The sequence below is a fragment of the Hordeum vulgare genome, chromosome 4H, assembly GCF_904849725.1.
Source record: "Hordeum vulgare subsp. vulgare chromosome 4H, MorexV3_pseudomolecules_assembly, whole genome shotgun sequence".
Lineage (NCBI taxonomy): Eukaryota > Viridiplantae > Streptophyta > Magnoliopsida > Poales > Poaceae > Hordeum > Hordeum vulgare.
This window is the reverse complement of record NC_058521.1, coordinates 18,864,472-18,935,173: the sequence shown is the minus strand read 5'-3', so window position 1 is coordinate 18,935,173 and position 70,702 is coordinate 18,864,472. Positions and strand designations below refer to the sequence as shown.

The following is a 70,702-nucleotide window of genomic DNA, read 5'->3' as shown; positions in this document are numbered from 1 at the left end:
TGGCCAGGTTAGGCCAAAACTGTGAGTTTTGACGAGGTCCCCGTAACCGGTTCGTTGATTTCCCCGGACGATTGGATCGCAACGGGACCAAAAATCAATGAGTAAGAGTATAGAAAACTTGCGAGAACAGGCCAAATCTACGAGTTTTGACAAGTTCCCCGTAACCAGACATCGGGGTTCCACGAACGTCCGGATCGCCCCGGGACCCAATAGAAGTGATTAATAGCATAAAAAACTGATGAGAATAGGCCAAATCTATGAATTCTGGCGAGGTCCACGTAAGCGGACCCCGGAGTTTCCCGGATGTTCGGATCGCCCGAGGACCAAAAATCAGTAAGTAATAGTATATAAAACTGGTTACAATAGGCCAAAATTGTGAGTTCTGACGAGCTCCCCATAATCATACCTTGAGATTCCTCGTATGTCCGGATCGCCCGAGGACCTAAAATCAATGAGTAGTAGCATAGAAAACTGGCGAGAATAGGCCAAATATGTGAGTTTTGACGAGGACTCATAACCAGATCGTGGTGTCCCCCGGACGTCCTTATAGCCCGAGGATCCAAAATCAGCGAGTAGTATAGAAAACTAGCAAGAATAGGCCAAATCTATGAGTTTTGTCGAGGTCCCCGTATGCGGAACTAAAAGTACCCCGGAAGTTCGTACCGTAGTGGACCCAAAATCAGTGAGTAATAGTATAGAAAACTAGCCAGAATAGGCCAAATCTATGAGTTTTGTCGAGGTCCCCGTATGCGGAACCAAAAGTTCCCCGGAAGTTCGTATTGTACTGGACCCAAAATCAGTGAGTAATAGTATATAAAACTAGCCATAATAGGGCCAAACTGTGAGTTTTGACGAGTTCCTCGAAACTGGAGACTGGGGTAAGTTCCCCATAACCGGACCCCAACATTCCCCAAAAGTTCGGATCGCCGCGGGACACAAAGTCAATGATTAATAGCATAGAAAACTATGAGAATAGGCCAAATTTGCGAGTTCTAACGAGTTCCTCATAACCGGACCACGGGGTTCCCCAGACCTCGTGACCTCCCGGGATTCCAAAATCAGTGAGTAATAGTGTAGAAAATTGGCGAGAACACGCCAAATCTATGAGTTTCTGCGAGGTCCCCGTAAGCGGACCAAGGAATTCCCTGGATGTTCGTATCGCGCCAAGACCCAAAATCAGTAGGTAATAGTATTGAAAACTAACGATTATAGGCCAAATCGGCATGTTTTGACGAGTTCCCCATAACCATACCCCGGGGTTCCGTGAATGTTCGAATCGCAGCGGCGAGCGGGGACAAAAATTAGTGAGTAGTAATCTAGAAAACTTACCAGAATAGACCAAAGTTGTGAGTTTTGACAAGGTCCTCGTAACCGGATCCCGGTGTTTCTCAGACGTTTGGATCGCAGCGGGACCCAAAACTAGTAAGTAATAGTATAGACAACTGGCAAGAATAGGCCAAATCGACGAGTTTTACGAGTTCCTCGAAATCGGACCCCGGGGTTCCACGGACGTCCGGATCTCCCCGGGGCCAAAATCAATGAGTAATAGCATAGAAAACTCGCGAGAATAGGCCAAATATGCGAGTTTTGATGACTTCCCCGTAACCGGACCCCGGGGTTCCTTGGGCGTCCTTATCACCCTGGGATCCAACATCAACGAGTAATAGTATAGAAAACTTGCCAGAACATGCCAACTCTATGAGTTTTGTCGATGTCCCCGTATGCGGAACCCAGAGTTCCCCGGACGTTCGGATCATAGTGGGATCGAAAATCAGTTAGTAAAAGTATAGTACATAGGGCAAAATAGTGAGTTATGACGAAGTCTCCATAACCGGACAACGGGGTTCCCCCAACGTTCGGATCGCCCCGGACCCCAAATCAATGAGTAATAGTATATACGAATCGCCACAATAGGTCAAATCTAGGAGTTTTTGCGTTGTACCCGTAAATGGACCCCGGAGTTCGCCGGACGTTCGAATTGCAGCAAGACATAAAATGAGTGAGTAATAATATAGAAAACTGGTCAGAGTAGGCCAAATCTATGAGTTTTCAAGAGTTCCCCGTAAGCAGTCCCCGGAGTTCCCCGGATGTTCAGATCGCAACGGGACCCAAAATCAGTGAGTAATAGTATAGAAAACTGGTCAGAATAGGGCAAATCTGTGAGTTTTCATGAGTTCCTCGTAACCATACCCAGGGGTTCCGTGGACGTTAGAATCGCAGTGGGACCAAAAATCAGTGAGTAATAGTATAGAAAACTGGCCAGGTTAGGCCAAAACTGTGAGTTTTGACGAGGTCCCCGTAACCGGATCACAGTTTTCCTCGGACGACTGGATCGCAGCGGGACCAAAAATCAATGAGTAGTAGTATAGAAAACTTGTGAGAATAGGCCAAATCTACGAGTTTTGATGAGTTCCCCGTAACCAGACACCGGGATTCCACGAACGCCCGGATCGCCCTGGCACCCACTAGAAGTGAGTAATAACATAAAAACTTATGAGAATAGGCCAAATCTATGAATTTTGGCGAGGTCCACGTAAGCGGACCTCGGAGTTTCCTGGATGTTCGGATCGCCCCGAGACCCAAGATCAGTAAGTAATAGTATATAAAACTCGTTACAATTGGCCAAAACTATGAGTTTTGACGAGCTCCCCATAATCAAACCTTTAGATTCCTCGAATGTTCGGATCACCCTAGGACCTAAAATCAATGAGTAATAGCATAGAAAACTAGCGAGAATAGGCCAAATAGGGGAGTTTTGACGAGGACCACGTAACCGGATCGTGGTGTCCCCCGGACGTCCTCATAGCCCGGGGATCCAAAATCAGCGAGTAGTATACAAAACACGCCAGAATAGGCCAAATCTATGAGTTTTGTCGAGGTCCCCGTATGCGGAACCAAATTTCCCCGGACGTTCGTATCGTAGTGGACCCAAAATCAGTGAGTAATTGTATAGAAAACTAGCCATAATAGGTCCAAACTGTGAGTTTTGACGAGTTACCCGTAACCGGAGACTGGGGTTCCCCGAATGTTCGGATCGCCCCCGGACTCAAAATCAGTAAGTAATAGTATATAAGACTCGCCACAATAGGCCAAATCTATGAGTTTTTTTCCGATGAATCCAGAAGCAGACCGCGCACTTCCCGGGACGTTCGGATCACACCGAGACCCAAAATCATTGAGTCATAGTATAGAAAACTGGCTAGAATAGGCCAAATCTATGTGTTTTCGCAAGGTCCCGTAAGCATTCCTCGTAGTTCCAAGGACATTCGGATCGTAGCGGGACCCAAACTAGTGAGTAGTATAGAAAGCTGGTCAGAATAGGCCAAATCTGCGAGTTTCGACAAGTTCTCCGTAATCGTACCCCGAGGTTCCGTGAATGTTAGAATCGCAGCGGGAGCAAAAATCACGGAGTAATAGTATAGAAAACTGGCCATAATAGGCCAAAGCTATGAGTTTTGTCGTTTGGATCGCTATGGAACAAAAAAAACAATGAGTAATAGTATAGAAAAAGGTCAGAATAGGCAAAATCAGCGAGGTTAGACGAGTTCCCCGTAACCGGACCCATGGGTTCCTCGAACATCCTCATTGCCCCGGGATCCAAAATCAGCGAGAATAGTATAGAAAACTGGCCAGAATGAGCCAAATCTATGAGCTTTCTCGAGGTCCCCGTATGTGGACCCAAGAGTTCCCCGGATGTTCGGTTCACACTGACATCCAAAATCAGTGAGTAATAGTATAGAAGACTAGCTAGAATAGGGCCAAAATGTGAGGTTTGACGAGTTCCCCGTAACCAGACCCCGTGTTCCCCGAATGTTCGGATGGCCCCACACAAAAAATCAGTGAGTAATAGTATATAAAACTCGTCACAATAGGCCAAACTATGAGTTTTTGCGATGTACCCGTAAGGGGACCCCGGAGTTCCCTAGACATTTGCATCACAACGAGACCCAAAATTAGTGCGTAATAGTATAGAAAACTGGCGAGAATAGGCCAAATCGATGAGTTTTTGTGAGGTTCTCGTAAGCGGTCCTTAGAGTTCCACGGACATTCAGATCGCACCGGGACCCAAATTCAGTGAGTAATAGCATAGAAAATTGGCTAGACTAGGCCAAATCTATGAGTTTTCGCGAGGTCCCCTTAAGCGGACCCTAGAGTTTTGTGGACGTTCGAATCGCAACGGAACTAAAAATCAATTAAAACTGGCCACATTAGGCCAAAGCTGTGAGTTTTGCCGAGTTCCCTGTAACCAGACCCCAAGGTTCCCCGAATCTTTGGATCACATCAGGACCCAAAATAAGTGACTAATAGTGTAGAAAACTCGCCAGAATAGGCCAAGGCCGTGAGTTTTGACGAGGTCCACGTAACCGGATCGCGGTGTTCCCCGGACATTAGGATTGCAGCAAGGCCAAAAATTGGTGAGTAATAATATAGAAAACTAGCGAGAATAGGCCAAATCTGCGAGTTTTGACGAGTCCCCCTTAACCAGACACCGGGGTTCCACGAACGACCGGATCGCCCCGGGACCCAATATCAGTGAGTAATAGGATAGAAAACACGCAAGAATAGGCCAAATCTATGAGTTTTGGCGAGGTCCCCGTAAGAGGACCCCGAAGTTTCCCGGAAGTTCGGATTGCCCCGGGACCCAAAATCAGTGACTAATAGTACATAAAACTGGCCAGAAGAGGGCAAAACTGTGAGTTTTGGCGTGTTCCCCATAACCGGACCCCAAGGTTTCCCGAACGTTCAGATCGCCACGGAACCCAAAATCAATGAGTAATGGCATTAAAAACTGGCGAGAATAGGCCAAATGTGCGAGTTTTGACAAGTTCCTCGTAACTGGACCCGGGGGTCCCAGACGTCCTGATCGCCCTGAGATCCAAAATGAGTGAGTAATAGTATACTACCTAGAATAGGCCAAAGCTCTGAGTTTTTGTGAGGACCGCGTAAGCGAACCCGGGAATTCCCCAGATGTTCGTATCGCAGCGGGACCCAAAATCAGTAGGTAATAGTATAGAAAACTAACGAGAATAGCCCAAATCTGTGAGTTTTGACGAGATCCCCGTAACCGTACCCTGGGGTTCCTTGAACGTTAGAATCGTAGCGGCTAGCGGGACCCAAAATTAGTGGGTAATAGTATAGAAAACTAACCACTATAGAACAGATCTATGAGTTTTGTCGAGGTCCCTGTATGCGGACTCAAAGTTTCGCGGATGTTCAGATCGTAGTGGAACCCAAAATCACTGATTAATAGTATAGAAAACTAGCAAGAATAGGCCAAACTGTGAGTTTTGACGAGTTCCGTGTAACCGGACACCGGGGTTCCCCAAACGTTTGAATCGCCCCCGGACCCAAAATCATTGAGTTTTTGTGATGTACCCATAAGCGGACCCCGGAGTTCCCCGGACGTTTGGATCTCAGCGATACCCAAAATCACTGAGTAATAGTATAGAAAATTGGCCAGAATCGGCCAAATGTGTAAGTTTTCGTGAGGTCCTCATAAGCTGTCCTCGGAGTTCCCCGAACGTTCGGATCGCAGAGGGGCCCAACATCAGTGAGTAATAGTATAGAAAACTGGTTAGAATAGGCAAAATCTGTGAGTTTTGATGAGTTACCCGTAACCACACCGCGGGGTACCCTCAACGTTAGAATCAAAGTGGGACAAAAATCATTGAATAATAATATAGAAAACTGGGCAGCATGGGCCAAAGCTGTGAGTTTTGAAAAGGTGCCCGTAACCGGATCATGGTGTTCCCCGGACGTTCAGATGCAACGGGACCAAAATTCAGTGAGTAATATTATAGAAAACTAGCCACACTAGGCCAAATCTGCGAGGTTTAACGAGTTCCCCGTAACCGGACCCCCTGGTTCCCCGGACATCCGGATCGCCCCGGGATCCAAAATTAGCGAGTAATAGTATAGAAAACTGGCCATAATAGGCAAAATATATGAGTTTTGTCGAGGTCCCCATATGCGCACCCAAAGTACCCCAGACGTTCGGATCGCAATGGGACCCAAAATCAGTGAGTAATAGCATAGAAAATTGGCGAGAATAGGCCAAAACTGTGAGTTTTGACGAGTTCCCCGATGTTCCGATCGCCCCAGGACCCAAAATCAGTTAGTAGTAGTATATAAAACTCACCTCAATAGGGAAATCTATGAGTTTGGCGATGTACTCATAAACGGACCTTGGACTTCCCCGGACGTTTGGATCGTAGCAAGACCCATAATGAGTGAGTAATAGTATAGAAAACTGGCCAGTATAGGCTAAATAGATAAGTTTTTGTGAGGTCCCCGTAATCGGTCCATGGAGTTCCCCGGACGTTTGGATCACAGTGCAACCCAAAATCAGTGAGTATCTGTATGGAAAATTGGCTAGAATATGCCAAATCTATGAGTTTTAGTTAGGTCCCCATAAGGGAACCCAGAGTTACATGGACGTTCGGATCGTAGCGGGACCAAAAATCATTGGAAACTGGCCAGAATAGGCCAAAGCTGTGAGTTTTCACGAGTTCCCTGTAACCAGACCCCGCAGTTCCCCGAACGTTCGGTTCAGAGCGTGACCCAAAATCAGTGAGTAATAGTGTAGAAAAATCGCCAGAATTGGCCAAAGCTGTTAGTTTTGACGAGGTCCACCTAACTGGATTGTGGTGTTCCCCGGACGTTAGGATTGCAACAGGACCAAAGATCAGTGAGTAATAGTATAGAAAACTGGTGAGAATAGGCCAAATTCCACATAACCGGACATCGGAATTCCCTAAATGTTAGAATCGTCGCGGGACCAAAAATCAGCGAGTAACAGTATTGAAAACTTGCTAGAATAGGCCAAATCTACGAGTTTTGACGAGTTCCCCACAATCGTACATCGGGGTTCCACGAACGTCTATATGGCCCGTGACCCAATATCAGTGAGTAATAGGATAGAAAACTCGCGAGAACAAGCCAAATCTATGAATTTTGGCGAGGTTCCCGTAAGCGGATCCCAGAGTTTCCCAAACGTTCGGATCGTCCCGGGACCCAAAATCAATAAGTAATAGTATACAAAATTGGCGAGAATAGGCCAAAACTGTGAGTTTTCGCGTCTCCCCATAACTGGACCCCGAGGTTCCCCGAACATTCGGATCGCCACGGGACCCAAAATCAATGAGTAAGAGCATAGAAAATTGGCCGAAATAGGCCAAATCTATGAGTGATCATGAGGTTCCCGTAAGCGGACCCCGGAGTTCCGTGGATGTTCAAATCGGAGCGGGACCTAAAATCAGTGAAAACTTGACAAAATAGGCCAAAGCTGTGAGTTTTGACGAGCTCCCTGTAACCGGACATCGGGTTTCCCCGAATGTTCGGATTGCACCGGGACCCAAAATCATTGAGTAATAGTATAGAAAACTAGTCAGAATAGCCAGATCTGCGAGTTTTGATGAGTTCCCCATAACCGTACCCCGGGGTTCCCTAAACGTTAGAATCGCAGTGGGACCAAAATTCACTTAGTAGTAGTATAGAAAACTGGCCAGAATAGGCCAAATCTGTGAGTTTCGACGAATTCCCCATAACCGGACACCGGGGTTCCACGAACGTCCGGATTGCCCCGGTACCCAATATCAGTGAGTAATAGGACAGAAAACTGGTTTGATTAGGCCAAATCTATGAATTTTGGCGAGGACACCCTAAGCGGGACCCGGAGTTTCCCGGACGTTCGTATCACCCCCGGGACCCAAAATTAGTGAGTAATAGTATATAAAACTAGCCAGAATAGGCAAAAATTGTGAGTTTTAGAGACGTCACCGTAAGCGGACCCAGAGTTTCCCGAACGTTCCGATCGCCACGGGACCCAAAATCAATGATTAATAGCATAGAAAACTTGCGAGAATAGGCCAAATCTGTGAGTTTTGAAAAGTTCCTCGTAACCCGACCCTGGGGTTCCCCAAACGTCCTGATCGCCCGAGGAACCAAAATAAGTGAGTAAGAGTATAGAAAACTAGCTAGAATAGGGCAAATGTGTGAGTTTTTGCGAGGTCCCCGTAAGGGGGCCCGGGAGTTCTCCGGACGTTCGTATCACACACAGACCCAAAATTAGTAGGTAATAGTATAGAATACTGACGAGAATAGGCCAAATCTGCGAGTTTTGATGAGTTCCCCATAACCATACCCCAAGGTTCCGTGAATGTTAGAATTGCACCGGCCACCGGGACCCAGAATTAGTGGGTAGTAGTATAGAAAACTAACCCAAATAGGCCAAAGTTGTGGGTTTGCCGTGAGGTCCCCGTAACCAGATCACGGTGCTTACGGGACGCCCGGTTTGCCCGTGGACCCAATATGAGTGAGTAATAGTATAGAAAACTCGTCAGAATAGACCAAATCTATGAGTTTTGGAGAGGTTCCCTGAAGCGGACCCTCGAGTTCCCCGGACGTTCTGATCAGAGTGGGACCCAAAATCATTGAGTAGTAGTATAGAAAACTGGCGAGAACAGGCCAAAACTGTGAGTATCATCGAGCTCCCCATAATAGAACCCCAGAGTTACCCGAATATTCCGATCGCCCAGGCACCCATCATCAATGAGTAATAGCATAGAAAACAAGCGGGAATAGGCCAAATATGCGAGTTTTGACGAGTTCCCCGTCGTGATCGCCCTCGATCCAAATCAACATGTAATAGTATAGAAAAGTAGCCAGAATAGGCCAAATCTATGAGTTTTGTCGAGGTCCCTGTATGCGGACCTAAGAGTTCCAAGGACGTTTGGATTGTAGTGGGACACAAAATGATTAAGTAATAGTATATAAACTAGCAAGAATAGGGCCAAACTGTGAATTTTGACGAGTTCCACGTAACCGGACACCGGGGTTCCCCGAACGTTCAGATCGCACCCGGACTCAAAATCAGTGAGTAATAGTATATAAGACTCGCCAAAATAGGCCAAATATATGAGTAATAGTATATAAGACTTCCCCGGACGTTTGGATCGCAGCGAGAACCAAAATCAGTGAGTAATAATATAGAAAATTGGCCAGAATAGGCCAAATCTATGGGTTTTCGTGAGGTCTTGTCAGCGGTCCCCAGAGTTCCCCGGACGTTCAGATCATAGCGGGACCCAAAGTCAGTGAGTAATAGTATAGTTAGCTGGACAGAATAGGCCAAATCTGCTAGTTTTGACGAGTTACTCGTAACTGTACCCCAGGGTTCCCTAAACGTTAAGTCGCAGCCGGACCAATAATTAGTGAGTAATAGTATAGAAATCTGACCAAAACAGGCCAATCTATGAGTTTTGGCAATGTACCCATAAGCGGACCCCGGGGTTCCCTGGACGTTTGCATCATAGCGAGACCCAAAATCAGTAAGTAATTGTATAGAAAACTAACGAGAATAGACCAAATCTATGAGTTTTTGCGAGGTCCCCGTAAGTGGTCTTCGGAGTTCAGCGGACGTTCGGATCGCAGCAGGACCCAAAATCAGTGAGTAATAGCATAGAAAATTGGACATAATAGGACAAATCTATTAATTTTCATGAGGTCCACGTAATTGAACCCAGAGTTCCGTGGACGTTCGGATTGCAGCGGGACCAAAAATCAGCGAAAACTGGCCAGAATAGGCCAAAGTTGTGAGTTTTGACTAGTTTCCCGTAACCGTACCACGAAGTTCCCTAAAGTTAGAATCGCAACGGGACCGTAAAACGGTGAGTAATAGTATAGAAACTGGCGAGAATATGCCAAATTTGTGAGTTTTGATGAGGTCCCCGTAACCGGATCGCGGTGTTCCCCAGACGTTCGGATCGCAGCGGGACCAAAAATCAGTGAGTAATAGTATAGAAAAGAGGCCAGAATAGGCCAAATCTGCGAGTTTTGACGAGTTCCCCATAACCGGACAACGGGGTTCCACCAACATTCGGTTCGCCCTGGATCCAATATCAGTGAGTAATAGCACAGAAAACTGGCGAGAATTAATAGGCCAAATCTATGAGTTTTGGCGATGTCCCCGTAAGAGGACCCCGGAGTTCCCCAGACGTTCAGATCACTCTAGGACCCAAATCAGTAAGTAATGTTATATAAAACTGGCCCGAATAGGCCAAAACTATGAGTTTTGAAGAGTTCCCCATAACCGGACACCGAGATTTCCCGGACATGCGGATCACCGCGGGACCCAAATTCAATGAGTAATAGCATAGAAAATTGGCGAGAATAGCCCAAATCGGTGAGTTTTGACGAGTTCCCCATAACCAGACCCCGGGGTTCCCCGAACGTCTTGATCGCCCCGGTGTCCAAACTATGTGAGTAATAGTATATAAAACTGGCGAGAACAGGCCAAAACTATGAGATTTTGCGAGGTCCCCATAAGCGGACCCGGGGGTTCCGTGAACATTAGAATCGCAGCATGACCAAATATCAGTGAGTAATAGTATAGAAAACTGGCCAGAATAGGCCAAAGTTGTGAGTTTTGACGAGTTCCATGTAACCGAATCCCGGTGTTTACTAGACGTTCGGATCGCACTCGGACCCAAAACTAGTGAGTAGTAGTATAGAAAACTAGATAGAATAGGCAAAATTTGGGAGTTTTGACAAGTTCCTCGAAAGACGTCCGGATCACCCCGGGACCCAATATGAGTGAGTAATAGTATAGAAAAGTGGCCAGAATAGGCCAAATCTATGAATAGGTCAGAATTGGCGAGGTCCTCGTAAGCAGATTCCAGAGTTCCCTGGACGTTCAGATCGCAGTGGGACCCAAAATCGGTGAGTAATAGTATATAAAACTGGCAAGAATATGCCAAAACTGTGAGTTTTGATGAGTTCCCCATAACCGAACCTCAGGGTTCCCCGAACGTTCCGATCGCCCCAGGACCCAAAATCAATGAGTTATAGCATAGAAAACTAGCAAGAATAGGCGAAATATGCGAGTTTTGACGAGTTCCCTGTAACCGGACCTCGGGGTTCCCCGGACGTCGTGATCGCCCCGGGATTCAACATCAGCGAGTAATAGTATAGAAATTTGGCCAGAATAGGCCAAATATATGAGTTTTGTTGAGGTACCTCTATGCAGACCCCGGAGTTCCCCGAACGTTCGGATCGTAGTGGGACCCAAAATCAGTGAGTAATAGTATAGAAAACTAGCCAGAATAGGGCCAAACTATGAGTTTTGTTGACTTCCTCGTATCCAAACACTGGGGTTCTCCGAACGTTCGGATCGCCCCCGGACTCAAAATCAGAGAGTAATAGTATATAAGACTCACCACAATAGACCTGATACGTCTACGGCGTATCTATAATGTTTGAATGTTTCATGCCAATATTCTACAACTTTCATATACCTTTGGCAACTTTTCATACTATTTTTGGGACTAACATATTGATCCAGTGCCCAGTGCCAGTTCGTGTTTGTTGCATGTTTTTTGTTTCACAGAAAATCCATATCAACCCAAGTCCAAACGGGATAAAAACTTATAGAGATTTTTTTGGAATATATGTGAATTTTGGGAAGTGGAATCAACAGAAGGTGGTGCCTGAGGGGCCACAAGCCATAGGGGCGCGCCCTGCGGGGTAGGGAGCGCCAGGGTGGCTTTTTGTACCCCGTAAGGCGGTTGATGCTCTTCTTTCGCCCGAGGAAATCTAATATCCGGATAAAAATTGTGTTAAAATTTCAGCCCAATCGGAGTTACGGATCTCCGGGAATATAAGAAATGGTCAAAAGCCAAAATCTAAAACGCAGAAACAGAAGGAAACATTGAGAGAGATCCAATCTCAGAGGGGCTCTTTATAACGACTAAGATGCGGTCCTTTCCTATTTAGGGGGCGATGCCCCAAAATGGAAAGAAGCGCATCTATGCGTTTCGCAAGCAAGATAAACATAGCACATACATAATATTAGAATGACAAATAGGGAATCGTTTGCCATCTCACATGGATAATATCAGAGTTTACATCCACACATTTATTCGGACAAGGTAGTTCCTCTACGGACTACATAACACAAGAAAAAGGCTATGCTATCCCGCATGCTTGCCCATGATCACGACCACTGCCTCAGTCTTCTCGATAGTTCACGTACAGGCGGTCGTTCTCCTCATCGTACTGCCACGCCAGTTGCGTGCCCTGTGGATCACCTGCGTCGGGCGTACCTGTACCTGTTAGGCGGTTGAAGTAATCTGTGAGCCACGGGGACTCGGCAATCTATGACCTTGGTATCGAAACTAGTCAAGTCATTAGGTGAGGTAGGTTCAGTGTTTAGGTTGCAGCATACTAAGCATTTATGGTGGCTAACTTACGTAGATCAAAGTTATAGATGTGGTGGTCTACGCGAGCGGTCGAAGACTACGTGATCACTAAGTGATCCTGAACACCTACTTACGTGAAACATAACCCCACCGTGTTCCCGATCGAAGAGAGGTGTTCGAAGGGGACAGTGACGGTTACGCACACGGTTGACAGTTTTATTATAGTTAGTTCAAGTTATCTTTAACTGGATGTTAACAAATAATCCATGTTGCCACAAAACCGTGGGCATGGCTTTCCGGAAGATTAAACCCTGCAGGGGTGCTCCAACTAGTCCATCACAAACGGTCACTGGCCGTAAAGTAATCCTCTATCATGAATCTCGTGATCTCGTCGGATTCCTTAGAGGAAAACCTCAACTCTGGGAGAACCAAAGCTTCACCAAGATTCCTATACGCAAGATATATCGGTAAGGTAAGACAAGACTAGCAGGACCTCCCGTCGTGTCGATGACCCCGATAAGAGCCGCGTATCTCAGTCTCAGGACACGACAGATGAACGACGCGTAGAGTGGCCTGATAGAAATCTCTCAAGTTGCCCTGAGTTGGCCCCGCACAGTGCTTTAGTTTGGACCAATACTCGTGAGGAGCACTGGCCCGGGTTGTTGATTAATTTCTCAGGGTAGCTATTCCCTATGCAAATTATTATTAGGTGAAAGCAAATTAAAAACAATGTTGGGTCCTGCCGGACAAGTCTTAACACTACACGATTTATCAAGGGGGTCCCCATAACAACCCCGAACGTGTTAGGAGCGATCAATTATGGAATCAAACACCGGTAGCCGGAAACTAAGGCGGCAATAACGGAACAAATCACCCGGCAAAAGGCTATCCTCACGGTGTCCTCGTTGCACGCAGAGCGAAATCGACCCACGCAACAACAAAAAATGCAGGTACCGATGATTATCAAACGTGGAGTCATAATGATGTGTGCTCAATGTCTTAACGCTAGACATGTTGCTTCACGACAACCAAGTCACAAACATGCAACTAGTCTTGTTGGTTCGAAGGGAACAAAAAAAGACAAACCCACTCTCATGAAAATCCATCGCGTGATAAACCAACATGTGGTTTGATGATTAAAAGGACAGTGGTATCTTTAGTACATCAAAGTTTAAAACCTGATGCTTGAATTATTCCTGAATTTATATTAGGATTTCCAGCAATACGCTTTGAGTGAAAGGAAACGTTTCCGTCGACGACGAGGCATCTACATTGACTTCGTAAATCTCAAGATGATATGCTGGTTCAATCTATCAAAGATGTTCATAGGAGTAGGATGTACGTATGTGCGTTCATATGGATGAGTATATATTCGTGTATATGAACGTTTGCCGTTTATACTATGTTAACAAAATAAAATCCATCGCGTGTTCATGTTGACCACGTACACCCGTGGACCACACTCACAGTACCCCCGTCCAGCCGTTCACCGTCTACCTTTGTACACCGCGTCCATCCAGGCCGCAGAAACGCAACCACACCGCACAAACTGCCACGCCCACGCGGCCTTCCCACACCCCGCACGCACTTCCTCTCACTGCACCTCGGGTCCCACGCCCCTGACCCCACCCGTCATAGGACGGTCGGTCCGCTGGTGCACGCAGCCTCCATTTCCGAAGGACACCTCGCCTCCAATCTCCTCCACCCACACCAGCCAAGGGGCAGACGGTCTCCCCCCTCCGCGCGATCCAATCGCCTCGCCGCCGCCGCCGCCGCCGTCGCCGCCGTCATGGCCTTCCTCGCGCGGGCGCTGCGCCACTCGAAGCCGTACCTGCCGTCGCGCGGGCCCGCGGCGGGCGCGTCCTGCCGCTGGATCTCCTCCACGGCCGCCGCGGGCTCCCCCGAGGCCGGCGCGGCCGTGGCGCCCGCCGACCCGGAGATGCCGCCGCCGCGGGAGCCCGTCGGGGGCGCGCGCGTCGAGCTGCCGCCCAACCCGGAGGACGCGCTCGAGGTGTTCGTCGACGGGCACGCCGTGCGGATCCCCAAGGGCTTCTCCGTGCTCCAGGCCTGCGAGGTCGCCGGCGTCGACATCCCGCGCTTCTGCTACCACAGCCGCCTCTCCATCGCCGGCAACTGCCGCATGTGCCTCGTCGAGGTCGAGAAGTCGCCCAAGCCCGTCGCCTCCTGCGCCATGCCCGCCCTCCCAGGTCCGCCGTCCCCCATTCTGTTTCGCCGCAGCGTGCACCCCGTGCCTTCTTTCAGGTTGCAAATGGGCCATGCTGGTCTGGTTTGATCCTGTTATGTGCGTCGGTCTCTCAGATCCATTCAGCTCATAGACAATCAGCGCCTTAGGGTTCCCACGTACATTACGTTTGATCAGTAATAATCCTTGTACAGAGACTAGAAACATGGACTTAGTTTGTTGGTTGTTGGGCTACTGAACGATCAGTCAAGCGTGTGTGGTTTCTAGTATGATTTGCGCGAGTTCCTGACCTTGGAGTGTCTTGTTGGATTAGGGATGAAGATTAAGACCAACACACCAATTGCGAAGAAGGCAAGGGAGGGTGTCATGGAGTTCTTGCTGATGAACCATCCGCTCGATTGCCCAATCTGCGATCAGGGCGGGGAGTGTGACCTCCAGGATCAGTCCATGGCCTTTGGGGCTGACCGTGGTCGTTTCACCGACATGAAGCGGTCGGTTGTGGATAAGAATCTGGGCCCCTTGGTGAAGACGGTGATGACCCGTTGCATCCAGTGTACAAGGTGATGCTTTTGGTGCTTCTTGGTCAATGTTTATGAGTATTCCACTTCCACTTTAAATAAATTGATGCTATCTGGTTTCTCTATGTTTTCACTACTGTAGGTGATTCATTTTTCTAGCATTGTTAGGTTAAGAGCTTATTGAGAAAACTTATTAAGGTTAACAACTGTTGGAGAAGAACACTCCTTCTAATATATCCATGTGCTTCAGTATGAATATTGTGCAGTCACATTTATGTTGTCATGTATTGTTTTATTGACATTATTGTTGCAGTAACACATCATCCTTTATGCAAAATAGTTTACCTACTTGTGCAAGCTCTAGTTTACCTTTACCATTTGCTAGTATGTAATTTTCAAATTTCTCTCATCTTACAGGTGTGTCAGGTTTGCATCTGAGGTTGCTGGTGTTCAAGACCTGGGCATGTTAGGCCGTGGCAGTGGTGAAGAAATCGGAACATATGTGGGGAAACTCATGACAAGTGAACTATCTGGAAATGTTATTGATATCTGCCCCGTTGGAGCTCTTACATCCAAGCCGTTTGCATTTAAAGCTAGGAACTGGGAGATGAAGGGCACTGAGACTATTGATGTTACTGATGCAGTAGGGTCCAACATCCGTGTTGACAGCAGAGGTCCTGAAGTTATGCGCATTGTTCCTCGCCTCAATGAGGTTTGCTTATTCTCCGCATCTCTGTAATTTGACTGTTGTGTATGATTTTTTGCTGGTAACGGTCACACTGCCTGATACTTCATGGTATATTAACTATGCTGTGATCCCCCAGAAGCCATAACGCATGCTAAGTCTGGCATAAAAGGTTGCCTAGTGCATGAAGAAGGCTTGTAGTCACTAGGCACCACCCTCCTACGTTAAGTGCGCCTGTCTAGCCCAAGTAATCAGTAACTAGGCGCTACCCCCTCTAGCCTACCCCAACTTGTTTGGGACTAAAGGCTTTGTTGTTGTTGTTGTTGTTGTATCATTATTGATGTTACAGTATGGTCATTACGGAAATTTCTGTTATGCTTTCTCAAAGTGACATCCATAACTCGTCGGAAGATTGTTCAATGTTGTTAAACGAACATCCAAATTACTGTGTGTGCTTAAATCATTAGGATTAACTGCCCCATCTGCATTAAACTGTTATGTAACAATTAAACTGTTGTATTATTACCAATGCTGCCTCCCCCGTACAGTGACATGTTACCTTGATATGTTTTGTAATATTAGCAGCTTGACAGTGCTCCCAGGATTTGTTCTTGATGGTTTTGCAGATTACCGTAGCGTATCTTATTTGCTTCGCATTAATGATCTTCCTGATTCTGGACCTAAAAGAGATGGAAGTAAATGTTGGTGTACTGTGAGAATATAATATAACATAATTTAAAGTACTCTTCCATACTTTTGCTCTGTAAATTTTGTAAGGAATGACTAGTTGATTGAGCCTTCCATCCTTAGCCTGCCAATTTATTGCCATGAAAATGAATACCTGAATGAGCAATTTTTTTATCATTGCAGGATATCAACGAAGAATGGATATCTGATAAAACACGGTTTTGTTATGATGGTCTGAAGAGGCAAAGACTAAACGACCCTATGATTCGTGGTCCTGATGGCAGGTTCAAGGCAGTGACATGGCGTGATGCTATTGCGGTTGTTGCTGAGGTTTTGAATCAAGTCAAACCAGAAGAAATTACTGGAGTCGCTGGCAAACTTTCTGATGCAGAATCCATGATGGCGCTGAAAGATTTTGTTAATAAAATGGGTTCCGATAAGGTGCTCTGTGAGGGAAATGGTCCGAATCCACCAGCAGATATTCGATCAAACTACCTAATGAATACTAGCATTGCTGGTCTTGAGAAAGCCGATGTCTTCCTTTTGGTTGGTACGCAGGTAAAATTCTGATTTTCTTGCTCATGATCACTTTCCAGGTTGCTTTCCTTATCTAACAATGTGCTCTGTTCTGTTATCACTTAGATTCAGTTTCATGTTCTGGTAGTGTATATTATCTGCTCTTGGATGCGCAACTGCTTGAAAGCATCTTTTAGAGTCATAGCAACAATATCTCACTAGATTTTATAAAAACAGCCATGTAATAGAAATATTCCATTACACGCCAGAACATAGCATGTTGAGCGCAAAGTAGCCTCCTAATTAAGGAGTTGTTCGGTGATCCTCCAGCTCCCTGAAATCTGAGGATCTGCGGAGCACCCTTCCCCCCGCTCCATGATTTTTAGCTGCTGCTCCACCAACTCCAGGAGTGGGGTTGCGGAGTGGGAGGGCCTCCGAACAGGGCCCTAAATGCCATTGCCTAGTGGCATTTTTTTTTTGCAATAGCTATATACTAGTATACTTGTAATAATGCAGCTGATGTTTCCAAAGAATTGCGGTTACTTTCTTCAGGCGTGTCGAAGCAGTGAACCGCCATTAAATAGACAAATTTATTTGGTAGTCAGTTTGATATCCAACTTGTTAGACCAAGGGAATTGAGATGTCCTGTTTGTCCTTCATATTTTCTGCCACCCCTTCTTTTTGGTCACACTCTTCAGATATTTCTATTGTGAGTTAAGTTACATTTTTTGCCTCCATAAAACAGCCTAGGGTGGAAGCTGCTATGGTGAATGCAAGGATTCAGAAGACTGTTAGAGCAACACAAGCAAAGGTGGGCTACATTGGTCCTCCGGCAGACTTCAACTATGACACTCAGCATCTTGGCACAGGGCCAGATACCCTTGTTGAGATAGCTGAGGGCCGGCATCCTTTCTGCTCAATACTAAAGTCTGCAAAGAACCCAGTAATCATCGCTGGAGCTGGGTTATTTGAACGGGAAGACCAAGGTGCTGTGTTCTCAACAATTGAAACTGTAGCCAAGAAATTCAATGTGACGAGACCAGACTGGAATGGCCTCAATGTCCTATTGCTCCATGCTGCACAGGCCGCAGCTCTTGATCTGGGCCTCGTCGCTAATCCTACTGAGAGCGTCAAGTCTGCCAAGTTCCTTTACCTGATGGGAGCCGACGATATCAACTTGGACAACCTTCCAGCGGATGCATTTGTTGTTTACCAAGGGCACCATGGTGACAAGGCTGTGTACAGGGCCAATGTTATTCTGCCGTCTTCAGCATTTAGCGAGAAAGAGGGCACCTACGAGAACACCGAGGGATGCACCCAGTGGACCATCCCAGCTGTCCCTACAGTCGGTGATGCTAGGGATGACTGGAAGATCGTTCGTGCTCTCTCCGAGGTTGCCGGGGCTCCACTGCCGTACGACAGCGTCGCAGCTGTGAGGAGCCGGATCGGTATGGTGGCCCCAAATCTTGTGCGCGTCGACGAGAGGGAGACATCTGTGATTTCTGCTGAGGTGAAGCCTCCGGTAAAGCAGCAAGTGAGCCCGGCTCCATTCAAAGCTGCCGTGGAGAACTTCTACATGACCGATGCAATCACACGGGCTTCAAAGATAATGGCTCAGTGCAGTGCAACCTTGTTGAAGAAGTGAGGCCCTACTCTACGTGATAACCGGCAGACAAGATTTTAGTTGCCCTTTTCCATTTCGCTCACCAGTTGTTGTTGCTTGGTTGGCTGGGAGTATAAATTTGGACTGTCTCCACCCTAGCTAGATCTGAGGAGCAGCGAAACTTGAAAGCAGTGCATTTTTCTGTAACGTGTGAGAAGCGGAGCATACTTAATAAGCTTGTTGTCCTTTCGAATTAGACGGCAGCTGCAAGCAAATAATTTTGTTGTATTTCGGGTTTTCGCCTGCTCGTTTCCCCGATTCCAGGAGGCAGGCAAATGCAATGTAGCTGTATGTGCAAATTAAGGTATACCCCATTTTATCATTCACAGGTGTGTTGAATGGCACATGGATTTTGGATTTGGGCCTCCCTCTCATTGTTCTTTCTTTGAATAGTTTATTTATATGTTATCCAATGTTGTATGTTTGTGTCGATTGGTTTTCATAAGTTGAATGTGGCTGATGCATGATCTGTTCGCTCATGACCATGCGGAGGTGAGATTGGCCTAAGGCAACTCCAACGTGGATCACCAAATTGCCTCACCCGCAAATGTCTGGACAGTTCATCCAACGGGGGTCACTAGATTTGTTTGGATCGGTTCGGATGTTCAAAATCACACAAATTGAAAACAAACCTATGAGGAATTTTGTAGGCCTGCCACGTCGGACTTCAAAAAACGTTGATGTTTGCTGGCTTATTTGGCAAAGAAAAATAGAGTACGTTATAAGAAATTAATCGGTCAGTTGAATATTCGGGAGCAGTAATTTAATCCTTCAAATTTTTTTCTTGTTTTATTATTTTTTTAGTAGTCTTTATAGTAGTCTTAGATTTTTCATTTTGATGAGCCTCACTTTGAGGAATTCATGGAATAATCCATTTTCATGGAATAATGAATTAAGGAAGAAAGGATATGAGTCTTTGTTACCCCCCCCCCCCTCCCCCCTCGGCGCACGGGATCTGCCCTTGCCGCCGCTGTCCATGGTGCCCGTCAAGTATCCAGGCAAATGTCATAGCGGAATATTTTGATGTTGTTATTGTTGACTTTGAAGAAATCATGATAGTTGTATATGCAAATGTCATAGCGGAATATTTTGATGTTGTTATTGTTGACTTTGAAGAAATCATGATAGTTGTATATGCAGTGGAGAAGGATGATTTGTTTTACGAGGCATGGTTGGCTATAGGTGTGAGTTTCAAGGCATGAAGCACAACGTGACATTTTGGTAAAGTGGTATGTTTGGTTCATTGAGCATATGTTAGGTTGTTGGGTCATTTAGCGTTGCCAGTGACTTTAATCCGACCTGATTATGAGAGGAGGCTAGTCCCACCTTATAAGGAGGAGTGTCACACTCCCTTCTATTTTTTTGAGATGTGATGGGCTCTTCGCTTGTAGTGTTGTGTTCTATCTCCGATGCTCACCGGAAACGTCCGAACCTCGACCTGACATTGGGAGCTGACCCTCGGACGCTAGCAACACAAGCACTATGCGCCCTACATCATGGAGTTATCCATGGCCGAGGCCATTCAAAATGTCGTCAACGAGTATTGTGGTGTGTATGCATAAGTGCGAACAAGATGGTCAATGATCGCGTCACTCAAAGAGCTCATAAGTTTTACTTATCATTGCTTTACGTATTGTCCATTTTGTTGATTTGCTCAATGTTGCGATTTGTTGATCACGCGTGTGCACGTTGTACCAAACGATGGAGTGGAAGCCCCTCACGCTAATACATTGTTGGATGAAACTCAATAAAAGCAACTGAATCAGTCAGTGCCTATGAAGAAGTTGATAAGCTCAGGGAGGGGAAGGACGATGAATTTACAGAGCTTGTTGACCATGTTCTTTATTGTTGGACATCTTTTAGGGAGTGCTTTCGGATTTAAATGTACGGTTGAATTGCTATTGACCTAAATACATCTGTCAGAGTGATCAAAAGCGGATGTTAAATTGCTATTGATCTAAATACATTTATCAAAGTGATCAAAAATGGATGTTAGATTGCTACTGATCTATACATACATTTGTCAAGGTGATCGAAAGCGGATGTTAAATTGCTATTGATCTAAATACATTTATCAGAGTGATCAAAAATGGATGTTAGATTGCTACTGATCTAAATATACATTTGTCAAGGTGATCGAAAATGGATGTTTTGATTTGGTTTTATTTAGAAAAAAAATGTGGCAAATGAGCGGACATTTGGTAAGTCTATATCTATACCTACGTATTAATAAAGCATCTATTGTTTCTGTGATACGTCATTAAATTTGCCTCTAAAGTTTGTCAAAATTACCCACCAATGCCACCCGTAAGTGTAAAAAATGATTCTTTTTTGAACTTCCGTTCGGCTCTTTCTCTCAAATTCTAAAGCATGCGGTTCCTGTATTTTATCACCAACACAAGGCTAGCCCAATTGGTTGTGTGCGCATTGTCCCATCGTGGAGACCTAGGTTCGATCCCGATCGTGGCCTCCAGCCCTTTTTCTTCTATTTCGCACTTTTTCTAAAAAAAAATCTCGTTTACCTTTATTTCGATAAACTTTGCACAAATGTTAATCATGGATTAAAGAAATGTCAAATTTGTAGACAAAAAAGTTCCCGTATATACAAAAAAATATACAGTACGCATGGACAATAAATAATACATTTTTTATTTTGAAAAATATTGATCGTGTATTTTAAAAATTTAAATGTGCATAGAAAAATGTTTCCGGTGTATAAGGAAACATATACAAAAATATATAGTGTGTATGGAACAAAGTAGACATAAAAAATAGAACTTTACAAAAATGTTAATTGTGTATTTGAATAATGTAAAACATGTATATAAAAAATATTCATGATGCATACAAAATATGTAAAATGTGTATTAAAAAAATTAGACATCAAAACTCAATAATGTTTCTGATGTCACACGCAAAAAAATGTTTCTAATGTATAAAAAAATATACAATGTTGTTTATACAAGCTTTACGTAAACAAATGGCTTAGCTTTGATTTTTCATACACATAAACTGTTTTGCTAATTATTTTTTTAAGAATATCGATATTGATACGCAACTTGGAACATTTGGTATGCATGTACTTACAAATTGATTGTTTTCGATAGAGCTGTCTAATATGTTTACAACCAAATTAAGATTTCACGTAGATTTCAAATGCAAACACATATATTAGCAAGATACAAATAATGTTCTTATGCATATGCTGTCATTAATTAACAAAACATACTTTGCCATTTTCATCATAATTCAAATAATGTTCATGCATTTTAAGAAATGTCCTAAAATTTTAAGAACACAATGCGATTATTACAATTGGAGATTATGATTTTTTTCTCCCGTTGCAACGCATAGGCCTTTTTTGCTAGTTTTACTTATTGTTGCTTTACGTATTGTCCATTTTGTTGATTTGCTCAATGTTGCGATTTGTTGATCACCTGAACGCGTGTGCATGTTGTACCAAACGACGGAGTGGAAGCCCCTCGCGCTAATACATTTGTTGGATGAAACTTAATAAAAGCAAGTGAATCAGTCAGTGCCTATGAAGAAGTTGATAAGCTAAGGGACGGGAAGGACGATGAATTTACAGAGCTTGTTGACCATGTTCTTTATTGTTGGACATCTTTTAGGGAGTGCTTTCGGATTTAAATGTACGGTTGAATTGCTATTGACCTAAATACATCTGTCAGAGTGATCAAAAGCGGATGTTAAATTGCTATTGATCTAAATACATTTATCAGAGTGATAAAAAATGGATGTTAGATTGCTACTGATGTAAATATACATTTGTCAAGGTGATCGAAAGTGGATGTCTTGATTTGGTTTTATTTAGGAAAAACAAAATGTGGCAAAGGGGCGGACATTGTCCGTGGACAAGTTTGAACGTGTCCGCAAGTATTTGATAAGGTCCATTTTGGTTATCCGCGTTGAGTTGGCGGCAGATGATTTCCTCGCCACTCGCCAATGTTTGGAGCGTGCGTGGAAACTGTTGGGTATTCCACGAATACGACCAAGAAGCTCGTGCTGCCCCTTATCTCCCTCCCCGCGCCCCAGCAGCACGAGCATGGCGTTGCACTGCGCCGCCGCCGGCAGCGTCTCGCCGTCCACCGGCCCGTGCCTCCTGCTTCGCCACCGCGCGCTCCGGCGCTCCCCGTCCCGGCCGCGGCGGCCGCACGGCCTGGCTCTAGCTTCTGCCGGTGCCCGGTGGGCGTGCGGCGCCAGGAGGCGGGTGAGGCACGAGGAGGAAGACGAGGAGGAAGACGAGGAGGAGTACGGGCACAACGAGGAGATGGCGCGGCTGGAGGCCTACAGCGAGGGGGCGCGCGACCTGGCCCTCCTCGTCACGGCCGCCGTCGACGGCGACCTCGAGTCCGTGCTCGTCTTCAAGGTACCAGATCAGATGGCGGATACACTACACTTTGTGAGGTTCCGGCCGTGCTCCTCCTCGGAGCGCATTGCTAATTGCTGCTGTGTTGCGTGGTGGGTGGCAGGGCTTCTCGTCGAGGCTGAGCGGGAGGACGGCGCCGGACCCGGCCATGAGCGTGCTCCCGGAGCGGGCCGTCATACGGTCGGTCGACGTGGTCAGGGGGCCCTTCGACCCCACCAACATCGACTACCTCGAGAAGGGCCTGCCATGGGAGGAATTCAAGAGCCGCCTCCAATAGCCAAAATCATGCGAAAATCATGGTGGCGGGATTGTAGGGAGTAGGGCATTTTGGCGGCCGAGCTCCATCAAGACTTCAGTTAAAATCAAAATCCAGTTCCAAAAGATTCCTGAAAAATTATATACATGTATACGAGGATGTAGGTGTATGTGTAAAATTTCAGGATGAAATACCTTAAATTGCGAGCTGTATAAAAAAAAAAGATCATGTACTTTTTTTTCGATGAACTACACATGTGCTAAAAGGCGCACTTTCTTTTTTTTTTTAGCTCTCAATTTAACATATTTCGACCCAAAAATTTACACATGTGTCGTGCCCATTATGTTCCTATGTACTCCCTCCATTCTCTTATACAAGGCCACTATGAAAAATACATTTTGCATCTATATAAGGCCATCAGCAGTAATCGAGGTAACATTAATAATGTTTCCTCATACTCCTTCCGGTTTAAAAAGCGTGCATGCAAATTCTCTAGGACCTAGATGGTTATTGATTGGCTGTGAAATGAGTTAAAAATAGCATTCACACTACACATGCATATAGAAATAATACAACGAAGTACTAGTAGAGCAAGTACAATAGAGCAGAGTCAGCTGGCTATAAGGAATAAACTAATATATTTTTGTTTAGTTAGAGTAAAGAGAAGAGGAGAGAGAAGGTAAGCGGGCTCTTAGCTAAGAGCCAGCTCTATCACGTGCTCCTAGGCATTTTGTGAGTATGAAAGGTGGACCATATAATGAAGAAGCAGTACACTTTTGCAATGAACTATTGTACATGCTGGCTATAAGATGGGCTATAGATGACATGACAATGGCTTATAGCCAGCAGCTAGCTGTACTATTGTAGTTGCTCTTAGCTGCTAGGAATAAATGCAACGTGACTTAGTCTTTGTCTATTTTAAAAACGTACGCAAGTCTAACTGTGTCTTTTAAACCGTGAGGGAGGGAGTACTAATAACTTGTTTAATAATTGCATGTATGTATTCATAATGACATTTGACTACTTTCTTCTCACTCATTCGTTGCATGCATGCAACGTATTAATAATTCCGGTTAACAAAAAAAAAGCTTAACTTTCGAACCTGTCATTAAATTTTGTCCTAGTATCTGTAATATGAGTTTGTGGCCTTATATAAAGGAATGGAGGAAGTATACATGTGTAATTCTTTTTAAAAAACATGTTGGATCATAAAAAATATGAACTTCAAAATTTTCAAATTAAGTGCTCGATGAGCTGGGCCTCCGTTTAGCATTTTCGAATCATAGACTGAAATGTCTATCAGAGATTCAGAGGGCACGTCACATTAGAGGGCCATGACAAAACACCAATTGAATAAAGAATACATCATCTGCATCAATATAATCGATACGGATCATACAGGAGGCCAAAGGATGGTTGGCCCAAGGAAGCAACTGCGTCTGTCCATGTCTCGTCTAGGCGGTAGCCACAAAACAACACTCGGCAACAAAGACCGTGTACAAAGCATATGCAAAACGAATGGAGCGTCGCTACTACAAACGTTCTATCTGTTCCAGCCACGAACAGTCCATCAGATCAGATCAGATCATTTCCATGCAACCGAGTCGATCTCGTTCCTTGCGGACTTGTACAGCTCCAGCTTCTTCACGAGGGAATCCCTCTTCTCCATCAACGCGGGGTCCTCGTCCAGCATCGCGCTCAGCTGCTTCTTCTGTGTGATGGAAGCAATGACAAATGGAGGAGAATGAGACCAGTGGTTTAGGACTCTACCCGACTTGCTGTACTTACACAAATGCAAATCAACACAAGGTTAACATACGCAAACTTAAAGTCTGGTGAAATTTTTCACATTTAGCCACTGACTGGTGGGTGGGTAAAACATCTCTGTATTTATGTGCGAAAATAGTAGATTCAGTAAGTAGTTAGCAAAAACATACCTCTTTGCTTCCTACATGCGCATAGAAACGGTTGAGCAGATTTCTTTTTGCCTCCTTCACTTGGCAGTGCACGACTGCTTTCGGAATCGTGTTCCTCAATGTATCGCAAACCATGTTGATGTAAGATGATACATTCGATCCTGAAATAAAGGGACGATGTCATTGATACAGGCATATTGTAAACTGTTGTCGAACTCTGTTAGCATGGATAATTTATCCACACTAACATCAAGATGCATAAAGCGAGCCTGTCCATCATGTGCAATTATTCCAAGCCCCAAGGTTCTACAGCACTAGTGATCCTACATTCTAAAACGGTTGCCTGATCAATAGTCCCTTTGAAAAGATTGAATATAATTAACTTACCGATTCTTCGAAGATGGTTATCCTGATATCTGTCGTTGGCCGGAGTGTTATTGTTAGCTCCTTTGTCTGGTTCAGTAGGAAGTTTCCTGAAGAACTCTACTGTTAGGTAACTGGCCTCCATGTCAACTAGACGAATAACCGTCTTGCGGCCATCCTCACGGAATCTTTCTAGGCTTTCATTTGCTGCTGCAGCTATATCTGATTGAAGCGTTGGGAAACGCTTCAATTCCTGGAATAATCAAGGTAGACATGATATATGAGAAACGAGAAACAGTCCAAGGCAAGAGTGACGCCCGGCGATCACTCATCCATAACCAAAGTTCACCAATACTAAAAAATAGCACTCACCTCTGTTGCTGCAATCGACCTTCGGACTAGCTCCTTCAATACCAAATGGACCTACAAATTATGAGACCATCAGCAAGTGCATGTAGCTAACAAAATAATGCTCCCAAACAAGCATTGCTATCAGATATCCTCCATATTATGTCAAAAAAAGAGAAATGTGAAAATTCCACTTCCGCTCTACTCACACTGCTTCCACATTTGAACATGGAACAAACTTACTAAACCATTCCGACGTTCAGTACTTCAACAAGATAATGGTTTCCTGCTATGTTACTTCACATACAACATCCATACATGCCTTTTTGAATTAATCAAGATAATCACACGAAATAACATCTTTCCATACGTACTTCAGATGTCCCTATTATACTAGTTCAGAAGTTGCTCATAGTCCACCAATATCCTGAGTTAACTTTATCTCTACTTACTTAAAAAGAATGTAAGGTTCCATATTTCACTTTCCTTCCCACCACCCCTTTGTCCAACCTTCACCATATGATAATCAATAACCTTAATTTACTTATCTTCTGAATTTATTCCACTTTAGTTTACTTACGGATGTTCTCATCAAAATATAAGGTAAATCACGGGTAGGATTTAATAAACATTTATTTACACAATCGCGTTAATATGGGCAGGTAAATCACAAGCGAACGTACTAGAATGTTTATATCCCGTTGCAACGCACGGGGACTGTCCTAGTAATGAATAAATACCATAGGCTAGAACCTAGATTCTACATGAGAAGATCAGTTAAGTTGGTATGTTTATATATCAGTTGCTTAAACATTAAGGAGCCTCAAGAGGAGCCATGGATTAAAAAAAATACCGCATCAACTGAAGCTTCAGCCGGACCCCTAAAGTAGCTGAGTGAACTATCTATAAGTCTTCTGTAACCTTGCTCAGGGGCAATCAAATGGGGCTGGTAACCATCAGCCTCAGAAATGACTTTCCGAACATTTTGCAATGAAAGATGTTTATCGAAAGGAAGCTTTTTCAATGCTGCAGGTAACTGGTGGTCAAAGACACCATAAATGCGATCTCCACCTGGTCGACTGGTAACAATGAATAATGAAAGGTAAATTATCAGAAGCATTCTTTGAAACAAAAAAGGAAAAGCATGCTTGTAGTATCTTCACCATCTATCTAGCAATGGCACTTTATGAACATACAAGGCATCATTATAAAAAGAAAAGTCACATGTACAAAATGGCTAGTTGAACATCTTACCCGCCATCTAAGTGCTCTTTAAAAACTCGGTCAAATGCACGACACATGTCCAATATCGTATACAGTTGTGCCTGTTGATTATGTTAAATGTATAAGAGAAATGTTATATAGAAGTTGTTTGGGAATATGCCATTAACATCACTGCAAACAAGCATTCCAAGCTGTGCCGCAAATTACTTTCAGCTTTTATGTTAGCATGGTTGTTCTTACCCCAGCATCACCTCCAATTGGCCTACCAAGTCGATCCAACTCAGCTTCAATTTCATCAACTGTCTTGTTGATCATTGATATAATACTTGGAATTTTGGCTTTGATCACAGCCTCTAAATGCTGGATAAATAAATGGAAGTACATCAGCAAACAGTTTATGCAAAATTCAAAATTTTGGCAAAGCAAACAGCAAGAGTAAATGACTTAACCTGTGACAGAAGCTTAGCAAGATACTCTGCACCCATTTTATGTGCCAAGTGACCATAATCAGAACTACTTTGGAAGTACTCTTGTTCTTTGCGACGTGCTGCGAGCATGTCAACATTTTTGTTGATATCAGCCTGTGAACGGTTGACAATGCCCACCCAGGGGTGCTGCAAGCGATAAGACCTCCCTTCGAGTACCTAAGATCAATTAAGATAGGAAGTTTAAGTGATATGCCCATAGAGGATGAGTTCATAGCAATTGCAAAACCACATACATCAATAGCATTGGTACCCTTGTCCATCAAATCAAGTTTTGTTACAACTCCAAAGGTCCTTTCACCTGAAAATGAAAAAGGATGTCAAAAGAAAGAAGAAACCTGCCAGATTACCTGGCATGATAACAAAAGAAGCTACATATATAATTCTTGTTTTATGCAAAGTAGATTTGAAATGCTGCAGGAACAAAATTCAAACTGCACCTGTAGGATCCACGTCCTTAGCAAGCTTGATAGCATCTGATGTTGCTATATCTTGGTTTGCTGGAGAGATGGCCAATATGATAGAGTTTGGCTGAAGTTTCCAGACAACGAAAATAGGTCAAGAAAGTTGTAGATTTTGATCAACAGTATGGTCAATCATCTTTGCCTCGTGTAAATAAAAATAAGAATCACAATATAAATATAGCAAGAGAGCAAGAATGAACGCAAACTTAAGACTGGTTCTTAATTTATCATACCCATCCCAGAAGGGAGAAAAAAATGCCAATACAGCACCATTGTAATACCATGTTTATTTGAGCTACATTTTACTTCATGAATATTCCCTGGTATGTTATGCCAGTTCTAAGCATTACTCACGTTTTAGCCTAATCAGTATAGCAAACCACAGCAATGACTTTTACCTTGTCGACGTAAGACCGGACCATGTTTTCAATATCTTGCACAATAGACTCAGGCTGCCCCTCTGTAGTAGATAGTTGCAGTTAGGATAGTTATATAATAATGCAATAAAGAATCTTATGTTAACCAAAGAAGAAGCAGCTAAGTCAATAATTGAAATATTACCTACAGCAACCTTCGTCAGTCCAGGAAGATCAATAAGTGTCAAGTTAACAACTGCACAAAGAAGGTTGCCAAATTAAAGCAGTTCAAAAGGTAAAAAACAAACTACATATCTAATTAGCACATAGAAATCTTTTGGAGTACCGGCAATATAGTGCAGTAGCATCAACACATTTTGCCAAAAGAAAAACTATACATATGAAAAGTAACCACTAAGATACACAACAGCAAATCTAAACAAATACCCAAGTCTTACCATGTGGAGAATATATACTCAAATGGATAGGAACATTTGATATTGCTTTCGTTTTTCCAGTCATGCGATCAGTTTCATCAGCAATCTCTTTCCTAACAGCAGCTGCATTAAGGTTTTAACAAAAAAATAACTTAAAATCACCACAATACAAACAAACAAACAAAAGAGTAGATCAATGATCACATATGTTTTGATGTCTAACACTAATAATAAAATAAACAACCAAATAAACATCACAATTATCATGCTAAATAACAGTGAACAGCCCAGAGATTAACAAGTACAATTGCCAGGAACCATGAATTGGTTCACATGCTTTCACAAACTAATACAGTTAATTCTTCCAGAAATGAAATTGCCCAATTTTCTAAATTGAAGCTATTGTTCATGGTACTAAAAGAAAAGATAAAGCAATGTAATTCATCGGTTGAGCTCTACAAATAACTAAGTTTGCTGTATGAGGAAAACAAAAGTACTAGATGCTCACGATGTACTATTGGGAGTAACTGTTTTCATATTGCATGGACCTTCAAAGTATTCATACATTGTGATGATTCTAAGATGTGTTGTATGGTACTCATGAGTCGACGTGAGTTAAGCAGCAGCAACCAGGGGAGGAGGGGAGGAGAAGACCAGTAGCAGCAGCAACCAGGGGAGGAGGGGAGGAGAAGACCAGTAGCAGCAGCAACCAGGGGAGGAGGGGAGGAGAAGACCAGTAGCAGCAGCAACCAGGGGAGGAGGGGGAGGGGTTGAGCAGCAGCAACCAGGGGAGGAGGGAAGGGGCGGAGTGGAGACGATCAGCAAACCAGGGGTGGTGGCGGCTGCCAAGTAGAGGGTTGGGTCGGGGTTGGACTGGTTCGATCTAGGTTTCCAGGGGGGTGGGCAAACAAATACAGTAAAAAAAATATGACAGGTGGGGCCCAAAACAACGAGTCGTTCGGCCCAGAATCCACGTCGCTCGACTCATCCCAAGAGTCGAGTCGAGAGGTCGAGTCGACCCTGGAAGTGTGGCTCATCGACTAGTCGAGCGGCTCAAAAACAGAGATGGTACTATACATTCTTCTTTCATTGCTTACTTGTTGATGAGTACTCTGGTACAGAGTCAAAATACAACTCTTAACACATAAATATGCTCAGTCACTGGCAAATGTTACACGGTTGACGGTTCACATAGTAATCATGTATGTCTATGATATTTTGGCCGTTATAGATACAACGGTTGGATCTTTTGACATAAAAATTGTGAACCTATATATGATAGCAGAGCAGGCAATGTTTACGTAATTGCTACTGGGCTGCAAGCAAGCACAACGGGAGCGTAGGTCCCTTACCAAAGTCGGAGAAGCACTTCCGTGGGGCGTGGAGTAATCATGTGGTATGCCTATGATATTTTGGCCGATATAGATACGACGGTTGCATGTTCTGACATAAAAATTGTGAACGTATATTTTGATAGCAGGGCAGGCAGTGTTTACACTAATTGTATCTTGTTTGTAGATAGATCGTTCACATAATAATGGATGTGGTTTCAGGCAGTCAGTATGATTAGGGAATGCAGAATGCTTGCTCACATGTACTCTTGTGTCGGTTATAATTGCAATTGAAAACATCTTTTGACAACGCTCTAACTCTAAAATTTGGAACTGAAGAAACCAAGCAAGCTGCTGGGCTACAACTACAAGCAAGCACAAACGGAGAGCACAGGTCCCTTACCGAAGTCGGAGAAGCGCTTCCGCGGGGCGTGGAGGAACTCGGCGTACTCCTGGCCGCCCTCCGTCTTGTGCAGCTGCAGCACCAGAGGCCTCCTCGTCACGATCCCTGATCAAGCCAACAATAACGCAAATCAGCGACCCAGGACCGACTAGTTTTTGAACAAAAATGGCGATCCAGCGACGGGATTACCAGATCCACGGGGCAGGAAGTCCCTCCCGACAATGCTCTCGAGCACCGACGACTTCCCAGAACTCTGGAGACACCAGAAAAGGAAGGTAGTAAGTGGGCGGTCCGGCGGGCAGATCTGGGCGCGGGGCCGGCGGATCTGGGGGGCGAGCTGGGGCGGGGGCGGGGGCGGTGGCGTACCTGGCCTCCGACGACGGCGACGGAGGGCAGCGCCTCCCAGAGCGACCCCCCGGCGCCGCCGCCGTGGTCGCCGAGCACGGTGCACGCCTGCTGGATCCGGTTCACCAGCCCGATCAGGCTCCCCATCGTCGCCATCTCGGGCGGGCCCCCTCCGGCCGCTTCCCCGCGTGCGGTGGTCGCCGGCGGCGGTGGCGGTGGCGGTGGCGGTGGCGGTGGGGGTTGGGATCTGTCTGCCGGAGTGAGGGAGGAGGAGGAAGAGCCGAGGAAAATGGGTTAAGCTAAAAAGGATTTTAAAAGCGGTGGTTATATGCGGCTTCGGGGGCGCGAGCTGGGTGGACCGCGCCTTGCTGCGCCGGGCGTGGGCCCCCGGGGAGGTGGGACGGGAGGCTGCGGGTGGGGCCCGGGGAGCGCGTGGCGGTTGGACGTGGTGAGTGGTGGGTTTTGGTGGACCGGGTGCAGGGAGCCGGAGCCGTTGGATCTCGGCTGTGGGTTGTGTTGTGCTGTGTTTGCTTCCAGCTCCGTGCGAGCGAGGTGCGGGGCGACCGACGGCTGGCGGGTGGGGCCCAGCTTTTCCGGTGCGTGACGCGTGAGCAGCACCTGTGCCTCCGTTGGGCGCACCTCGCGTTTGAAATCAACGGCCTCTCCACTGGGCACACCTCGCGTCTGAAATCAACGGTGGGGATGGAGGCTCGGAAGCGCAAATGGAGTACGGTCTTTTGGCTTCTCCCGCATCCGTCCGCGGACACGGGACTCATGACACGGATGCGGAAGTCGGTGGTACAATGTTGTCGGCATACATCTGGCCTCCTCGTGTTTTCTTTTAAAGTGTGCACGTTTAAATAGACGCATACATATACTACACATGTTTAAATGTTCGAATGTAGCAGTAGTTTAAATTTTAAAAGTTCGAATATTGCATTACAACATTGTCGTCTCCTTTAGCTACCGACAGATGCCCAATCAGGTCTTTTTTCAGTTGCTCGTGAGTTGCTCAATGCGGAATTTGTTGATGTATTTGAATAAACTCTTTAAGTATGGCTGAATTATGGTTTGGAAGTTCGATAGGATCATCCATCAATGCCAAATGGCAGCACGCCCTGTTGCGGTCGAGCACTCGATGACCCTTGGTGAAATCCTTGAAACTCAGAACATGCTTCTCTGCATGCTCCGAGTCTTCAAGGACTGTCTGTATCATCGTCGTTTCATCTGTGTAGTCCTCTCCTCGTCGAACGACTCAACATAGCGTTCATATATGTACTTTAAATCTGAATATGCTGCTTGAAAGAACAAGGGACAATTTTTGTAGCTTTGACAATTCACCGAACAGTTGTTGGGCATGATGAGTATAGCAGTACATATGGTATTTGGCGGGATGGTCGGAGGAGAGGGTGGAATGGCGATGGAGGGGAAGCGGAGTGGAACCCGGGTGAAACACTGTAGGTGACGGAGACGTAAAGTTTCGAAGGAGTGTGGCGTACCAATCGGAGTGATGAAGCAGTGACGAAGGCAAAGAGAGAAAAGGAGAACTAGCCGACCGACGAACATTTGTATAGATATGTTGAAAAATTTAAAAGGTTGACACCGAGGCAAATAGTATTTTTTGTTGTACGGAATGAACAACTTGTTACAACACACTGAACCTTTTCAGGGGTAAGCTTGGGAAGTTGAAGCTCGGTATATATAAAATAATTACTCAGAGAGTGGATAATTTCTTGCTATTTGGTAATCCTAATTTATTATTGGAAACTCAGAAAGAAGACGGAAATCGTGTGGAAGAGACAATGGACTCAAAAGTAGTACAATACATGTTGTCTTTCTTCTGTATATCAAAGGGCTCTTGTAGATGAATAATGGTCCATTCACCTTATATAACTCTTTTGAATTGAAAGAAGGGAGAGGGTGGTGCTTGAAGGGAACTAGCCGACAGATGAACATAAACGGTGGTTTTATCCAGGTTTAGGCCCTCGAGTGGGTTGCCTTGTTCCCCACATCCTACCTACATCTCTTTATTAATGAACACATATGATCATTGTTAGTGTTTCGTGAATTCTTTTCTCTAGGCTGGATCTAGTGCTTCCACCTTCCGGGCCTCGTCGTCTTTGTTGATAAGTGGGACCGAACAAACATGCGCGGATGCTATAGACCTCTGGCGGGCTCTTACACCATGACTTGCAAATCTTGTAAAGTGAACACTAAACGTAGCTGAACTGTCGGAGTATCGGAATCACACTGAGCCACTGAGGGGTGGGTACATCCTCAGCCTCATTCGAGGATGCATCCTATTATGTCATCTTAAAAGCACCTTCAACCAAGCGACCCAAACGGACATGCGTATTGTCCATTTTTTGTCCGTTTGGGTCGGCATGTCCATCCTATTTTGCAAACGGGTCGACCGTGCGCTAACGCGTCGACCAATTTTTTGTCCATGCCGGCAAGCTTTTGGCCAACGTCGAGTCAGGGCGACGACCGTCCGTGGCCTTGCCGGCGAACCTATGACGGGTCAGACCCAAGCGGCTAGATGGATTGAGTGCCTGCATGTGGCACCGAGGGATTGCCCGGACCTGGTGGACAGGCACCCGGCCATTCCATGGCAAGCGCAGTCCGCCGACGGTCGGATTCACCAAATCACGCCGACAGGATGCGTAAAATTTCACCAAATCCCACCACCACCGCAGATCCATCAATAGGCCTTCCGCACCAGGATGAAGGAGGCACCCTGTCGGTGGATTTGCTGCTGAAGAGCTAGCGTGGCCGGTGGAAAATGGGGTCGTCGGCATAGGGTTTGTGTGTTTTCCGGGCAGCAGGTGGGGGAAGGGGATAAGAAGGAGAGACTATGACGCCGACTAGCGGACCAAGGGAAGGAGTAAGCAGGAGAGGCGCGTGTTCGCGACGACGCAAATGACGTCCAAATTTACATCGAGAATGAATCGCGACCGGACGAAAAATGGACGCACATCCGTTTGAATCGGCATGTTGGGTCGACTTTTTCGTTCACCGCGACCCAAACAGACCCATGGGCAAAATGGGTCGGTGCATTGGAGTTGCTATAAGAGCAACGCTACCAAATTTCAAGCCATGCACGCATGTAATTCATTAAGAACGAGATTACAACGCCACAGATGGCATAACACCACGACCACTAGAATGAAAATTACAACGCCACTGATGGCACGACACTTACGTCGCTGCAGATGGCACAAACCAAAACCTCATCGCCACAAACAAACAAGAAGGACGCCTACCACCCACAACCAGAGATGAAACCCAAGTAACCCAGAGCAGAGCACTAACTGGCATGGAGCGACGACTATCTATGGCAGGACCTGCAGCACCAGGCAGAACAAGACCGCAACCACGAACGGGGCGCACGCACCGCCATGACAGCAACAACCAACAACACCAGGAGGGCCAAACATGCTTGAATGAAGCATAAGCACAAAGAGAAGACGGCCACAGAGCGCCGCACAGCCAAGCCAAACCAGACCGCCGAGCCAGCAGCCACCCAACCGGCCATAGAAGGGAAGATCCAAGCAAGGGGATCAACCCCGGCGAGGCGGTGACAGAGGCTACTAAATTCCCATCCAAAAGGAAAACGATACAGGAGCTTTTCAGGACAACAATGATCTTTAAATGAAAATTTGCAGATTCGCCTGGCAGCATACACTACATCTATGTTCTTCAACATACATTACATCTACATCTATGCAAGAGAGATACCTAAAAATAAGGCATCAAATGATGATCCAAGTGTGACGCAACTCTCGACAACATTGGATCTTGGATCGCATCATCTCTATCATTATTATTATTCATGAATTCTTGGTGCCTCACAAGCTTACAAAACGAGAGATTTGGCCCCGCAAGCGCAGAGCAAATACACCACACATTACTACAACAAATAACTTGTCGACAAATGGCACACTAACAATTCTACGCAGACAGGTATGACAAGGGTTTTATTCCAACATGAGAGAGCAAGCCACGCTAACAATCCTACCTAGCGTTGGGCCTTCCTTGGTAAGCCACACTAACCATTGGTTGGATTGGTGAGAGTCAGCCGCACCAGAGATCAGACCTTATTGGGGCTGCGCAAAAGGAGATGATAGATCTCGTTGTTCATCTCAGACATGTATTCATACCCAAGATTGTCGGCACGACTCCTGAATTCATTAACTTCCTCCGGCGGCACTTGTATGCCAACTAACACGTTTGCTCCGGTTTCGCCCTGCCAAAAATAATTAGCTCACCGAATGTGTACATTTTGCAGCTTCTTCTATACGGTCTGAAAAGGATAATTTTGCATAGTTTGGCTACATACTACTGTAACAATCCGTGTGTCCCAAACAACTTTGCATTTGCTGGATCACATATTAATTTTCCATGGAAGATTTCATTCATTTCTAATTTCAAGGCAGGTGGCAATATGATAATATTGTCAGATCTATAAGATTGCATACAACAGAGCTCAAATAAAATACCTGCGCACGGTAATGGAAAAGGCTGATATTCCATCGGGGGCTCAATGTATCCAAAAAATTCATAAGAGCACCTGGCCTTTCTGGGAAAATAAACCGGTAAACAAGTTCGTCTTTTACTTCTGACCTGCCTCCAATCTGAAAATAGGTATTCAAGGGATGATAAGACAACGACATACAGTACATCATTTTAATACAAAATGGCCAAAAGGACATTAAAATAAATAGAATAGGCTAATTCAACTCTTTGAGCCGTACGCAATCAACACAATCATTTGCACACCCTCTACATCTTTTCATGTTAACATTTATATTTACAAAGCAACATCAAAACCACAACACTTCACAGGATTTTCATTCTTTATTTCTTGAAATATCTCAGCAGGGTTTGAAGTACAGAAAGAAACAAGGGATCGAATGTCCAATATGTTGAATGCTTGCGGTGCTGCCCAATTACATACTTATCTCTACAGTAGTTTTATGCACACAAAAAGAATGCAATATAACTTCTGTTCTGCAATTTTCTTTCCCTATTTTTCCACACAGAGCTACACAGACACGTCAAAGGAAATGTTTCAACAAAAGCCTTTGGGTATATACGAAGAATATATACATATTTATAGGGCTATGGCTTTATATATCTGTTCCTATTACTCATGATACACAAGGAACTAGGCCTAGCCCAGTTGGTGAGAGGTCTGTACAACCCCACCACCCAATTATGAGTCATCTTTGATGCGTAGGGTACTTGTCACTTTCTTAATGGCAAAATACACGGCCAAGTAAAGAAAAAAACCCTGTAGTGGCTTGCCCGAGCGAAGGACCTGGGAGCTCAGGTAGCTTAGAGCTGACCGGTGGAAGGTGGTTCAAGTCATCATGGTGCCGTTCTAGAATTTCTTTTCCTTGTACAGTTTTCTAGGTCATCTTCATTTTTAATTTTGTTATGCTCTGTACTAGGTGCTGTAAAGTTCATTTCCCTTCTTAATGCATTGAAGTGCAGTATCCCCTGCATGGTCACTAAAAAATTAGTGGGAAAAACATAATCTGACCGCAATAGACCTAGTTTTCCAGAACTGGCAAAGCAGAGAAGAGCACAATAGTGAGAAGATGTTTAACAAGGACAGAATGAATTTAATGAAGTTTGCACATTATGATATACGACGCTTAGAGAGAAAGATGATATAATTAGTGTAGAATTGATTATATCCATTCAGCTCAAATTCACCCAAAAATTACATTTTATCTTTTATAACAGTTTGCAAATCATCCTAGCATGCTGCAAATGGAATATTTATTAAGTAAACCTTGATATGACCATAATATAACTCATAGTAGTTACTTGTCAACTGTACCAAAATAATGTGTTAATGGTATATGCGAGTCTATCATTGTGGCAGAAAAATGGAACTTACAAAGTATCTTAGGTGGTCCTTTGCGAGATCGTTGTCAGTAAGGTTCACAGTCTTAAGTTCTGACGATTCCATGCGTTCCACCATTGCTTTAAGCTCATGATCAGTATAGATGCCAACACTGTAATACAAAAAAAAACATATAGATTAGTCAGGAGAATGTATCAAGTACCTTCTCTATGTATGAGTATTCTTGTCCCATCAAGGTTCTAGAAAAGGTAACCAAGAAACGATAAACCAGTACATAAACAATAATATTGAAATTGGTGTCTGAGTACCTGTAAAGGACAAGGGCTTCTTTTCCATGAGAATCATATCTGTATTTGAATTCAGTAATATTCATCCGGCCAACCTGCAGAACAAGAAATCATAAGAAAACAAATAGACAAACTACTATGTGTTGATAGAAAAATCATGGTGCTTACAAGTTCCGCAAACTTTTTGAAGCTTCCCTGCTCCTCTGGCAAAAATGTAGCTAATACCGCTTCTCGTTTTCGACCAACATCAGCAAGCTCAGTTACTAATCTAAGTCTATCAAAGTTCATATTTGCACCACTACTTATTGCAACCACAGTTTCCCCTTTCAAACCATAGTATTTGCAGTAAGCTTCAGCCCCTGCTAAGGCAAGGGCCCCAGCAGGTTCAAGGATATTCCTGTTCTCCTCAAACATATCCTGCACCCTCGAAGAACAACATTTTCAGTATGAACAACATTGCTAGCGCAGAACATCCACAGCAATGTAGCATAAACAGTCCATAAGCATGGTGGCAGCGAGATTAGAACAGAACAAAATGCTGTGTGATAATTTCCAGCATCCTACTTTTCAGCAATGTTAACAGGATACCTATGCGTAGTAAATTAAAAAAATACATTGAATATCAATATCCACAGCAATAATAGAAAGCTCGAAAACTAGGTCACCTTCTCCACTAGAGAGTGATTAAAACATGTAACTTTAGAAAGTTCTCCTGCTGGTGGATTATATGGACAGACCATTGGATCACAGAAAATTTAGTAAGAAAGTAGAGATTCTTCTTTTTTTTTCCTTGCGCATTGTATGCTGAGTTATTCAAGTAAATTGAGTAGTTACAGACTTACAGTGACAAAAGCAGGTCACTGTTCAGTAACAGATACATTTAACATAACAAGGCAGAGCAGACATAGAATAAATCGACCACTCTCACCTTTATTGAAGCACAAATAGCATCTCGGCTGACCAGGACAATGCCATCTACAAGTTCTTGACATAAGCGAAATGTCTCCTCCCCTACAACTTTGACAGCTACACCATCAGCAAACCCTCCAACGTGTTCCAACACGACCCTCTGGCCATGACACAAGGACAATGCCATGGCATTTGCATCTGAGGGCTCTACTCCAATTATTTTGACCTGTACGAGAACGTATGTAAACATACAAGAAAGTGACACCCCGAACACGACTATTGTACTCCAATGTAACCAAATGATGTATTGAGTTCAATCTGGAGAAGGATTACAATTAGCCGATTGGATAAAAACAATTGAACCTTCAAAGCGCACTTAAAATAAAGCCATTTACTTTGATGCCATTTACAATTTACTTAGGTTAGGTGTCTTGCGAGATTTTTCATAGAAGAAGAAAATACTCCTGAGCTTGAAAGCTAACCTCAGGGCGGACCCGTTTCACATAGGCAGCAATGCCAGCAATTAATCCACCACCTCCCACAGGTACAAATATTGCATGTAATGGACCTTGCAATTGGCGAACAATTTCCATGCCAACAGTTCCTTGTCCAGCAATGATGTCAGGATGGTCAAAAGGAGGTATGAATGTTCGGCCTTCCTGTTCACACCGTAATTTTGCATATGATTGAGCTTCGTCATATGAGTCTCCCATCAGAACGACTGTCGCACCCAATCTCTCCACTGATCGCCACTGGATCAAGTTATATGTTAGTAGCTGGTGATAATAACGTAAATATACCATGTAAAACATCATGAGATTGATAACCTTGATTTCTGGTGTTGTCACAGGCATGACAATAACGGCATCACAGCCCAGTTTCCGGGCAGAAAGAGCAACTCCTTGAGCATGGTTTCCAGCAGAGGAGCAGATAACACCATTGTTCAACTGCTCTTGGGAGAGCTTTGCCATCATATTATATGCACCTCTCAACTTGAATGAAAATACCTATGCATGAAAGAAACAAATTTACCTAGGTATGTAAATAGCCATTGACGAAGCCGGTAACAGCTACATGTACAATAAAAAGAACACAAAAAGTAGAAAATCAAGCATTTGGCAAACAATAAATCAAAAATATGCATGAGAGATGAAGTTCTCAGTATGCACCTAGGATACCCCTATCCGTCTCTCTGATATCCTTATGTCAATCATAATAACACTAGATGATCTGACATATCAGATGAGGCGCAAACCTCCACATGCCCTAAACTTGCCATTGTTCACCAAATCTTAATATTAAGTTCATAACCAAATAAACTCAGTTGTAGCTGAGACCAGGGATGGTATCCAGGTTAAATGCACTTTCAGAAGAACTTGTGCACAGGCTCGGCTGCAACAATGGTTTGAGGCTTTGAGCTTGAAGATACTGCTAGTAGTATTTGCTATTCTGATGCAGATTCTGTGCTACGGAAGTATGAAGAAAATGGTACTTACTCTTCCATCTTTCTATATAAGACTATCAATTTCAAAGGAGCTGTGCCTGTTTTTGTTCCGGCTGTTTGGAAACCGCAAAATCCCCCCTAAGATTCAGGTTTTCCTGTGATTAATGTTCTTGAACAGGATTATGACTAGGGGCAACTTTTTACAAAAGGGATGAAGAAAAACCCTGAATGTGTGCACTGTTCTGAAACTGAATCAGGGGGCCACCTACCTTTTTACTGTATTGTAGATAGGTTGAGTTGGCAAGAAATAGCTGCTGTTACAGGCTACCTGTATTCAGGTTTCTGACCTTTTTGTCTGTGGCTACTTGCTGGTTAAATAACAACTAATAAGATGTTTAATATATACAATGTCAGTTCTGCAGCAGTTCTGTGGGGTGTCTGGAATTGCAGAAATAACATAGCACTCAGACCCGGGTTAGTATTATGAAACGGGGGTGGAGGCTCATAGTGGTGACACTAAGGAACTGGAAGGCGCCCTTCAAAGAGGGAGATGGATCAGCTGAGAGTAATCCTGCTAAAAAAGATGACAGAATCCTTGTTGTCAACTGGAGGTTAACAAGGCCAACATCTGCTAACTAACTTCTGCAAGCACTTTCTGAGAGGGGGATGTGGAACAATGCCCCCCTTCAAAACTGTGCTACTAGCTCTGGATGGTTGCAGTGCAAAGTAGCTGATGAAGTGATGATTATTCTGAAGCTGGGGGGTGCTCTGCCTCTCCCCTGCAAGAGCAAGCGCTGGGATAGAAGAAATGGGCGCTGAAGTAATTAATTAATCATGTTTTGGTGTGGCCACTGTACTACAGACCCCTGACGCGGTGGTCCATTTCAATCAAATAAACCAAGGCGCCTAAACTTGCGGCGACCTCGCAATCTCCGATTACATTACAGTAGCGCTGATGAACACCATCTCCAATCACCAAAACACCACACTAACCCCCTATCAAAATCAAACGCCCTATCGAGCATGGGAAGTCCGGTTACTCCAGTAGCGTCTGAAACCTCCATCGTTGTCGAGAAAGCATGACAACAACAGCGCGTCAACGCGGAGGTGCGCGAGGAATGTATCTAAACAGTAAACGTCACAGGCAAAATAGGGTAAAAGTAAGAGCCACACCGATGGAATGGAAGCTCTACCGGAGCACAACCATTCGAAAATTCGAAAACCTCCTCATGTATAATAAGGTGGCGATTGATTGGTTGATTGATTACCGGCTGCAGGTCCTCGCGCTTGATGTGGAGGCTGACCCCGAGGCGGTCGGAGAGCTTGGCGGCGCGCTCGAGCGGGGTCTCGACGGCCACGTCGTAGACCTTGGAGGCGAGCACGCCCGTGAGGTACTCCATGGCGCCGGGCCCGTCGAGGCCGCCGCCCCCCTCCTCGTCCTCCTCCCCGGCCCCGTTCCCGCGGCGCGGCACGCCCACCAGCGACCCGCTCGCGCCCTGCAGCGACTCGGGCGCCACCCGCATCAGCGGCGCGGGCGCCAAGGGCGAGAGGTCCGCCTTCAGGGGCGCCGCGGCCTCCGGGGACGTCGTCGCCGCGGACGCGGCCGCCCTCGCGGGCGGGCGGCATGCCACGCGGCCGCTGCGGGGCGCGGCGCGGAAGGAGGCCGCGGGCGGGGAGGAGGTGGCGGCGGCCGCCATTGTTTTCCTCGGTGCAGCGGGGAGGGATGGGGGAAGGTGGTTTCGGGGGAGCGCGTGACGGGGTTGGGTCGCGGGATGTGGTGATGTGGCGTGGGCAGGTGGACGTACGTGCGTGCGTGGGTGGGGCCGAGATCGTGCCCTCGGCGTATCTGGGGGATGCGCGGGCGCCCCTTTTTGTTGGCGCTTCTGCCGTCCTTCTCGCGCTCGGCGTTGGACTGGACCCATGCTGCTGCTGAAAAAAGCATGTTTAACTCGAGCTCCAAGTTTGGTCATCATCAAAAAACAAAAAGAGTACCGTATGGATATTTCTTGGGGGCTTCATTTCGTCTCATTGATTGCCCTTTAAACCATCTCGTTTATTAAAAGCAAAAAAATGTTAATTAAAAGGAAGAAGCTCACGTTGAGCCGACCGATCGCGTGCGAGTGTCCGCCGCCTCCGTGTTCGTCGGATTGGGTCTCCATCATACGGTCGAGAGCAAGCCCCTCTGTGTCCACGTTTTCTGCAACTGAGCCTTTGTTTTAGAAAAGAGAGTTCGCAACGGTGGACACTCGTGCGGCTGGAAGGACAACAACGGCAAGGATTCCAGTCGAATCTCGTCGGATCCGGTGAGGATGACATGCGGGGACATCCAGGAGCGAGGGGGGGGGGGGGCGAGACTCGTGCTACGGGGAGGGCGGCGACAACGAGGATTCCAGCTGTATCCGACGAGGATAGCATACGGGAAGGAGGCGGGGACGTCCGCGAGCGGCGGGGGCTCGGCACAGCGAGGTCCAACGAGGTTGGAGGCAAGCTTCACGACGAGGATCGCGACAACGGCGGCGAGGGCTTAGCTCAGCGAGGTCCAGCAAGGTTGGAGGCAAGCTTCACGGCGAGGACCGCGACGGCAGCGACGAGGGCTCGGCTCAGCGAGGTTGGAAGCAAGCTTCACGACGAGGACCGCGACGACAGCAGCGCACGACGCTTGTGCGACGATAGACAGAGAACGACGAAAAAAAAATAGAAGGAAGAGGAGGACAACAGCGAGGCGGGCTGGTAGAAGGCGTGGAGCTCGCCGGCAACGGCATGAAGGCGGGGACGGGCGACGCCAATCCTCTGTCACCACCATCTAGCAGAGCTCGTGGAAAACAAAGCGACGCTTTTTTTACAACCTCCTCTTTGTTGCAAGATTTTCTGTAACATCAATCATGTTGCAAAACATTTCTTCCATAACACCATACGAAGGCGAAGACAAAATATTCTGCAACATTACCATTGTTGCAAAGTTTTTCTGCAACAAGACCTTCATTGCAAAAGTTTTCTGCAGCAAGATATGTGTTGCAAAGATTTCTGCAACGAGTCCTTTGTTACAAAAAATCTGCAACAACAACTTTATTGCAATGGTGAAAGGTGCTGCTCTGTCGCGCGATTGCAACGGTCAAAGCAGTTGTTTATGCAATGCGATCGTAGCTTCAGGAATTAATGGTCACACGATTGCAACAATCAAAGCAGTTGTTTCTGTAGCGCGACTGTTGTATCAGGAATTAATGAGTGGGGGAGGGAACAAGCAGGGTGTGCCAGGAGATTGATCGGACTGGGCTCGACGGGCGCAACGAGGCGAGGACGGCACGGAGACGGGACGCGACGACGCCCAACGAATCTCCGGAGACCAGAGCTGCGGGCGCGTGGAGGGAGGGAATGAGGCAGGGAGCGCCGCGGGCGCAAGGAAGAGAAGGCGACGAGGCGTTGCGTGCACGAGAGCGGGCCACGGCGGGGGGGGGGGAGGCAAGCACTAACTGCCTCGGTCTCTCCTCTCCCCCTCCCTAATAAAGGGCAGGAAGACGTGGGGACGTGGGGATTAACTGCACCTACGACCCATCGTGGCCCCACGGCATACGCGCGTGTTTGAACGTGGCCAGGATCCCAACCGTCGGGCCTTGCCCGTAGAGGATCCCGCTCATGGGGTGAGGACTAGCTGGCTAGACCTACGGTGGCGACCTGTTGCGCGCGTGGGGCGAGGCTCGCCCGCTCTGTGGGTTGGCATGGCGCGCCCAGGATGATGCGAGAACCGAAGTGGCATCGCATGATCTCAAGCGTCATCCAGCTGTGGCGATCCACAAGCCAGAGCTGGGTGGTCCTCCACTCCCACGATGCGCATTTCCAAAGAGGGGGAAGCCGCTGGCCCCCGTTCATCGAAAAACTCAGACCCCCGTCGACTTCGGGGACTACTATCGGGGATATGACCCCGGGTATACCAAAGCAGGGGAAACACCGCTTCTGAAACATTGAAGCCGGCTGCCCCCCTTCGTGTCGTTTGGTCGTCTGATTGGCTGCCCACGATGGCTGGCTCCCCAGACCACGGGTCGGCTGCTCGGCATCCTGCCCCTCCAACCGGTCGTGGGTGTAGCTGGCCGACAAGTCAACACCCGTTCAATCCGCTCGTACCAGCGTGCAACGACAAGATAAGACCTCCCCTAGCGAGGCCCATGTTGCTACATAGGTCGTTCACAGAGGGTGGATGGCTACATGATCCATTGACACGACCAAGGCAAAGCAACAGTGTTGCGGGTACCGCTCACCCTGACCGGGCGGGCCGGTCTTGTAGCCGGCGTGCGGTCACCTACTCCATGACGCCGACAAAGCGTGGCTATAGTGGAGGCAGTTGTACCGCTGACCGTTGCCAACCGCAGCCGGGCAAGGCAGCGCAGTGGCCGCGCGGTACATGCCATCCTGTGGCGTCAACGTCACACACCAATGGGAACGACCAGCCGACGGGACCCCACATCGACGGGAGCCTGCAGCTGGCAGGCCCCACAGGCGACAAGACCACATAGCCGATGAGCCCTGCGGCCATCAAGGGAGGCTGCCAGTCGGGGCGTGCTTCCAGTATACTCGAATATTGTAAGCTGGGGGGTTGGCCTATAAAACCCCCCTTAGTCCCCCATGCAGAGGGGCTTGATCACCTTCAGTTATAATCTCCCCCCATAGTCAGGGGCGGAGCTGCATCTGCATCTACCATGTACACCGTTGCTAGTTTAGCATGATGCACTTATATACATGCTTGATCCAAGTGCTAAACTACCTGTAAAAAGCTACTTGACCCTGTTGCCCGTGCAACAGGGTAGCTCCATGCAGCTCCGCCCCTGCCCATAGTGACACACCCCCACAAGAGAGGGAAGAAGAGAGAGCTAGCTCCTTCTTCCTCCTCCCAAACACAGCTCAAGGAACACCTGTATACTACTTACTCATCGCATACTAGATCAGGTAGGACTAGGGGTGTTACTTCCCACGAAAGGCCCCGAACCTGAATGTGTCTCACACCGCTTGTCCCTAATTCTGCTTCCGAAGCCCGACGACGCCCTCTCGCTCTAACCACACTCGAAAAGCCATCCCATGACATCTGTTGGGACGAAACAACGACAATTCTCTTAAGAAAAATGTTCCGAATCAAGTACTCCCTCCGTCCTAAAATAAGTGTCTTAACTTTGTACTAGATCTAATATAAAGTTACACTAAACTTGAGGCAATTATTTTGGGACGAAGGGAGTAGTACACAATTTAATTTCCAGAAAAAAACACAGAACACGATTTGACGTCTCTTTCAATTCGTCGATACAAGAAGCAAAATTGTTGTGTGAAGGAATCAATAAGAACATCTTCAATAGACGTGCGTTTTTTTTTGCAGCGCCGAAATAGCATTTTTGCGCATGAAAGCGACGAAGGGGTTTTCCAGATGTACAAAAACATGGCGTCAAATTTGATGGACCCACCTACAGCAGCCAACATGCACAATCGGCATTTTAAATATGCAGCTCAGAAGCCAGTGCGTCCAAAATTTACAGCACGGACGCTGACATTTTCTTATGCGCGCTCTATTTTACACGTGTGTCGAAATGTTATTTTTTTATCTCCGTCACACAAAAACATCGAATTTTTAGTGTGAGAGGCTTTTTTTTACAGCTATTGGAGATAGACCTAAGCCAAGCGGCAAATCTTGTGCCAGGTTGTGGCATCCAGAGCGGTACAGTTTTCAGCTGACGCCGCCTAAGGCTTTGTTCGGGTGCACAGGGTTTGAAGGAGATTAAGAGAGATTGTGAGGGATTAAATACCCTCTAAGTCAAATTCCTTTTCAATTTCCTTCAAACCTCTCCAATCCCCTTGGAAAAGAGATTAAACGAACAAGCCCTAAACGGACAACGGCTAACTGTACTCTATGGTTCGCTCACGCCGGATCATGTGAACGTGACTACGTACGCACGTTTGACGATTGACACCCACTGCCATTAGTCTGGGACTACGGAGGTGTTATTAATGGCAGATTTGGATTGTTGCTGCAGTACCAATAGAAAACCGTGTTTGCAATAAAGAAAAACGAAAGTGATGGCTACAACGAGCCTACCAGTTATTATTATTACCACCTCCGGTTTATGGTGTGTTTGGTTTGAGAACCAAAATGCATGGCATGTCATGGTCTCGTTCTGAAGGAATGGGTTGGTTCCATTCTTGTGTTCGGTTGAAGATACAAATGTCACGGGTTCGTTCCATTCTTGTGTTTGGTTGGACATATGAAATGAGAAAAATATGACTCAACTCACCTTGTGGGGTTATTCTTTTTCTTTTATCGAAATATTATATAAATTCCAGCAAGATTTTCATTGTATTTTTGGTTTTAACAATTAGCAGGGATGTTTTCTTTTTTCTTCTATCAATAAGAGAAGAATAACCAGGTGATTCCTTTGATTTGGTGGAATCGCTTGATGAAGCATATATAGGGAATATTCCTTTTCTGAGGATCACCCGGTTCCGGTTCCATTCTCAACTAAACATTGGAATGGTGGACTGCGGACGAAATCAACCCGTCTCGTGTCACTATATCCTCAAAGCAAACACACCCTTAGAAGGCACGATTAAATTTACGTGCATTTCCATAATAGATAAGGTTTAAGGCGCATTGCATTTACTTCTAGCATCTAATTAGTACCCCGTCGTACTATTTCTAGTATATGCGTGCATAGTGTGAATGCTTTTCATTAACTCATTTCACAACCAATCAATAATCATCTAGGTTTTAAAGATTTTTCATGCACGCCTTTTAAACCGTGACGGAAGGAGTATTAGAATACTCCCTCCGTCACGGTTTAGAAGGCACAGTTAAACTTGTGTAAGTTTCCAAAATAGACAAGGTTTAAGACGCGAAAGCAATTACTCATATTAATTAGTACTAGTACTACTCATGCATGCGCCCTCCCAATTTGCCGTTCACACATTACTACTAGTAATTTCTCAGTTGATTAGGCGCATTAACATTTACACCTGCTACATCTCACAACCAATTGATGACTACCTTGATCCTAGAGATTTTCCAGGTGTGCCTTCTAAATTGTGACGGAGGGAGTATATGTAAGAAGAAAACGATTTAGTGTTGTCAGATTGTGGGGTGGGGGGATGAACAGTGGGACCAATGGTAAAAATAAAAATACAACCAAGAGCAAGAGGACACAGCTACTCAGGCTTTTTTGTTTCTATCTCACCACCTAACCACGCGACCAAGGACAAAAAGTTCACGCAGAATATGGCAGGAATCTCATTGCATTTGGTTTATACTACAATGGCCACCACATGACATCTTCATGCTTTTAAACAGTTAGCGAGCAGATTTGCATCATGGACAGCCGCTCGGATTTCGAACGAAATGTCGAATGTTTGTCATCATTTGGATCGTATTCATCATCTACTGCCAGGATTGATGCCACTTGTTTAACAAAGAGTAGCAAAATTTGAATTAAACGGTCGCAGAGTAGCTGGCTCACCTCGTCTACGTCGCAGCAGCTTCTATAATTACCCAGGATAGCAGACACACCAGCTGTTGTTTTGGTTGACGGTTTTCCTCCATAAAAGCTGCAAGCCACCACCCCACCGTGCCTGCTGAAAGCAGATCATGTTTCTTACTCTACAAATAGACACACAGCTAAGGTTAATTAGCATACTGAAAAGAACCCTAAACCCTAAACCAGGCTGCAAGCTCTAGTGTCAGTGGCGGAACTAGATAATTTACCAGCAGGAATTTGCTTTTTGCGACGAAAAAACGTTGAATTATGCAAACAATTGTTTCCGATTAGACAACGGAACACCATCATTTTTTTTTTGCTCTGAAATAATTTAGCGTTGCCAGGTTGCGGTAAAAAGATGAGCAATCCAGAAGTTACCGCTGGATTTGGATTATACAATTGCCGCCACGAAACAATGACAGCCGCATACCAGGTCTGTATACTGGAAAGACTCAGATTTCGGCGAAATGTTTTGTTCTCATTCATCTATACTGTGTAGAAATGATGGCACCAATTTACACGTGAACTAAATAGTCCTAGCGTAGTTGCTTCAGATATGCGGCGCATAGGAAATCACACACAATGAGTAGCACCACCACTGCCCAGAGCACATGTAGAACAACAATATGTAGTATTTTGAATCAATCAAGGTTGAAGACTCTCGAGCTAAGGACAACCTCACACAAGCTCTTCAAGATGGTGACACCTTGAAGCTCTCCTATGGCCGGTAGCCACAACGAGGCCAGCTTTGCAATCTCATCACACATGCTCCCAGTCAGCAACCTATTTGTGATGTGCATCTTGTGAAGTTCGTCGTGCGAACTCAGCTGGCTCGTTGAACTCCGCGGTCAAAGATCATAGCTGTGAGGTGATGTCCCTATGCCACCCATACCCATATCTGTTGCTAGCTTGCTTGAAGCAAAAGAAAATAAAATGTAGGTGCTCAAGTGCCCCGATGCTCAGGCTCATCCCTTCCTGCACACTTGCTTATCTTGAGATATGACTGGCATATATATTACCCTTTGCGGGATTGTTAGGACATGAGTTTCTCTCTTGTGCACCAACCCCGAATGCCACAATAAACATCACATACCAGCTTGTCACCTACTTCTCCTACCTCAAAGTACTCCTAGTGTAAAAAACTCGATCCAAAATTCATGAAAAAAAATAGTTGGTGAAATTGACATATAACACATACTAATCATGTTACAAGGATCAAATCCAAATTTGTAACACATAACTAGAAGCAAGAAAGAAAGACAAATCTAGTTTGGACTAGTATTTTTTCCAATTTGGTCCATCAATCTGGAGCATGGACAATATTAATTTTGGATTTTTCTTTTATGTTTCTCAAACAATTACTGGAGCTTGGACATGAAATCTGTTGTAGTATTGTGTTGTGTTTTTTTCTAGAATTTTTAGCAACTTCTAAATGGACTAAAATATATGGGAGTACTCCATGTCAGGGAGTACGTGATACCCCAGACATTCGACATTGTGCCTTCAAATTCTGAAACGTAACATGGATTGAGCCAGGACACTTTGCGTATCAAGCAGAGCCTGTTTGTACCTGCGTCCAGCACCCGAACGGCTCGAGTTCTCTAAGAAAAACGTTGGAATCAAGCACTATTACTGCACGATTTGATACTGCACCACAGTTTTCAGCTGCCGCCTAAACGGGCAACTGCTAACTGTACTATATGGTTTATTACACCGAATCATGTGCATGTTGTGACTACGTACGCACGTTTCACGATTGACAGCCACCACCATTAGTCTGACGCTACGGAAGTGTACTCTATTGATGGCAGATTTAGATGGTTGCTGCATGCCCGTGCCAACAGAAAAAACGTATTTGGAATAAAGAAAATGAAAACGATGGCAACAACCAGCCTATCAATTATTCAAGTGGGCACCATTATTATACTTATTCGTTAAAAAATGAATCAGTGTTGTCGGGTTGCAAGAAAAGAAATTGAACACCGAGACCAAAAATACATCCAAGAGGACGCGGCCACCTACCACGAGTAAAAACTGGTGAAGATAGACAAAAATTCACGCGACATGGCAGGAATCTCATTGCATTTGGTTTATATTACAATGGCACTACTCCTACAGGGCATCTTCATACTTTAAAACCATTGCACAACAGAGTTGCATAATGGGCAGGCTCCAACTTCGAGCGAAATATTTTGTTACCATTTGGATCTTATTTAGCGCCCACTAGCAGGATTGGTACCACCAGGTTACCGAAGAGTACCTACTGAAAGCTGAATAAAACGACTGTGCAGTAGCTGGCTCACTCACCTCATCTATGTGGCAGAGCAAGCTTTGCCAGCAGGGTCTCTAGAAGTGTTTCCCTCGCTCGTTGTCCCAGATAAGTGAATCCCATAAATGCTGCAAGCCCACCACTCCACTCTGCCTGCTGAAAGCAGATCATGTTTCTTGCTCTACAAATAGACCAGAACACAGTTAAGGTTCGAACACTGAAAACGACATGACAAATAGTGTCAGGCTGCAAGGTCTAGTGTTAGTGACAGAATTAGATAATTTACCAGCAGAAAATTGTTTGCAATGAACAAAAAACGTTGAACTGTAGACAATTGTTTCCGATTAGACAAGCAAGCACAATCATTTTTTTTGCTCTGAAATAGTTTAGTGTTGCCAGGTTACTCTGAATCCAGAGTTGCTGTTGGATTTAGTTTATACAAATTGCCACTACAAAACAGCGTCATATAATTTAAAAGATTCATACACCAGGTCGACTGGTAAGACTCAGATTTCGACCAAAATTTACCAAAGAATATTTAGAGCTGAACTAAACAGTGTGCAGCTCCATCACATTCTTTTCTCAATCTGGACCAAAACGTGCTTCATGTCCTCCAGGGCTACTTGGCTTGGGACCTGAATCAGCCTGGAATTCAGCATCCTGGAGAAGTGTTACACAGAAGTAACAGACAGCTTTGAGTCCCAGCAAAGCAGCTGACCACTGTTCTTGAATTCACAGTTTCCACTATCCGCAACCCCCCCATCCACTTGAAATTGGCATGTCACTGCTAATCTGCCAATCTGCTAGGAATTAATTGCAAACATTAATGCCAGTCATCTCACAGATATCAAGCTACAGTTGTCTAGCAACCACACATTCAAAGAGGAGATGAAGGACGCAACAGAAATGTCCATGCACATGAAATCCAAACGGAACATATCCGCTTAGCACTCAATACTTCAATAGTTGACATGACACACTCCCTTGCTTCTACTCCTGTTACTCTGCTAGGCACGTTTAACAGGTGAGAGCACCCACAATACATCCTGATCAGATCTCCCCTTGTGTTAATTCACAGCTAAAACTGTCCATCTTTTGTGACTTTCACCTTCACACTGTATCAAGTCTCTTTTGGCACTACAGGGCTCAGACAATAAACTCAGTGCTGAACCATTCAAAGACGAATTTCTGAGTGGAAAACAGAATTCCTTAATGACTTCAAGTGTAGTCCTTCCGCTCACTGACTGCTAAAATATCATGTTAATGGGCATCAGGACTTAAAAAAAACAGCAACACAATAAGGGGAAACACTCAGAATTAACCTATCGTGCCAAATATAGATTCCACAATTAGTTTCGGTATGGACCTAATTGCTTGGATTGCAGAAAATGCAGGACCATGCGAGTCTCATACTGAATCTCGAGTTCCATACCAAGCCAAGTAAACCATGAAGCAGTCTACATACTTCCCTAGATGCATTCTTTATCTCTGCTGAAAGTTTAGAAGGAACAATATGCATCTTTAACTGCAAGCTATGTGGAGCACGAGAGGCAACTAATATACTTCCTCAACCAATCTAATGTGAAATCCATCTGGGGTGTAATCAGAATGCTCTAGAGCGGGAGATATGCGCTATTTCAACTGGAAAACTCTATAGCCAACTGGTACACAGGGAATCTGGAATCTACAGGAATTTAGTACATGTTTGGATTACATGCAGTCTCATAGATTCTTTGATTCAAGAAAAAACCCGACCATTAACAATAAGATTTTTAAACTGGCTGAAGTTGTTTTCCATGCTACCTCTTGTGTAGGGACTAGGGAGAGACTGTTCGGTGCTCAGGTAGTCTGAGATCACGTAAATCAGTGCAATGATCTCTCTGCTTCGGTAAACCACAATGGAATCCGAAGCTACAAGCAGAAGACAACAGTTCCCACGTTTATAATGTTCTAGTTTGTTATGTTTTCATGAATGCGGTGACTGTTACAGCATCTCGTTTTCAGTTTTCTGTGCTTAAATGTCTGGAAGATGCATGGCTCATTTGTGTTGTTGTAATCTTGTACATCTTTGAATTCGATAAAAGAAGCCAGGAGTTGCGCCCCAGATAAAAAAAATGCATAAGCATGGTAACGTTCAGAAGGTCGGGATGGCACTAAATACTCATTTCTTATCAAATATTCATGTGCAAAATGGGAGTAAGCCAGCTCAAGCAATTAACAAAAGCAAGGAAAAAAAAATAGGGAATCTTCATATATTAACATAATGAAGCAAGTTAATGGCTGTCCTAATATTCATATCAAATACCAGACGACATTCGTATGTTTCATACAGTATCACTTGATTCACTTCTATAATAAAAAAGGATACATTTGCAATACATGACTTCATAATTCACATAAGAAAAATGAACATAGAGAAAAACAACTGTAGTTGTAGGTACATACTCCCATCATTCTAAGAAGGCATACTTCAACAGACTTTCTAATAGATAATCACAATCAAATCAACTAACTATAATTAGCCTTATGCATCATTACATTTTCATTCATCTGATATCGTCATGCTCATTTTCATTCATCTGATATCATCATGCTCTCTGAAGGCAGTAAATGAAAATTTGGTAGAGAAAAATTCTAAGACTAAAACATAATACTGCAAAGTTTACCTCATGGGAGTTTTGTTTCATAACAGAGCTACCTCTCGGTAGAGTTTGTTGTAACAACAACTGTTCCTTATCGACAATATAGCATCTTGAAAAAGCATTAGTTGCACTGATTTTATTCGTGCTTCCCTGGTAGTTCATTTAGGTCGCTGTCTTCTCTTTTGAATCTCCTTATCAAGGAAAATCATTATTGTTTCCGTCACGTGATTTGGAGCAATGCCTTCCGCAATCATCCTCCTCAAATACTTGTCGGCTTCCTTCAACCTACCAGCTTTCGCATTAATATTGATCAAGGTATTAAAAGTAACAAGATCTGGTTTCATGCCCCTTGTGGTAATCTGCTCAAGCAAACAATTTGCTTCTTCAACCTTCCCAACCTTACCCAATTGATTGATCAAAGTGTTGTACATAACAATATCCATGTAAACACCTTTTTTTGACAATTGTTCCATGATTGAGCTAGCAACCTCTGTTTTCCCCATCTGACCAAGACCTTGAATTATCAGGTTGTATGTTGCTATGTCGTTGGGGCAGAGCTGTCCGCCCCTCTCGTGAAGAACTGCCCAGACCTGCTTCAAATACCCCTTCTTGACAAATGAGGTCATCAGTGAATTGTATGTATAACTTGTCCCTTTCCTACCCAGATTTGTAAAGATCTCAAATAACTTGCAGGCTACACTCAACTTCCCTTTGGCCAAAAAGATTGACATATATGTATTAACCATGTCAGCATCGAAAGTTTTACCCCCCATGCCTTCCACCCTCTGCCCTCTGTGCACTGTAAATATAGCAGAATTATTTGAATGATCAGCATGTTTGGCAAGATGATCTAAGTGTGGGGACAAAGACCAATCATCCTTGGGTTCATTATTTGTGGTTCCATCGTTTGTATCAGTGCATACTGCAGGATTGAGCAAACTCATCACATCGTTCATATTACCATCAAATGGAAAGATTGATGTTCCATCTTTCGCTCTATCCTGTGGTCCTGTCAAGGCATCCATCATGTTGGACTTCCATCGAATGGCATCTGGCAAAACAGAGCTGTCTCTTATGATCTTGACTATCTTCTCTTCCAAATCCCACCGTCTACTCTTGTTAAAACCTATAAGTAATGATGTAACAGTAACCAAATCAATAACAAAGCCGCGTTCTTCCATCTCCTTCACCAAACCGACTGCCTCTGCAACTTGGTCCCCTGTCCCCTCCTTGCAGAACTCCCTTACCATGATACTGTATGCAATCCCATCCAATAGCTGACCTTTCTTCCTTAGCTCATAGAACAGCCGACATGCTGCTTCTGCCCTCCCGTTCTTGAAAAGCCCATCAATCACTGTGTTGTGTGTGCTCGCTGAGCATTGGATCCCATCCGCCACCATTGTCTCGAAAAACCCGCACGCCTCATCAAGCCTCTTTGCTTTGAAGAGACCATTTAGAAGCGAATTGTACACCACGACATCCCCCTTCAGCCCGGTGCCCCCGCGCATCTCCTGAAACATACGCAGTGCGTCGTCCATCCTGAAACTCTTGCAGCACCCATCCACGACCGCACGGTAAGTGAACAAGTCTGGGTGGATCCCTGCCAACTTCATTTCATCAAAGACCACCAAAGCATCAGCCACCCTCCCGCCAATCACAAGCACACGTATGACCGAATTGTACGTGCATACATCTGGCACGAGTGGAGGAGATGCGGCTTTCATGGCCGCGAAAAGCTTGAGGGACTTATCCAGGCGCTTCCACTTGCCGAAGGCGTGGATGCAAATGTTGTAGAACCTTAAGTTGGAAGGGAGGCCCCTCCTTGACATTTCGTCGAACACATGGCAGAAGTCATCGTGGAGGTTCTCCTTGGACAAGGCGAGGAGGAGGCGGTTGGTGGCTCGGACGTGAGGCGGGTGGGAGGCGATGGGAAGCAGCCTGCGGATGGCGGGGACGGCGGAGACGGGGTCAGGGGAGGCGATGAGGGAGGGGATGGCGGCGGCGGCGAGGCGGGGGAGGAGGTCCGGAGGGGCGTCCTGGAGGAGCGCGAGCGCGGCGTCGAGGCGGGAGGCGGAGAGGAGCGCGGAGAGCAGGCGGGGCAGGAGCGCGTCGGGGGACGGGGAGGAGAGCGCGAAGGGGAGGAGCGCGTCGAGGAGCGGCGGGGAGTGGGTGGCGAGCGCGCGGAGCAGGACGGGGAAGGTGGTGGCGAGGTGCGGGGAGGCCGGCGGCGTGGCGGCGAGGAAGAAGGAGAGCTTGGAGGTGGGCGGGAGGGCCGGGTGGCGGAGGACGTGGAGGCGGACGGGCAGCGGCAGCGGCGCGGCCGGCAGGAGCGCGGGCGGGATATGCGGCGTGGTGAGGAGGTGGTTGGCGAGGCGGGTGGCGAGGAGCGCGTCCGTGAGGTCGGAGAGCGGCGCGGCCGCGGCCGTGGTCAGGCGCCGGACGCGCGCCGTCGGCGGCATTACCGCGTGTGGGCAAATTAGCTTCTCCTGCCGCGGCGCAGTGGCGCGGCGAGAGTGTGAAACGTTTGAAGGAGCCGGGAATCGAGTGAATTGCCAAAAACCATTATGTTCTCGAATTACCACCATATTTCTTGGCGGCTCCAAAAATCTATCATGTGCTAAATTTTTTAATAAGACAGATGTTATAAATCATCCGATTGATGCGAGGGGAAAGATCATCTACCTCGTCGGCTGTTGGATCGGGTGTTGTGTAGCTGTTGGATCACACCCATCATCCCCTTCTTGTAACGAATCGCACTCGCACACCCCGCATTTGCTGAGAGAAGGAACAAAAACAAACACGAAGTCGGTTGAGGAAGTGAGGAGAGCATCCACACATGTTTTTCGGCACCGTCGTCGCACAGCGGACACGCACATGCAACGCAATCGACGGCGCCACTCAAGCGAGCTATTGGGGCAACGCTCTGTTGTAGGCATGGATGTGATGCTATAATGCACCGGTCGCCACTCACCTCAAGTTGTTGCCACTCCCCTACGGCGGAGCTGCGTTGAAGCAGGTGGTCCGTTGAAGCCCTGGTGGCGGAGCTGCAATGGAGTAGGTGGTCCGCTGCAATGGCGCAACAACTCCTCGGCCGCGGAGTTGTGTTGGAGCAGGTGGCCCGCTGCAGCCTGACAGCGGAGCTGCATTGAAGCAGGTGGTCCATTGAAGGCACGGCGGTGAAGCTCCATTGGAGCAAGTGGTCCGCTCTAATGGCGTTGCCACACATAGACAATGATGTTGCTTTGCAGCAGGAGGTCCGCTGCAGGGGCGCCGCCATGCCTCCACGACGTTGTTGCTTTAGCGGGTGGTCACAACTGTCATGAACAGTTGTGTTGCAGCAGCGGCGATGTTGTGTCGGCGCAGGTCGTCTGGCAGAGGCCTCGTGCGAGCTTGTGAAACGAAGATGGAGGCTTGTGATATGTCTCCAACGTATCTATAATTTTTTATGGTTCCGTGCTATTATCTTGTCAAACTTTGGATGTTTTGTATGCCGTTTATAACTTTTTTGGGACTAACTTATTAACTAAGTGCCAAGTGTCAGTTCCTGTTTTTTCCGTGTTTTTGACCTTTTTCAGAGGAGAATATTAAACGGAGTCCAAACGGAATAAAACCTCCGAAAAGATTTTTTCCGGAACATACGCAGGGAGCTTGAGAACCAAGGCACAGGGCACCAGGGAAGGCCACAAGCCCCCTAGCCGCGGCCTGGGGGGCGCGCCTAGCAGGCTTGTGGCCCTCCTGTGGCTCCTCTCCCATACTTCTTCCGCCTATAAATCCCCGAAAAATCTGAAACCACGGGAGAGAGTCACGAAAATACTTTTCCGCCGCCGCAAGCTTCTATCTCCGCAAGATCCCATTTGGGGCACGTTCTGGTGCCCTGCCGGAGGGGGATTCAGACACGGAGGGCTTCTTCATCAACACCATTGCCTCTTCGATGATGCGTGAGTAGTTCACCATAGACCTTCAGGTCCATAGCTAGTAGCTAGATGGCTTCTTCTCTCTCTTGGATCTTCAATACAAAGTTCTCCATGATCTTCATGGAGATCTATCCGATGTAATCCTATTTTGCGGTGTGTTTGTCGAGATCCGATGAATTGTGGATTTATGATCAGATTATCTATGAATCTTATTTGAATTTCTTCTGGTCTCTTATATGCATGATTTCATATCCTTGTAATTCTCTTCGAGTTGTGGGTTTCGTTTGGCCAACTTGATCTACAATTCTTGCAATGGGAGAAGTGCTTGGTTTTGGGTTCATACCGTGCGGTGACCTCACCCAGTGACAGAAGGGGTAGCGAGGCACGCATCATGTTGTTGCCATCAAGGGTAAAAAGATGGGGGTTATATCTATTGCATGAATTTATCCCTCTACATCATGTCATCTTGCTTAAGGCGTTACTCTGTTTGTCATGAACTCAATACACTAGATGCATGCTCGACAGCGGTTGATGTGTGGAGTAATAGTAGTAGATGCAGAAAGTATCGGTCTACTTGCCACGGACGTGATGCCTATATGTATGATCATTGCCTTAGATATCGTCATGACTTTGCGCGGTTCTATAAATTGCTCGACAGTAATTTGTTCACCCACCGTAATATTTGCTATCATGAGAGAAGCCTCTAGCGAACACTATGCCCCCGGGTCTACTTCACATCATATTTTCAGCCCTACACTTTTACTTTGTTGCACTTTCCGCCTTCAGATCTCACCTTACAATCAATCGTGAAGGGATTGACAACCCCTTTGTAACGTTGGGTGCAAGTTTGCTGTTTTTGCGTAGGTACTTTGGAGACTTGGCTTGATACCTTGGTTCTCAAACTGAGGGAAATACTTACTGCTACTGTGCTGGATCACCCTTTCCTCTTCAAGGGAAAAACCAACGCAATCTCAAGAGGTAGCAAGAAGAATTTCTGGCGTCGTTGCCGGGGAGCATCAAGTGAAGCTTATCCAAGTAACCGTCGCAAACTCATCTCTTGCATTTACTTTTTTGCCTCTCGTTTTCCTCTCCCCCACTTCTGAAAAACAAAAATATTTGCCTTTTTCGTTTGCCCTTTTCTTTCGCTTGCTTTCTGTTCGCTTGTGTGCTTGTATGCTTGCTGAAGTCACCATGACTGAAAACACCAAACTTTGTGACTTCTCAAGTACTAATAATAATGATTTTATTAGTACTACGATTGCTCCCGCCACTAGTGCGGAATCATATGAAATCAATGCTGCTTTGCTGAATCTTGTTATGAAAGAGCAATTCTCCGGTCTTCCTAGTGAAGATGCCGCATCCCATATGAATACCTTCATTGAGTTATGCGATATGCAAAAGAAGAAAGATGTGGATAATGATGTGATTAAATTGAAGCTATTTCCGTTCTCATTGCGAGATCGAGCAAAAACTTGGTTTTCATCTTTGCCCAAAAATAGTATTGATTCTTGGAATAAGTGCAAAGATGCTTATATATCCAAGTATTTTCCACCGGCTAAGATTAACTCTCTCCGTAATGATATCATGAATTTTAAGCAACTAAATCATGAACATGTTGCACAATCTAGGGAGAGAATGAAATTGATGATTAGAAATTGTCCGCTCATGGCTTGAGTCTTTGGATGATTATACAAACCTTCTATGCTGGTTTGAATTTTGCTTTTAGAAATGTCTTGGACTCCGCCTCCGGTGGAACTTTCATGGAAATCACATTAGGAGAAGCCACAAAACTCCTAGACAATATCATGACAAACTATTCCCAGTGGCACACTGAAAGGTCACCTACTAGTAAAAAGGTACACGCTATAGAAGAAATTAACTCGTTGAGTGCTAAGATGGATGAGTTAATGAAATTGTTTGCTAGTAAAGGTGCTCCTTTAGATCCAAATGATATGCCCTTGTCTTCCTTGATTGAAGGTAGCAATGAAAGCTTGGATGTTAATTTTGTTGGTAGGAATAATTTTGGCCACAACAATGCTTTTAGAGGTAACTATATTCCTATGCCTTTTCCTAGTAATCCCTCTAATAACTTTGGCAATTCCTACAACAATGCTCATGGAAATTACAATAAATTACCCTCTGATTTAGAGAGTAATACTAAAGAGTTTATCAACTCGCAAAAGGTTTTCAATGCATCCATAGAAGAAAAACTACTCAAAATTGATGATTTAGGAGCGTTGATAGAATGTCTCTTGATATCGATGCTTTGAAAGTAAGATGTGCTCCTCCCAAGATTAATATGGATGAAACTTTGAAAGCTATGCGTATTTCCATGAATGAGAGTAAAGAAAGAACCGCCCAAATTCGTGCTAGACATGAATGGCTTAAAAAGGCGTGTTCTCGTGACATGAATGGCTATATGAAGGGTTTCATCCAGGAAAAAATCAAGGAGGAGCTTTTTCGTGGTTTCGCCACCGCCACGAGGCGGAACTTGAGCAGAACCAATCTAGAGCTCCGGCAGGACGAACCTGCCGGGGAAACTTCCCTCCCGGAGGGGGAAATCGTCGCCATCGTCATCACCAACACTCCTCTCATCGGAGGGGACTCGTCACCATCAACATCTTCATCAGCACCATCTCATCTCCAAACCCTATTTCATCACTTGTAACCAATCTCCGTCTCGCGACTCCGATTGGTACTTGTAAGGTTGCTAGTAGTGTTGATTACTCTTTGTAGTTGATGCTAGTTGGATTACTTGGTGGAAGAGTTTATGTTCAGATCCTTGATGCTACTCATTACCTCTCTGGTAATGAATATGATTATGATTTGTGAGTAGTTACTTTTGTTCCTGAGGACATGGGATAAGTCATGCTAATAGTAGTCATGTGAATTTGGTATTCGTTCGATATTTTGATATGTTGTATGTTGTTTTTCCTCTAGTGGTGTTATGTGAACGTCGACTACATAACACTTCACCATTATTTGGGCCTAGAGGAAGGCATTGGGAAGTAGTAAGTAGATGATGGGTTGCTAGAGTGACAGAAGCTTAAACCCTAGTTTATGCGTTGCTTCGTAAGGGGTTGATTTGGATCCACTAGTTTAATGCTATGGTTAGACTTTGTCTTAATTCTTATTTCGTAGTTGCGGATGCTTGCGAGAGGGGTTAATCATAAGTGGGATGATTGTCCAAGTAAGGGCAGTACCCAAGCGCTGGTCCACCCACATATCAAACTATCAATGTAACGAACGCGAATCATATGAACATGATGAAAACTAGCATGACAGAAATTCCCGTGTGTCCTTGGGAGCGTTTTCCCTCCTATAAGACTTTGTCCAGGCTTGTCCCTTGCTACAAAAGGGATTGAGACACTTTGATGCACCATTGCTACTTTTGTTACTTGTTGCTTGCTACGAATCATCTCACCACACAATCACTTGTTACCGACAATTTCAGTGCATGCAGATTTTACCTTGCTGAAAACCACTTGTCAGATCCTTCTGCTCCTCGTTGGGTTCGACACTCTTACTTATCGAAAGGACTACGATTGATCCCCTATACTTGTGGGTCATCAAGACTCTTTTCTCGCGCCGTTTCCGGGGAGTGAAGCGCCTTTGGTAAGTGGAACTTGGTAAGGAAACATTCATATAGTGTGCTGAAAATTATTGTCACTTGTCACTATGGATACTAATCCTTTGAGGGGCTTGTTCGGGGTATCTTCACCTCAAACGGAAGCACAAAGAGTTGATCCTCAACTTGCTGCACCTACTGAAAATATTTGCTTTGAATTTCCTTCGGGTATGCTTGAGAAACTGCTCGCTAATCCTTTTACACGAGATGGAACATCACATCCAGACTTGCATCTAATCTATGTAGATGAAGTTTGTGGTTTATTTAAGCTTGCAGGTTTGCCCGAGGATGAGGTCAAGAAGAAGGTCTTTCCTTTATCTTTGAAGGATAAGGCGTTGACCTGGTATAGGCTATGTGATGATACTGGATCATGGGACTACAATCGGTTGAAATTGGAATTTCATCAAAAGTTTTATCCTATGCATTTAGTACATCGTGATCAGAATTATATTTATAATTTTTGGCCTCGTGACAGAGAAAGCATCGCTCAAGCTTGGGGGAGGCTTAAATCATTCCTATATTCATGCCCCAATCATGAGCTCTTGAGAGAAATTATCATTCAGAACTTCTATGCTCGGCTTTCTCATGATGATCGCACCATGCTTGACACTTCTTGTACCGGTTCTTTTATGAAGAGAGATATTGACTTCAAATGGAATTTATTGGAGAGAATTAAACGCAACTCTGAAGATTGGGAGCTTAAAGAAGGTAAGGAGTCAGGTATGAATTTCACTTTTGATTGCGTTAAATCCTTTGTTGAGACAAATACTTTTTGTGACTTTAGCGCTAAGTATGGACTTGACTCTGAGATAGTAGCTTCATTGGGTGAATCCTTTGCTGCCCATATTGATCTCCCCAAAGAGAAGTGGTTTAAATATCATCCTCCTTTAGAAGTCAATGTAGTTAAACCCACTCCAGTTGAAGAGAGAGTTATTGCCTATAATGATCCTGTGGTTCCCAATGCTTACATTGAGAAACCACCTTTCACTGATAGGATAAAGGATCATTCTAAAGCTTCAACTGTGATATGTAGAGGCTATATTAGAACACCTACACCCCCTGAGCAAATTAGAGTTGAACCTAGCATTGCTATTATCAAAGATCTTCTGTCCGACGATGTTGAAGGACGTAATATTCACTTCTGTGAAGATGCTGCTAGAATTGCTAAACCTCACGCTAGAGACAAACATAGGCCTATTGTTGGCACGCCTGTTGTTTCTGTTAAGATAGGAGATCATTGTTATCATGGTTTATGTGACGTGGGTGCTAGTGTTAGTGCAATACCTCAATCCTTATACGATGAAATCAAAGATGAGATTGCACCTGTTGAGATAGAGCCTATTGATGTCACTATTCAGCTTGCCAATAGAGATACTATCTGCCCTATGGGAATTGTTAGGGATGTTGAAGTCTTGTGTGGTAAAACGAAGTATCCTGCTGATTTCCTCGTTCTTGCTACCGCACAAGATAGCTTTTGTACCATTATATTTGGCAGACCCTTCCTCAATACTATCAATGCTCATATTGATTGGGAGAAGCAAACTGTCACTGTTGGCTTTGAAGGTGTGTCACATGAGTTCAATTTCTCCAAGTTTGGTAGACAACCTCATGAAAAAGAGTTGCCTAGTAGGGATGAAACTATTTCCTTAGCTTATATTGCCGTACCTCCTACTGATCCCTTAGAGCAATACTTGCTTGAGCATGAAAATGATATGCATATGGATGAAAGGGATGAGATAGATAGAGTTGTATTAGAACAATATCCCATCCTTAAGAATAATCTGCCCGTTGAACTGCTTGGGGCTCCACCCCCACCAAAGGGTGATCCTGTGTTCGAGCTTAATAAGTTGCCTGATACTCTTAAGTATGCTTATCTTGATGAAAAAGAGATATATCCTGTTATTATTAGTGCTAGCCTCTCGGAGCATGAAGAAAGGAAGTTACTAAAAACTCTGAGGAAGCACCGTGCTGCTATTGGATATACTCTTGACGATCTTAAGGGCATTAGTCCCACTCTATGCCAGCACAAGATTAAAACTGATCTTGATTTCAAACCAGTTGCTGATCATCAAAGGAGATTGAATCCTAAGATGAAAGAAGTAGTAAGAAAAGAAATACTAAAGCTCCTGGAAGCGGGTATTATCTATCCTGTTGCTCATAGCGATTGGGTGAGTCCGGTGCATTGCGTCCCTAAGAAGGGAGGCATTACCGTTGTCCCTAATGATAAGGATGAATTGATCCCACAGAGGATTATTACTGGCTATAGGATGGTGATCGATTTTACGAAATTGAATAAAGCCACTAGGAAAGATCATTACCCTCTGCCTTTTATTGACCAAATGCTAGAAAGGTTGTCTAAACACACACACTTCTGCTTTCTAGATGGTTATTCTGGTTTCTCCCAAATACCAGTGGCACAATCTGATCAGGAGAAAACCACTTTCACCTGCCCTTTCGGTACCTTTGCTTATACACGTATGCCTTTTGGCTTATGTAATGCACCTGCCACCTTTCAAAGATGTATGATGGCTATATTCTCTGACTTTTGTGAAAAGATTGTCGAGGTTTTCATGGATGACTTTTCCGTTTACGGGTCTTCTTTTGATGATTGCCTCAGCAACCTTGATCGAGTCTTACAGAGATGTAAAGACACCAATCTTGTCTTGAATTGGGAGAAGTTCCACTTTATGGTTAATGAAGGCATCGTCTTAGGATATAAAATTTCTGGAAGAGGTATTGAAGTCGATAAGGCTAAGGTTGATGCAATCGAGAAAATGCCATACCCCACAGATATTAAAGGTATAAGAAGTTTCCTTGGTCATGCTGGTTTCTGTAGAAGGTTCATTAAAGACTTCTTGAAGATTTCTAGGCCTCTTACCAATCTCTTGCAAAAGGATATTCCTTTTGTTTTTGACGATGATTGTGAGGAAGCCTTCGAAATACTTAAGAGGGCTTTGATAACCGCACCTATTGTTCAACCACCTGATTGGAACTTACCTTTTGAAATCATGTGTGATGCTAGTGATTATGTTGTTGGTGCTGTCCTAGGGCAAAGAGTTGATAAGAAGTTGAATGTCATTCACTACGCTAGTAAAACTCTAGACACTGCCCAGAGAAACTATGCTACTACGGGGAAGGAATTTTTAGCAGTCGTGTTTGCATGTGAAAAGTTCAGGTCTTACATAGTTGATTCCAGAGTCACTATTCACACTGATCATGCTGCTATTAAGTACCTCATGGAGAAGAAGGACACTAAACCTAGGCTTATCAGATGGGTTCTCTTGCTACAAGAATTTGATTTGCACGTTGTTGACAGAAAGGGTGCTGATAACCCAGTAGCAGATACCTTGTCTAGGTTGGAGAACGTTCTTTATGACCCACAACCTATTGATGATAGCTTTCCCGATGAGCAACTGAATGTCATCAATGCTTCACGTAGTGCACCATGGTATGCTGCTTATGCAAACTATATCGTTGCCAAATATATACCACCTAGTTTCACGTACCAAGAAAAGAAGAAATTCTTCTTTGACTTAAGACACTACTTTTGGGATGATCCTCACCTTTATAAGGAAGGAGTAGATGGTGTTATTAGACGTTGTGTACCTGAACATGAACAGGGACAGATCCTACAGAAGTGTCACTCTGAGGCCTACGGAGGACACCATGCGGGAGATAGAACTGCGCACAAGGTATTGCAATCAGGTTTCTATTGGCCCACTCTCTTCAAGGATGCCTGTAAGTTTGTCTTGTCTTGTGACGAATGTCAAAGAATAGGTAATATTAGCAAACGTCGGGAAATGCCTATGAACCATTCACCTGTCATTGAACCATTTAATGTCTGGGGCTTTGATTATATGGGACCTTTTCCAAAATCCAACGGGTATACTTGTCATTGAACCATCACTTGTCATTGAACCATCCTAGTTGATGTTGATTACGTCACTAAGTGGGTAGAAGCTATCCCCACTAGTAGTGCTGATAACAACACCTCTATCAGGATGCTGAAAGAAGTTATCTTCCCTAGATTTGGAGTCCCTAGATATCTAATGACCGACGGTGGTTCACATTTCATTCATGGTGTTTTCCGTAAAACACTTGCTAAGTACGATGTCAACCATAGAATTGCGTCTCCCTACCATCCTCAGTCCAGTGGTCAAGTAGAGCTAAGCAACAGAGAGATTAAACTAATTCTGCAAAAGACTGACAACAGGTCTAGAAAGAATTGGTCTAAGAAGCTCGATGATGCACTGTGGGCTTATAGAACTGCCTATAAGAATCCCATGGGCATGTCTCCGTTCAAAATGGTGTACGGTAAAGCATGTCATTTACCTCCTGAGCTAGAGCATAAAGCTTATTGGGCAATCAAAGAGCTCAACTTTGATTTCAAACTTGCTGGTGAGAAGAGGTTATTTGATATTAGCTCGCTTGACGAATGGAGAACTCAGGCATAAGAGAATACCAAGTTGTTCAAAGAAAAGGGTAAGAGGTGGCATGATAAGAGGATACAAAAGCGTGAGTTCAATGTAGGTGATTATGTCTTGCTATATAACTCTCATTTAAGATTCTTTGCACGCAAGCTTCTCTCTAAATGGGAAGGTCCCTATGTTGTTGAGGAAGTATATCGTTCCGGTGCTATCAAGATCAACAACACGGAAGGTAATTTTCCGAGAGTTGTAAATGGGCAGAGAATCAAGCATTATGTCTCAGGTACTCCCATAAATGTTGAAAGCAATATTATCAATACCATAACTCCGAAAGAATACCTAAGGGATATTTATCAGCCTGTTTCAGACTCCGAAAACGAAGAGGTATGTGATTCGGTAAGAAAACAGAGTCCAAAACTTTTCCAGTAGGAATTTTTCTCGGTTTTCGAATATTTGAAAAATACAAAAATTGGAAGTAGTCCGGAAAGTGCGCGAGGAGGCGACAAGCCTGCACGGGCGCGGGCCCACCCCCTGGCCGCGCCGTGAGGGCTTGTGGCCACCTCGTGCGCCTCCCGGACTCCGTTTTCATGCATGGTACTCCTTCTGGTTTGAAAAAAATCATTATATGTACTCCCGTTTGGCCTGACCCCTGCATCACGCAGATTTCCTCTGTTTTTGTTTCAAGCCTGTTTCTGTTGCAGATCTAGATCGCTATGACTTCCCCAAAAGCTCTGAAGGAAAAGATCTTCGAGAAGGTCATCAATCCCTACCTCACGGGAGTGCTGCAACACCCTCAATCTATCGAGATGCGTGAGGGGATGTTGCACATCCGTGATGTTGAGGGGCCCAAGAAGACCGGAAGCGTGGAGACGAGGCTCGAAGCAATGGAGCAACAAGTCTTCAAGTGCCAAGGGATGGTGGAGCATGGACTCAACGCCAACCACATGATGATCACGGAGTTCACCAACAAGCACATGATTGATGCCAATGACATTGGGAAGCACCTCTCCAGGCTCTATGACAGGATTGATCAACTCCAGGCCCATATCTATGACCTGCAGAACCAAAACTGTGAGTGTGAGTATAGATTTAAATCAATACGGTTGGCTGCAGATTTGAGGATTCCGGAGACTCATTCATCTTTCCATGATGGAGCACCTATGCCTTGGATGTTGGAAATATGCCCTAGAGGCAATAACAAATTACTTATTATTATATTTCTTAGTTCATGATAATCGTTTATTATCCATGCTATAATTGTATTGAATGAAGACTAAAATACATGTGTGGATACATAGACAAAACACTGTCCCTAGCAAGCCTCTAGTTGGCTAGCCAGTTGATCAAAGATAGTCAGGGTCTTTTGATTATGAACAAGGTGTTGTTGCTTGATAACTGGATCACGTCATTAGGAGAATCACGTGATTGACTAGACCCAAACTAATAGACGTAGCATGTTGATTGTATCATTTTATTGCTACTGTTTTCTGCATGTCAAGTATTTGTTCCTATGACCATGAGATCATATAACTCACTAACACCGGAGGAATACTTTGTGTGTATCAAACGTCGCAACGTAACTGGGTGACTATAAAGATGCTCTACAGGTATCTCCGAAGGTGTTCGTTGAGTTAGTATGGATCGATACTGGGATTTGTCACTCCGTGTGACGGAGAGGTATCTCGGGGCCCACTCGGTAATACAACATCACACACAAGCCTTGCAAGCAATGTGACTTAGTGTAAGTTGCGGGATCTTGTATTACGGAACGAGTAAAGAGACTTGCCGGTAAACGAGATTGAAATAGGTATGCGGATACTGACGATCGAATCTCGGGCAAGTAACATACCGAAGGACAAAGGGAATGACATACGGGATTATATGAATCCTGGGCACTGAGGTTCAAACGATAAGATCTTCGTAGAATATGTAGGATCCAATATGGGCATCCAGGTCCCGCTATTGGATATTGACCGAGGAGTCTCTCGGGTCATGTCTACATAGTTCTGGAACCCGCACGGTCTGCACACTTAAGGTTCGACGTTGTTTTATGCGTATTTGAGTTATATGGTTGGTTACCGAATGTTGTTCGGAGTCCCAGATGAGATCACGGACGTCACGAGGGTTTCCGGAATGGTCCAGAAATGAAGATTGATATATAGGATGACCTCATTTGATTACCGGAAGGTTTTCGGAGTTACCGGGAATGTACCGGGAATGACGAATGGGTTCCGGGAGTTCACCGGGGGGGGGGCAACCCACCCCGGGGAAGCCCATAGGCATTGAGGGTGGCGCACCAGCCCTTAGTGGGCTGGTGGGACAGCCCAAAAGAGCCCTATGCGCCATAGGAAGAAAAATCAAAGAGAAAAAAAAAGAGAGAGGAGGTGGGAAAAGGGGGAAGGACTCCTCCTTCCAAACCTAGTTGGACTCGGTTTGGAAGGGGAGGGTTCCCCCCTTAGGTTCGGCCGACCCCTTGGGAGTCCTTGGACCCCAAGGCAAGGCTCCCCCTCCTCCTCCTATATATAGTGGGGTTTTAGGGCTGATTTGAGACAACTTTGCCACGGCAGCCCGACCACATATCTCCACGGTTTTGCCTCTAGATCGCGTTTCTGCGGAGCTCGGGCGGAGCCCTGCTGAGACAAGATCATCACCAACCTCCGGAGCGCCGTCACACTGCCGGAGAACTCTTCTACCTCTCCGTCTCTCTTGCTGGATCAAGAAGGCCGAGATCATCGTCGAGCTGTACGTGTGCTGAACGCGGAAGTGCCGTCCGTTCGGCACTAGATCGTGGGACTGATCGCGGGACGGTTCGCGGGGCGGATCGAGGGACGTGAGGACGTTCCACTACATCAACCGCGTTCACTAACACTTCTGCTGTACGGTCTACAAGGGTACGTAGATAACACATCCCCTCTCGTAGATGGACATCACCATGATAGGTCTTCGTGCGCGTAGGAAATTTTTTGTTTCCCATGCGACGTTCCCCAACAGTGGGATCATGAGCTAGGTTCATGTGTAGATGTCTTCTCGAGTAGAACACAAAAGTTTTTGTGGGCGGTGATGTGCGTTTTGCTGCCCTCCTTAGTCTTTTCTTGATTACGCGGTATTGTTGGATCGAAGCGGCTCGGACCGACATTACTCGTACGCTTACGAGAGACTGGTTTCATCGCTACGAGTAACTCCGTTGCTCAAAGATGACTGGCGGGTGTCAGTTTCTCCAACTTTAGTTGAATCGGATTTGACCGAGGAGGTCCTTGGATGAGGTTAAATAGCAACTCATATATCTCCGTTGTGGTGTTTGCGTAAGTAAGATGCGATCCTACTAGATACCCATGGTCACCACGTAAAACATGCAACAACAAAATTAGAGGACGTCTAACTTGTTTTTGCAGGGTATGCTTGTGATGTGATATGGCCAAGGATTTGATGTGATATACTGGATGTATGAGATGATCATTGTCACATCCCTAACCCTTAAGCAAGATAGCATTGTGCTCATGTCTTCTTTGCATTTGCATCTAAGAAGTTTCAACAAAAACAACAAAGTGGCAAAGGAAAAACTCAAAACCCTAGCCACCATTTCAATTAAAGGAAATCTCAAACTAGTTCAAAATCAATGAACCCAAAATGGCCTCAAGAAATGTTCAAACTTTCTGATAAATCATGAAAGTAAATGAGCATTGGAGAAAACTAATTCTTTACACTTTAAGCTTTTTGAATAAATGAAAAAGGCTACTGGTTCCAAGTTTTAAATTTGAAATCAGAAACTATAAATTTCCAAAAATGTTGAAAACCTTGGAAATGGTTGGGTTTATTATAACAAATATTTCAGGAGGTCTAAAATAGTTTTTACTTTTGTTTTGGAGCTGAATTAATTAGCAAAACAATAATTAGCAAAACAGAAAAACAAAAAAACAGAAAAAAATGGAAAAACCTTACCTGTCGCCTAAGCATGGCCCGGCCCATCCGTGGCTCGTCCCCTCCCTCGCGCCAGTAGGCAGCAGGAGGTGGCCGCCGCCCCCTTCGGCGCGGCCACGCACCTGCGTGCCTGCCTGGCCGCCGCCTCGCGCTGGCGACGACGGGGATAAGCTCCCAGGGCCTCCCCTATCCATTCCCCGCCTCGGTTCTTTTCCTCCTCCCGGATCTCCTCCTCCTCCTTGCTGCCGCCATTAGAGCCGAGCTCGAGGTCGAGCTGCCCGTGCCCCTAGCCATAGGATTCCCTCCCAGAGCACGCCATTAGCTCCGCCTCGTCGCCCTGGTCATCTCTGCAGAAGCCGAAGCTTCCTCGAGCCCTGCAACGCCCGCAACGCCGTCGTCTTCCACCTCCGGCCGCCGGACCTCTCCCGTCGATTCGTCGCCCCCAGGCCTTCCCCGAGTCGTCTAAGCTCTGCTCTGCACTCCCCATGAGCATGCGGTCGTTTCCCCTAAGTTTTCCCCGTCGATCCCCTCCTCTAGCTCTAGTTTCACCGAAGCCCGACGAGGACCACCGCTGCCGCTCGTCGCCGGTAGCCCTCCGATGATCAGCTCGTCCTACCGAGGGCACCAGCAGCTCCAGGTCGACGCGTAGATGTTGTAGCAGCTGAGAACCGAGCGTAGATCCCTTTGATTCAAAGACCCCAATGACGCCCGAGCCTTGGCCGCCGCCAAGCTCGTCGCTGGCGTCATCTCCGGCCAGATCAACCCCGGCTAAGTGCAGAAATGAAGCTGCGAGAGACGTGCCGTTCCTCTGGTGCTCTCCGCGCAGCATTTGGCCCCCTGTGCGCCGTTTCCGAGCCCCTCCGCCGCGCTGGTGGTCGCCGGAGGCTCCCCGCCGGCGAGGACGACCTCGCCGCCGGTGGATGTCGACGTGGCAAAGCTAACCCAGCAGCTCAGCACCTAATCACTCGCTGACAAGTGGGCCCAAGGCCAAGTCAAACCTCAGTTAGGGCTGGTCAGCGCGGGATTAGTCCCAGAGAGGCTGACCAGTGGGGCCCCCCTGTCAGGTTTGACCTGAACAGGTCGGCTGACCTGCTGACGTCAGTCTGATGCAATAAATAGAATTTCCAGTATAAAATTAATTCAGGAAATTGCTAAAAAATTGTAAAAATCATAGAAATTAATCTGTAACTCCAATGAAAATAATTTATATATGAAAAAGTATCAGAAAAATTCAAGGATTCTGATTATTCTATTTTCAACCATGTTTAAAAAAGGTATAGAACCCTAAATTGTGGAATAAGGAATAATTCAATTCTTATAATCACTTTTTAAATGGAATTTGCAAAAATATTCAAATTTCATTATATATACAATGTTCACCACTGTCCTAATTACAAATCAGTACCATAACATGACATTTCATGGATGTTAACATCAAGTTGATCTGAGCATCAGGTCGAATCAATTAAACCAGTATCCGAGAATACCCCGTTTGAATTGCTATTCGAATGTGATTCAAATCAACTCTAAACCTAATACATGTTGAAAATAATAACTTATCACCTTGCATTCTCATGCCATGCTCATGCATCATTTTGAGTGCATATGATTGTTATTGAATGTTGCCATTCATTTCGGTAGGCTCCGCACCCCCGGATTCCACCGAATATCCGTCTGACGGATATCGTTCCTCCTCTGAGCAACAAGGCAAGCAACCCTTTTGATCATCCCGATAATTCCCATGTTCTTGCTCCTGCACTTATTTATTGCATTAGGATCAAATGCTTCAACAGCTTTTGCCACGTTAGTTGAACCCACTTCCTTTGCATGACCTAACCTTGTCACAGTAAATAGCCGAACCTTGCAACCTAGCATACCTGGTAGTTGCTTGAGCTATGATGTGCCTTATCCTGCTATGCATGCTATGCTTAGAGTTTTGTATGGTCTGTCATCTGGGAGATGAACATAATTGTGGAATGTGTTTGGTGAGCAAAGGTTGTGTGTTGAACTTGATTTGGTAAAGGTACCGGTGAAAGGCTGTGTAGGAGTACATGGCGGGTTGTTTCATTGGAACCATCCTTAGGAACTGAGTTCCGTGTATGTATTCCAAGACTAGATACTACCACATGCTGGGCCCTGAAATATGACCCCTCTCGGCCTATTAATCGCGTAGTACCCGGTCCAGGAGTTGCAAGGAGTTTCTGGTGTTTATAGTAATGCTGGAGGCCGTGCATGGTGCTGGCCTGAGAGGTGGGCCGTGATGCGGTAGGCAGTGGCACGGTGTACCAAGTGGCACCCGGATGGTGGGCTTGGGAACCCTGCGCACATCGTTTGAGGCCGTGGCGGAAACCTCGGCCGGACTTCCGTACGGGTTACTCTCAGATAGGCGATAAACCTGGACTAGGTACTAGTGTGGTTAACGGTCGTGGCCGACTCCCTCGCTGGGCTTCCGCTTGAAGGTTGCCGAGGTGCATGACGTGCACATGGCGATAAGTGGCGAGAGCGTGTGTGACGAAGTACACCCCTGCAGGGTTATGATCTATTCGAATAGCCGCGTCCGCGGATATGGACTACTTGGAGACATATGTTGTTCATAGATAACTTCAATGGCTACTCATAAAATTGTCAAGATAAGCGTGAGTGTCGTGGATGACATTTCCGTATGGAGACGGAATGATTCCACGATAGTGTATTGTTGTGGTGTTAGTGGACTCGTGTGCGAGAAATCAAGTTGTCAAAACTAATTTAAAAATGCAAGTTGTCTAGCCACGAGTCAAATGCTGGCTTCCCGCATGAAACCCCACAATACCTTTTGATACCTTGCATGAGTAGTTAGTTCTCCTAAAGTCTTGCTGAGTACCTCCGTACTCATGTTTGCTTAATAAATGTTGCAGAGGTTGCTAATGACCCTAACGGAGGGTTCTTCGTAGACATCGACGACGACGAGTAGCTGGTGTCCCAGCTACGATCTGGCCCTACGTCGGCTCTGTAGTATAGTCAGGCCATGTGCCTGCTAGTTGCCTTGTCTGTACCCAGACAGTTTATAACTCTTCCGCTGGCTTGTATTTGTATGACTGCTATTATGGGTCGTGAGACCCTTAATGTG

At 45.3% G+C, this 70,702-nt stretch overlaps 5 protein-coding genes across 5 annotated transcripts; 2 read left to right on the top strand and 3 right to left on the bottom strand.

Moving 5' to 3' along the window:
- Positions 1-13,852: 13,852 nt before the first annotated feature.
- Positions 13,853-18,825, top strand: LOC123447499 (NADH dehydrogenase [ubiquinone] iron-sulfur protein 1, mitochondrial). The gene is made up of 5 exons (XM_045124107.1): positions 13,853-14,401; positions 14,711-14,957; positions 15,333-15,627; positions 16,471-16,845; positions 17,549-18,825. The coding sequence occupies exons 1-5, from the start codon at positions 13,984-13,986 to the stop codon at positions 18,446-18,448; spliced, it is 2,235 nt and encodes a 744-aa protein (XP_044980042.1). The 5' UTR covers positions 13,853-13,983; the 3' UTR covers positions 18,449-18,825.
- Positions 18,826-22,410: 3,585 nt separating this feature from the next.
- Positions 22,411-23,357, top strand: LOC123451050. The gene is made up of 2 exons (XM_045128065.1): positions 22,411-22,853; positions 22,957-23,357. The coding sequence occupies exons 1-2, from the start codon at positions 22,530-22,532 to the stop codon at positions 23,128-23,130; spliced, it is 498 nt and encodes a 165-aa protein (XP_044984000.1). The 5' UTR covers positions 22,411-22,529; the 3' UTR covers positions 23,131-23,357.
- A 1,101-nt stretch (positions 23,358-24,458) lies between these two features.
- LOC123447498 (phragmoplastin DRP1C) lies at positions 24,459-31,076 on the bottom strand. Its single transcript, XM_045124106.1, has 16 exons — positions 30,803-31,076; positions 30,626-30,689; positions 30,437-30,541; positions 28,724-28,825; positions 28,471-28,521; positions 28,308-28,369; positions 27,886-27,976; positions 27,682-27,746; positions 27,410-27,604; positions 27,201-27,320; positions 26,991-27,061; positions 26,590-26,815; positions 25,761-25,811; positions 25,413-25,641; positions 25,047-25,186; positions 24,459-24,820 (listed from the first exon to the last, which is right to left on the bottom strand). Exons 1-16 carry the CDS (start codon positions 30,935-30,937, stop codon positions 24,695-24,697), a joined length of 1,833 nt encoding a protein of 610 aa, XP_044980041.1. The 5' UTR covers positions 30,938-31,076; the 3' UTR covers positions 24,459-24,694.
- A 3,503-nt stretch (positions 31,077-34,579) lies between these two features.
- On the bottom strand, positions 34,580-41,008 carry LOC123447497 (threonine dehydratase 1 biosynthetic, chloroplastic). Its single transcript, XM_045124105.1, has 9 exons — positions 40,565-41,008; positions 38,680-38,859; positions 38,335-38,604; positions 37,872-38,078; positions 37,112-37,360; positions 36,965-37,038; positions 36,690-36,807; positions 35,281-35,415; positions 34,580-35,027 (listed from the first exon to the last, which is right to left on the bottom strand). The coding sequence occupies exons 1-9, from the start codon at positions 40,991-40,993 to the stop codon at positions 34,872-34,874; spliced, it is 1,818 nt and encodes a 605-aa protein (XP_044980040.1). The 5' UTR covers positions 40,994-41,008; the 3' UTR covers positions 34,580-34,871.
- Positions 41,009-46,328: 5,320 nt separating this feature from the next.
- LOC123450196 (pentatricopeptide repeat-containing protein At4g01570) lies at positions 46,329-54,168 on the bottom strand. The gene is made up of 5 exons (XM_045127569.1): positions 51,734-54,168; positions 49,596-50,311; positions 49,106-49,248; positions 46,781-46,920; positions 46,329-46,704 (listed from the first exon to the last, which is right to left on the bottom strand). Exon 1 carries the CDS (start codon positions 54,166-54,168, stop codon positions 51,868-51,870), a length of 2,301 nt encoding a protein of 766 aa, XP_044983504.1. The 3' UTR covers positions 46,329-46,704; positions 46,781-46,920; positions 49,106-49,248; positions 49,596-50,311; positions 51,734-51,867.
- Positions 54,169-70,702: the final 16,534 nt, after the last annotated feature.

What these genes read in the sequence shown, in the direction of transcription:
- LOC123447499 (XM_045124107.1), top strand. Translation starts at nt 13,984, where the DNA reads ATGGCCTTCCTCGCGCGGGCGCTGCGCCACTCGAAGCCGTACCTGCCG. An exon ending in CGCCATGCCCGCCCTCCCAG is followed by an intron (nt 14,402 to 14,710) that starts GTCCGCCGTCCC and finishes TTGTTGGATTAG; the next exon opens with GGATGAAGATTAAGACCAAC. An exon ending in TCCTTTTGGTTGGTACGCAG is followed by an intron (nt 16,846 to 17,548) that starts GTAAAATTCTGA and finishes TCCATAAAACAG; the next exon opens with CCTAGGGTGGAAGCTGCTAT.
- LOC123451050 (XM_045128065.1), top strand. Translation starts at nt 22,530, where the DNA reads ATGGCGTTGCACTGCGCCGCCGCCGGCAGCGTCTCGCCGTCCACCGGC. An exon ending in AGTCCGTGCTCGTCTTCAAG is followed by an intron (nt 22,854 to 22,956) that starts GTACCAGATCAG and finishes GGTGGGTGGCAG; the next exon opens with GGCTTCTCGTCGAGGCTGAG.
- LOC123447498 (XM_045124106.1), bottom strand. Translation starts at nt 30,937, where the DNA reads ATGGCGACGATGGGGAGCCTGATCGGGCTGGTGAACCGGATCCAGCAG. An exon ending in GAAGCGCTTCTCCGACTTCG is followed by an intron (nt 28,826 to 30,436) that starts GTAAGGGACCTG and finishes ACCTTAATGCAG; the next exon opens with CTGCTGTTAGGAAAGAGATT. An exon ending in AAAGAGCACTTAGATGGCGG is followed by an intron (nt 26,816 to 26,990) that starts GTAAGATGTTCA and finishes CATTGTTACCAG; the next exon opens with TCGACCAGGTGGAGATCGCA.
- LOC123447497 (XM_045124105.1), bottom strand. Translation starts at nt 40,993, where the DNA reads ATGGCGGCCGCCGCCACCTCCTCCCCGCCCGCGGCCTCCTTCCGCGCC. An exon ending in TGACAACACCAGAAATCAAG is followed by an intron (nt 38,605 to 38,679) that starts GTTATCAATCTC and finishes AACTTGATCCAG; the next exon opens with TGGCGATCAGTGGAGAGATT. An exon ending in AGGACCACCTAAGATACTTT is followed by an intron (nt 35,416 to 36,689) that starts GTAAGTTCCATT and finishes ACCTATTTTCAG; the next exon opens with ATTGGAGGCAGGTCAGAAGT.
- LOC123450196 (XM_045127569.1), bottom strand. Translation starts at nt 54,168, where the DNA reads ATGCCGCCGACGGCGCGCGTCCGGCGCCTGACCACGGCCGCGGCCGCG.